Below are 71,419 nucleotides of genomic sequence, written 5' to 3'. Positions count from 1 at the left end.
AAATTTCTTTGAAAGGTTGAATATTAAACTTGCATTGACAACAGCATATAATTTGGAAGTGAATGGCAAGAGTGAACATGGACATTCTCCAATTATTAAAGCATTGGTTAAAGCATGTAAAGGTAAGATAAATGATTGGCCTAAATTATTACCATTTGCATTATGGATGGATTGCACAACTCATAGTATGGTTACAGGATACATGCTAGCAGAATTGATGTATGGTCAAAAATCGGTAATGTCGATAGAGGAAGTTGTATCAACATGGACTATATTACCTTAAGAAGATGGTTTAACAAGAGAAGAGTTATTGGCATTATGAATTCGACAACTTGAAAGAAAGCCCGAGGAAATTGAAGTAGCAGGGAGAAAGTTGAAAGAAGCGAGAAAAAAAAACAAGGAGAAGTTTGACCAAAAGCATCGATTATGTCCAAAATCAATTCAAAATGATGATTGGATATTGATTTATGATAGTAGTTTGGACAACCAACATAGTATGGCAAAGAAATTTGCAAGGAGATGGTTTGGACCTTATGTTGTCAAACAAGTGCACAAGAATGGAACATACTTGTTACAAAAACTGGATGGTACAAATTTAAAGATACCAATAGCAGGCAAGCGAATCAAATTATTTAATCAAAGAGGTAAAGATATTTATTTTGATGAAGAACAAAATCTAATAGGAGATATTGAGATGGAAGAAAAAGAGCAAAATGAAGATCAAGCATTTGACCAAGATGAAGAACATTCCATATCAATATAATGAACGAACTTGGTGCATACCAGAGGATGCACAAGTTCAGAGGGGTGGGTGTCGTGATGTAACATGACTAACAAGTAAAAGGATGAAGAAAATATCATGTTTTGAAGATCTCACTTCAAAAATATTATAGCAAATTATCTTGGAAAAATAGATATTAGTCAAAGGGTAGAAAAACTAAAGGTGCTAATGTTGCTTTTTTACAAATTATGCTTCTATTTACTTTGTAAGGCCATAAATAAGACAAAATAAGGAAGATTAGAAAAATAAAACATATAAACATATGTAGGGAGGAGTTAGGAGTGCAAATTAGTAAAAATTACCTCAAGAAGACGAAAGTTGATATCCGAAGAGGACCGGTTATGAACCTAGGTTGAAATCAAACCCTGAGGCACAAAACTATGCTTTGATGATGACTCAAGGATTCTTTGGAAAGATCAGAGAGCCGAATTAGAGAGAAGACTTGTGGAGGGATTTTCGAGAGGTAATTTCGTATCGTTTGGATTAGTATTGGATTTTTGAGGGATTTTTAAAGTGAGTGATATTCTCTGTGAATTCAGATCTTTGAGAAATAAACCCGGTTTACAAATTTTTGGTTTTCATGTCTTTTGTAGCATTTTTATAAGTGAAATTTTAGAGACTTATTTTTATGCTTGTTTTGAATGTGTGTAAGAGATTTGAGGTCAATCGAATGGCTAGATTGATATATATATATGAAGGTTTTTGTAGACTAAGGTCTCGAGATTTAGGATTTTGAAGACCAGTAAGGTTTTCTTAGATATCTAGCAATCTGCTAGTTGGATTGGAGAGATTTTTGGTTTTATCAGTAGAAGATTGGATTTCTTATATGCAAGTAAAATTTAAAAACAATTGAATGGTGGAAAAGGGAGATATAAGCGCTAGAAGTTGGCATCAAGATTGGAGAAGGAGAGACCAGTCGACATCCGAGCGGAATTTTGAGGTCATCGACTAATTGGTAAGTGTGGTTTTCTTCAAAATTTATGTGCTGGTTTCTAACTTAAACTCCAAGAAGTGTAAAAATTTTGAATTAGAATCAACGGTTCAATCTTTAGTTATTTAATTTTCAAATCTATGATTAGGGTTTGGTTTGGATTAGGATTTGATTAAGGTTTAGGGTTACGGTTTGGTTAGGATTTGGTTTAGGGTTTAGGATTTGTTAGGGTTAGGATATGGTTTAGGATTGGATTTAGGGTTTAGAATTGGATTTAAGATTTAGGATTTAAGATTTGGTTTAGGATTTGATTTAGGATTTAGGGTTTGGATTAGGGTTTGGATTAGGGTTTGAATTAGGATTTAGGATTTGATTTAGGATTTGATTAGGGATTGATTTAAGATTTAGAATTTGATTAAGGTTTAATTAGGATTTAGTTTATGATTTAGGATTTGTCTAGAATTTGATTAAGGTTGGATTAGGATTAGGGGTTGGTTAGAATTTAAGGTTTTATTAGATTTTTGTTAGGATTGGACTAAGTTTTCTTTAATATTCTTTTATATTTCTTTAAGATTTTCTTTTGTTTCTTTTATAACTTCAATAAAATTTAATTGAGCTTGCTTAATGTTTGATTATAATTGTTAACGCTGTCGTACTGTAAATGCTTACAGTATGTAAAAATTAGCTAAAACATATTATATGTTGATAAATCTAGATGTGTGGTAGAGTGGCTAGTAGATTAAATTAAAAGGATTTGATATAAGAAACTTTACTTTGTTTCTTTACTTCTTTTGATTTTGATATTAAAATATATATATATATATATATATATATATATAGGACCTAAATATTTAGTATGAAGCCTTGGAAGAAGGTGGAAACCTAAGGATGAAAATCTAAACTAGTAGGAGCCTAATTGAAAGGAATGAAAGCAAGGCATGGTCGGATGAAGGCAAAGAATGGAGAACTTCATCCCTATTGGTCGAATACCATGCCCAATAGGCTTCAAGGAGGCTGCCCGAGGCCTTATTAGGCATTAGGGTTCTTCTTTCGAGGGCATTCGGAGATTAGAAGCTAAGATTGTAAAGTTTAGGATTTGGAGAACAATTTGTATACAAAAATTAGAAGATTTGGAGTTAAGGTAAAAAAGTTATAACTGTTTGAAGTTAAGGTGTTTATTTAAGTCATACTGTTACTCTTTTGAGAGTACGAGGAATTTTACAGCAGCTTTTGAAAATCGAAAGGTGCAACTGGAATGGCAATTTTAAGGCCTTCATCTTTTACGAAAGAATTATTGCTTTTGGAGTTTATATGGAGTTGTAAGGAGTTGAAGGCGGCGCTTCCAAATCAAAAGCAGTAAGTAAGCGGGTTTGTTTGTAGTAATGGTTGAAGCCATAACATGAGTTTTTGGACTAATTTTTGGCTCAAACTTTTTGGAGAATGTAAAATTTTGTGTTAAGAAGCTATACATACAAATTTCGTGGTATTTGAGCTTATATTTTGTGAGATATGAAGAAAATTGCACCCTGATGTATAAACACAAGGGTTTGAAGCGACTGTTAGGGATTTCAAGATATCTCAAGATCTTCAATGAATTTGCGGTTGAAAATTGTTGTAGAAGTTAATAAGAATACATCAGTACCTCATGTAAAATTTGAGTTTGTTTGGATGGTCGGATTATGAGATATGAGGTGTTGAAGTTCGGAAAAATCTCCACATAAGAATAAACAAGGATTTAGAAGATTTTATCATATTTTGGAAGTTGTGGGTTACTTGAGGATTGTGTATTTGGTATAATTACTCAAAAAGAAAAAATCTATATATAAACTTAGGGCTTCCCTTATTTTCAAGCTTGATTGAATAATTAGTGACAGCCAGAAGCCTAGCATTTTTTAGAGGCAAATTCTCTCTATTCCGACAACGTTTAATTGTAAATTCTCTATAATCCTATTGGATTGTTAGGACCTTTTGTTGCAATTTTCTTTTACCTTCTACAGCCAAGTGCTCGATGCATTCTCAAGCAAGACTTTATGTAATACGACAACGTGTTGTTTGCTTATCTATTTGGAAATAGAAGGTTATAGATATGGCAAGTCGTGTGTTTAGTAGCTTAAACAAGGCTTGTCAATTCTTTTTTGTAAAGCATGGATCTTGAATTGAAATGATGACACGAGATAATCAAGGGTAATAAAAGACAATATCAAAGAAGATTTGTGCAAGCATTGAAGTATCAAATATTTGAACACACTGTAGCCAAATGAAGTTGCTTTGAGAGTTGATTCATAAAGATAGCAATTGTGGCATAATTATGAGGCATATGCAGCAAATACATAATGAAAATTATAGTCACCTGCTTCCAATGTACCATAGCTAGCAAAATTAACTACAATAGTCTAAAAGATGTTATTTTGCATATTTTATTACAATAACATGATATATAAGACTATACAAAGGCTCGAACATCACGATTCAAATCTGTCTAAAATCATATCCTTGAGATCCATCTTAAAATCTTGTCTTATCCTAGATGTCCATATATTCAGATGTCATGTCCTTCCTGAAGTATGGGTGTTTAGAGTTTAATATTATTAAGTACATAAATTTTCTTCTTCAAATAGAATAAGCCATAATTAAGAGTATAATTTTAATATTGTATATTATCCACCTTCAATCAATTACTAACTATCTTAAAATAAATATCCCGTTTCATAGATTTCTTTTATTTTGTCTCTTTGATTAGATCTAAAATGATACTACTAATGTTAGCAACTTTTGCCTTAGCTTTCAATTTGTTTTTAAAGTCTATTCTTCATGATAAACTATCTGGTACAATATGTTGTTGTACTCAAGCTGGATATCAAAAAGTTGCAACTGTTCTTCCCAACGATGATGCTACGATTTCATATTTTCTAGATGCAAATCATATAGTAAGGATCAATGGTCATTCCGAACAACCATTGGCTTTCCTAATAGATAGTGTTACCATATCTTTGTGGCATGTATAATTGCTAATTGCTCTCGATTACATGTAAAATAATTGCGCTCTACCTTTTTGAGTTTACATAATTTATATATTACACATTGAAGAATCCTATCAAAGACTTGTTGAACAACCACTCCAATAATAAAGTTGAAAGCATCAATGTCAAGTATACAAGGAAGATTATATCATACAGTTGCAATATTGGAGCAATAATGAATACCTCTTTTAACTTATCAAAGGTATTTTGCTACTCTAGTTTCCATTCATATAAAGCAACCTTCTCCAATAAATTTATCAATGAGACAAAAATGTGAGCAAATTAGCAAATAAAATGGCAATAGTATCCAACAAGGCCTAAAAATGAGCAAATTTCAGAAGCATCTTTGGAGATTAGCCAATCTTCTGCTGCTTTCATCTTATCTTGCTCCATATGCATGCCTTTGGAGGATACTACATGCCTCAAAAAGGTAACTTCTAACTTCCAAAGTTTATATTTTAATTACTTATAATAGAAGTAATTATCTTGTAGTTAGTGTAGTACTTTTTGTAGAAGTTGCTCATGCTCTTTAGAGATTTTATTATATATAAAGATATTATTAATGAAGATGACTACATATTTGTCCAAAAAGTGTCAAAACAATCTGTTTATTTGATCCATGAAAGATGTTGGAGCATTAGTAAAGCCAAAGAGTAAAACCAATCATTTGAAATGTCCATAACATGTACAAAATGCCATTCCTTTTACATCCTCTTTTGCAATAGGTGTTTGTCAATAGCCACTCCAAAGATCTAATTTATTAAAGATGGTCATACCTCAAAATCGGTATAAAAGATCATCCATGTTTTATTGTATTATGTCAAGTCTTCCTCGAGAGTATACTAGGCACTTGGTTCTAGAAGGTAGAATGGAAATTATAACAATAAAATTCTAATTCTAATAGAATATTAAATAAATTTTAATTAAACCTTAACAATATTAAACAAGCTTTAATCAAATTCAAAAGAAACTTTAAAGAAATTACAAAAGAAACAATAAAAAATCTTAAAGGAGTTGAAAAAAATATACAATAAATCTTAAAAGAATCCTTAAGAAGCCTTAAAAAATATTAAAATAATCACAAATAAATCTTAAATAAATCTCAATCAAGTTCTAATTTAATCCTAGTTGAAATCCTACTAGACTTCAATCAAATCCTAGACAAATCTTTAATCCTAGACTAAATCTTAGATCAAATCATAGATCCTAAATCAAACTCTAAATCAAACCCTAGACAAATCTTAAATCCTGAATCAAACCCTAAATCAAGCCTCAGACAAATTCTAAATTCTAAATCAAAACTTAGATCAAACCTTAGACCTTAAACTAAATCTTAGATAAATCCTAAATTCCAAACCAAATCCTAAATCAAACCCTAGAAAACTCCTAAACCATAAAACAAACTCTAGATCAAATCCTAAATCCTAAATCAAATCCTAAATCTTATCTAAAAAAATTCTAAATCTTAAGTCAAATCCTAGATTAAATCATAGATCCTTAATCAAATCCTAAATCAAATCCTAAATAAATCCTAAATTTTAAATTAAATTCTAATAAAAATCCTAGAAAAATCCTAAAACCTAAACCAAACCTTAGATCAAACCCTAAATCCTAAATCAAATCCTAACTTTACTCAATTTAATCCTAATGGAGTTTAGAACTTCAATATCTATCAATTTAACCATTGATCTTGCTTTAAACTTTACACAACTTTTAACAATTAAGTTGGCAATAAGCACACAAAATGTGAAGATAATAGTGCCTACCAAATGGAAGAAAAATCCTAAATTCTACTCGGATATTGGCCAGCCTCCTACTCCAATCTAAATGTTGAACTTCTAACATCCATATCTCCTTATCTAACTATTTAATTATTTTTAAATTTCACATGTATGTAAAAAATCAAATCTATTATTCTTAAACACAAATTTTATCCTAATCCAACTAGTAGATTGTTGAAGATCTTAGAAATCCTATTAGCCTCTCAAAGTCTAATTTTTGAGACCTTAATTTACTTGAAATTCAATTACCTTTAATTCAACTATTCAATCAAGCTTGAACTTACAACATACACTTTAGATAATTATTTTTATAAATCATCAAAATTTGAACTACAAATCTACTATAAAACTTAAAAAATTATGTACAATATAATATCCTTTTTATTTCATAAATTCTAGAGTCATCCAAAAAAACTATGACTTTGTAAAATTTCTTGCAAAGTCATTGCACACTCAATTCTCCTAAAATCAATGATCAAAAAAACCTATCAAGTTTTTTCTCAAATTCCACTCTTTGATTTACAAAAGAACCTCCAAATTATCATAGGTACTTAGTTTTGTGCCTCAAGATCTGATTTCAATCCAAGTTGATAACTAGTCTTCTTCAAGTATCAAATTTTGTCCTTTTCAGTTAATTTTTATTTCAATCAACTTCTAACTTCTTCTTTAATATTCTTATATTTTTTATTTTTTTAATCTATTTTATTTTTCCTTATTTGTAGCTTTACAAAATAAGTAGAAATCTACTTTGTAAAAAGATAGTATTTAAATCTTTAGTTCTATTTTCTTTTGGACTATTCTTTATTTATTAAGATAATTTGTTACAATATTTGAAATAAAATCTTCTATAATATAATAGATTCTTCACCTCTTTTACCTATTAGTTGTATTATATCATGACAACATGGAATTAGATATGTATTTTTAAGAGTTTGCTTATTGAGGCCTTGATAGTTGATGCAAAGGCAAAGTCTACCATCTTTTTTAGGTGCAAAGAGTATAGGTGCTTTCCATGGTGATGTGCTTTTTTAAATGAGGCTTTTCTCCAAGAGTTCATCAAACATCTTCTACAACTCTTCAACTTCTTTTGGTGTTAGACAACAAATTGTTCAACTTGCTAATTTGGCTCCAGGTAATAGTTCTATTTGAAAGAAAGAACCTTAATCACGAAGTACGCCACTGGGTAGAATAATTGGAAAGACATCCTAATATTTTTGTATGAATTGCTCTGTCCGTTCTATGTCTTTGGTTGTCTTTTGTACCACTAACACAAGATTTGGAACCACCATATATACTAGTTGCTCATGCTGTATTTGCTTCTTCATAAAGATTGTTTCTACGATTAAGTCTTTGATTATAGATTGTCTTTCTTCTTTACTTGATGCTTAGGTGCAAAGAGTCACCTTGTGTCTTCTATATTTGAAAGAGATTGTCCTTGGTACCCAATCAACTTGCTTATTTTTCATCTCTAGCCATAGCATTCCAATGATAACATCATATCTTAGCTTTGTCACCTTGAATCTCTCTCTTAAGATGTAAGAGTTATGAAATTAATTTCTTTTATCTAATTTTATTTACTTCTATCTAATTATATAGATATTTGCTAGAATATGTATGTATGACCATCACTTATATCAATGATTCTTTAATATTTTGATAAAATATACTTTTTACCTTAGTCAAATTTTTGGTCTTTAATCTACTATTATATTTCTATTTTAATGTTACTTAATAGATTTTGTTCTTTACCAAAATATATACATATATTTCTTTATCTAAATAATTTGACTTCTCTAATATATGTATTTTTAATTTCATTCCATTAAGTTCCTATAACATGTATATACCATTGTCATAGATTTTTATTATAATATATAATTCAAATTAATATTTAATTTTTTTTATAATATATTATATTGATATCAAAACTATTATTATAGACTAAGATCTAATCACCTTCTTCAATTGATTTAGGCCATCATTGATGTGTTTTATTAAAAAAATAAATAAATAAATAAATAAAATCTTATTTCTTTCATCTTTATTATTGTTACTTCAATATTCTGATGTTTTTGTTTCAATTATTGAATTTTTAATGCTAGAAGCTCTTTTCTATGAAGATCATTCTTCCAAGGCAATACTTTCTATATATATATATATATATATATTATTTCTTCTATTAATATAACTGACTTTTATTCATAAATTAACTCAAAAGGTATATAACCAGTCACCATATTATGAGTTGTGTGGTTTGTCCATAATACAAATGATAGTAGCCCTAAACCCTAAACCTAGGCCACTAATGTACTTTGCCATTACATGTCTTAATTAATTTGAGAAAAATTGTACAATTGAATCAAAACATATGAATTTTTAAAGTTTGGAAAGAATAAATCTTTTGCAGGAAAAATATGTTTTGAAGGATTTTGCTACAATTTGGATATTTTAAATAAAGAGAAGAGGTTATGAAAGCCAAGAATTTGTATATAAGTTAAAAGTGGAATAAGTCACTTAATGGAGCTTAGCCAATAAGTTAAAGCTAAATTCTCTACAATCAAATATTTTGTGCATTTTTAGATTACAAATCATACTACACAATAGTAGTCAACTACTATATATGCTGCTGAATTTCAAAACCTTGCTTGCAATATGGACTAGAATGAAAAAGTCCTTATCAATCAATTTCAATATGGATTAAAAGATAATGTCAAAGATTTGTTATTAACAATGCCAAAGATAAAATCTATAAAATAATTTATTTCTTAAGGTATTGCATACAATAATTGATTATTTAAAAGACGTCAAAAATAAAGACTTGACTAAAGAGGAACAAGTCAAATAATGACAATAGCTTCTAAGTTTTCAAAAACTTATTCATCAAAGCTAGAACCAATACAAATTGATATAGTACATTTTAAATCTATCACAAAGCAGGAAAAGACTTGATAACATCAAGATGGCTTATGCTCATATTGTCAAAAATCTAAACACACTACTCAATATTATCCAAAGAAATAATGTAACCACAAAATAAGAAACATGGTTGCCAAAGAAGATAAGATGTCAAAAAACAAGTTTCTTTAACTACAATACATACCATATCGCTAGAATCTTATATAACTTTTAGTAAAAGATTTATTTTCTCCTCATATTGTGATTGTTCATTTTACTTATTCCGAAAGAAACCTCCCAGCATAAATCCATATAGGGGGATTCAAACACGGGAAGTGACCATGTATATGAGCTCCAATTGTTAGGGTCACACAATTAACTGCTACTGCTAAATGCTTACCATATCGAAGAACACTTAATTTTTCCTCCTACTGTCCACTCTCTCATATGAATACAATAACATCCACGACAATGATTTCAGTACCCTATGTAATTCACGAATACACAAGCATATCCCAAACCCTGGAACAAACAACTTCCAATCCACAAAATCTAATCAAGACAATTCCTTTGATTACAATTTCTCTCCACTAAACTTACAACCTTGCGATAAACAGTGACTGGAAACTTCCATATGTCCTCAATCTTTCACAACAATTGATAAACAATGATCCATAAATAACTTCGTAAAGCAAATATTAATTCATTAAATCGATTCTCTTCACTAGAATCAACACTAACACAAAAGAAACAAGAAAACTAAAAAAAAGAGATAGCACCAAGCTTATCCCCGGCTCAGTACTATCGCAGTCTAGCATTTTCTTCCTCTCTCCCATCCTCCTTATACTACCCCGAGATACCAATTCCTATACTACAGATGATAACTACTTTTCCTCACTATTCATCCATTCTACCTATTGAACCACCTTTTCAGCAATTATCTATCCCTGTTTACACTATACACTAGGTATCTATATTCTAAAAATAACTACTTATTCTACACATATTCTACAACTTGTTTCATAATAGTAGTTTATTTAGAACCAAAAAATCACAAAGTCTTAGCCTTATTAGATTCAAGAGCCTCAATTTATTTTATAAACAAAGGTTTTATCAAAAAATAAGAGATATCTTTAGTCAAAAAAGCTAAACTTGTATATATAGAAGTCATAGATGGTTGTTTGCTATCTTCTAGAAATATTATGCATGATACTATTCTTTTAGATGTAACAATTAAATATTATAATAATATAATAATATTTAATATAATAAGATCTCTATTTAATTTGATTATTTTTAAATTATCTTGGTTGAAAAAGTATAATCTTCACATAGATAAGATTTTTTGTAACTTTAATTTTTTTAATTTAATTCAAAATTCCATTATACAAATAAAAATATATAAGTGTAGTACATCCAAACCTTTACTAGTAGATGCACGAGCTTTCATGCAAGCCACAAAAGAAGGATTATCTTTTATTATATATGCCATGTATATTTCTATATATGAAAAGATATCAAATAATATTCCTAATCAACATTAATATTTTTAGAATATTTTTAAAAATATATATATAGATATTCTTCCATAGCATCATTCTTATGATTGTTCCATCAATCTTCATGAATAAGCTCAACTACCATTTGAACCAATCTATAGCCTATTACAAAAAAAAAAAAAAAAAAAAAAAAAAATTGGTTGCACTCAAAGAGTATATTGATTAGAACTTAGCTAAAAATTTCATATGCCATTCTAAATCTCCAATTGGAACTCCTATCTTATTTGTGAAGAAAAAAGATGGATCTTTGTAAATGTGTATAAACTATTAAGGACTCAACAAGATCACCATCAAGAATAGGTATCATCTACCTTTTATTTCAAGACTTCTTAATCAATTCAATCAAACAAAGATCTATACAAAAATAGATCTACAAAGACCATATAATCTGGTAGATATTAAAAAAAAAAAAAAAAAAAAAAAAAAAAAAAAAAAAAAAATGAATAAAAAAATTATATTTTGAATTAGGTATGGACATTTTAAATACAATGTCATGCCTTTTTGACTCACAAATGCACTAACTACTTTTTAACATCTAATAAAAAATGGCTTTTATAAATGTTTTGATGATTTTATTATCTATTATTTGGACAACATCTTAATCTATTCTAAAAATATAAAAGAGCGTAAAGTTCATGTTTAACATGTGTTATAAAAACTTAGAGATGTAGAATTATATGCTAAGTTAAAAAAGTGTGTATTCCACACTACTCAAGTTGACTTCTTAGCATAGATCATTTTCAATGAAGGGCTAATGATTGATCCAAAGAAGGACTAGACTATCATGGATTGGAAGATTCCAAAAACAATAAGAGATGTCTAATACTTTTTCGACTTTTCTAATTACTATTGGATCTTTATCAAGAATTTTTTTTCAAGTTGTAGCTCAACTTACATATTTGACTTATAAAGACAAACTTAAGTCGAGTAAAGAAGCCAAAGCATCATTTGATGCTTTAAAAAAGGAATAAATTTTTGAATCAAAATTATATTATGTTGACTTTTCTAAGGTATTTTTTATGAAAATTGATGCATCAAACTTTGCCTTAAGTTTAGTATTATCACAAATAGAAGTAGATGGAAAATTCTATTTAGTAGCTTTCTATTCCAAAAAAAATTTAACAGTCTAGATTAATTATGAAATCTACAACAAAGAGCTCTTTACAATCATAGATTCATTTCAACAATAACATCATTATTTAGAAGGTGCCTTGAGTCTAATGACTATATACAAATCACAAGAACCTCAAATATGTTATGTTGTTAGATATTTTGAATTGTGGCTAAGCTTGTTGGAGCATGTTTTTACCAAGATTTGATTTTAAAATCATTTTTCAATCCAAAAAATAATAAGATTTATCGGATGCCCTTTCTAGACATTCTTATCTTGTATCAAAAGAAAGAGATGTTTTTTTCTATCAAGAATGATTCTCTTGAAGCTAAAATATTTTCATCTTTGAGCAATAAAATCAACATTGACTATTGATTCAATCTTTATCAAGCAAATTCAATCAAGTATGTCCACTATTCCTCTTATCTATAATATCAAGAATAATTCTTCTAAGTCTTATGATACTTTCAAGTTCGAGTTCAAGAACAACCTACTCTATTTTGAGAGATGATTATACATTCTAAAAGATAAGACACAATTATGTGCTCTTCAAACTTGTCATGACTTTTCAACAACCAAATATTTTGGATACAATAAGACTTTGAAGCTAATATCGAGAGATTTTTGGTGGCTTCAAATGTAGAAGGCAATCAAAGACTTTGTACAATGATGTAATATTTATTGAAGATCCAAAACTCCTTGCCATCGACCTTATGGACTTCTTTAGCCATTTCCTATTTGAGAAGAATAATGGTCTTTCATTGCTATAGATTTTATCTTAGATCTTTTAATCTTAGGTTTGTATGATTTTTTATTTTTAGTAGTAGATTGTTTTATCAAGATGGCATATTTTGTATCATATAAAAAATCTATCACATATGAAGAAATGGCTAAGCTTTTTCTTAACAACATCTAATGCTATCATAAATTGCTTAAGGATATTATATTGAATAGAAAGATTTAATTTATATCAAGATTTTGAATAACTCTTTTTAAGATTTTAAAGGTGGATATAAAGCTCTCTTTGGCTTTTCATCCTCAAATTGATGGGCAAACAAAACGGGTATATCAAGTTTTAGAGTAGTATTTAAGATGTACAATCAACTATCATCAAGATGATTGCACAATTCTTTTACTATTGACAAATTTTCCATATAATAATGTGGTACATTCTTCTACTGAACAAATACCTTTCTTTGCCAATTACGATTATTATCTATGACTTCATAATTTTGACTTTTCAAAAATTGATAATCTTGTGGTAAAAGATTTAAAAAAAATTTTGTCATAGCTACATGCAACAATAAAGGTGCACTTAAAAGGAGTTTAAGAATGACAAAAGATTAATGCAGATGCCTATTATAAAGAACAATCATAATTTAATATAAATGACAAGATATGATTACTTTGATATAATATCAAGAATATTCATCTTTGTGAGAAGTTGGATTATTGTAGGCTTGGACCTTTTCCAATTAGTGAACAATTCAATCTTATTCTTTATTGATTATATCTACCAGAGTCTATAAAAATCCATCCCATATTTCAGGTAACTTTTTTTGAGCCATGTAAAATAATAAAGATCTCAAGAAAAAGACAAATACCACCTCCTCCTATAAAAATAGATAAAAATCAAGAGTTCAAGGTAGAAGAAGTCTTAGATTCAAGGCCGCACCAAAATAGTTTGAAATATCTTGTTTATTGATATAAATATGATATTAGTGAATACACATGGCAATCAGTAAAGACAGTTGAGGCTTTTCATTGAATACATTTAACAAAATTAAGATCAAGAATAGCAAATCTTTGCTACAAAAGAAAGAAGATCAAAGGAAAATAACATTCTACCTTCTACCTTTCTTTGTATCTTTTATAAATTTGTGATGTCATGAAGATGAAGATTCAATAACCAATAGATTCAATCTAAGAGCTTTTACTTGTTGACTTATCAAAAAAGACATTGCAATTGTCACAATCTTTAAGACAATATAATTGAAATAAAGATCTTCAAAAATAACATGTCTTTCTTCTAATACATGGCAAGAGACAATATATTTGGTATCACAACCTTAAAAGAGACTCTTGATATTTGGTGATTTTATTAAAGGTAGAAACAACTCTTGACGATTTTCAAAATATTTTATTTGTAGAAAGTTATAAAGACCTCAACAATCAAACAATATTAATATATTTATAAATTTGAATAGGATTTAGGATAAAAAATTATTAGTTTGAATTTGAATATTTCTATGCTTTTTATTAAATTTTTGTCTTTTCATATTTAGATTTAGAAGAAAGTTAGATATTATTATTAACTTTTCAATAAGTCTCATTACGAAAAAAATAGAATTGTGACCAGGAAGATCCAAACAAATTTATAGAAAGGAAATTTTTAGAATTTTTGGGCGAAAAAATTCAAGATTAGTTTGGAATTTTTATGCTATTTATTGGATTTTTTTTATTGTGAGATTTTGAAGAATGCAAGATTTTGTTATTAGCTTTTTAATAAGCCTTTGTATATAAGAAAAGAAATTATAATGAGGGTGATTCAAGCTAATTTATGAATGGAAGTTTTGAAGGCTACAGCTATAGCAAGCGGCCAACTTTTTCCTTGGTTTGGCTCTCATTTCTTCTTTAACTTGTTTATTGACCTTGACAATTGGAAATTTGTAGCTTTAATTAAGTTCAATGAATTAAATTTTAACTAGATTTAATTAATAATAACTAAATTATAGATATTTTAGTGAGAGGGATTTTAAATTTGAGATTAGAATTAAGAATTAAGTGCATCCTAGCAAAAAAAAAGTAATTAATATATAAATTATACTTAGCCTTTGGACTACGTTTTTATATTTGAGTTCATTTGAGATAACATTGTGTCTTCTTATAATCTACTTCCAATTAAAGATTCAGTGTTGTTCTAAGGAGGCTTACCTTTTTGACATCGTATAGTAACACAACTAATAGGTGAAAGAAGGAAGAAAATATTTTAGTATAGAAGAGCCTTATTAAAAAGATATAATCAAAAAATATACATGAAAGATAAGTAGGTATGAAAATCTTATAAGACAAGAATTGTCTTTTATGAAAATAGATTCTACTTACTTTGTACAAACATAAATAAGATAAAACAATGTAAATTAAAAAATAAAGAATATAAGAAAATATAAGAGGGAGTTAGGAGTTGATTTTAGTAAAATTTATCTCAATAAAATAAGAATTGATACTTGAAGAAGAGTGGTTATCAACCAAGATCAAAATCACACCTTAAGGCACAAAACCAAGCACCTATATCATTTTCAATGTTCTTTTATAAATCAAAGAGTGAAATTTGAAGACAAAGTAAGTTAGGCTTCTTTAAGTATTAATTTTGAAGGATTTGAGTTTGTAATGACTTTATAAGAGCTTTACAAAATTAGAGTTGTTTTCAATGACTCTGATTTTAATAAAATAAAATAGAATTGATATTTTGAACAATTTTGTGAATTTTGTAATAGATCTACAAACTTCATTTTTAACATTTGTATCAATTTTAGGATAATTCAATATTTTAAGAAGGAATTATTGGCAGTAAGAGCTTAGTATCAAGGTTAGAGAAAAAAAATCATACAACATCCAAATGGATTGTCTTATATTTTTTTCAATTAGTAAATGTAATGAATCCCATTTTTTTCATACTTGTTTATAATTAAGTTGTTGAGAAGTGTAAAAATTTTGAATCAATATCAATAGTATAATTATTAATTATTGAGGTTTCAATCTATTATAGGATTTGTTAAAATTTTATTTAAGATTTAGGATTTCATTAGGTTTGGTCTAGGATTTAGGATTTCATTAGACTTTTTTTCAAGATTAGGATTTAAAATTTGATTAAAATTTAAAATTTGATTAAGATTTGATCTAGATTTTTGTTAATATTTTATTAGGATTTAAGATTTATTTAAGACTTAATTAATATTTGTTTTAGATTTCATTAGAATTTATTTAGAATTTGGTTAAGATTGATTTAGAATTTTATTAGGATTTTTTGAGGATTATATTAGGATTTGATTAAGATTCAATTAAGATTTTTATGTTTGATGTTTATTTAAGATATTTTTATTATATACATACTTTTTTAAGATTAATTTATGATTTCTTTATATTTATTTTATAAATTCTTGAGACTTCTTTTGAAGTTTAATTAATATTTTATAATTTAATTAGTTTTTATTTAGGATTTTATTTGAATTGTTAGAATCATTTATTGTAAGTTCTGTTTTATCTTCCATAGCTATGTGACTAATGCATTTTCAAGCACATTTCACAAAATATAATACCATAAAGAAAGAAAGAGAGAGAGAGAGAGAGAGAGAGGATGATTGAGCATTTTCCTTTGCAGCAATCCAATTGTAGAGACACCTTAATGTATAGAATATTGGCAATAAAAGATGCAATGGATTGGCCCATCCTGTCAAATAGTTGCAGATCTACCATCAATTATTGCTCCAATTTTATGAAGGATAATCATATCTATGTCTTCTTCTGCCTATTCATTGATTTGAATGTTTTAGTATTATATTGTGTTGGTCGTAACAACCTTTGCTCCATCTAATTGAATTATATATTTCTTGCTATCACAAAGTCATTAATTTTTGTGAATTTTCTTGTGTTGAAAAATGAGGCCCTATTTTGTTCACTTGTAATCCATTGCCATGAGCTTAGACCTCATTGTGGCAAGTCACTTGTATCAACCTGGTCATTATATTTTTTGTATCTTATCATGTTCTATCTTCCAATTATTCTTTGTTTCCTTGAACTACTTGATAATCATGTTATATGGTCGTGGATATTCAATGCTTTGATAGAGTGGTATTTGAAGAGGTATACAAATGGTTTCTCTTTTTGCTTGGATTCCTTCCTAAGAATTTGTTGCAATAATGTTTTTTAATGGGCATTGAACTTTTGATGGAGGTTGTATATTCGCATGCACCTCTATTTTTGACCTTTGATAATATGATAGAACTAGACACTTTCAAATGAGATATATTGTAGCTAAACAATAACAACAATAAATGGGCAAGTTGTTATAATCAATTTGTATTTACTTTACATTCTCAATGACCAAGTTTTTGACCATGATAGATAATTGTAAGTTGTGCCAATAGTGATTCCAATACAAAAAATTTGGTCGGCATTCTTGTCATTTTTGTGATCCATATTCAAGACAAGACCTAAGCATTTTGCAATATCATGTGCGTTACTCAAGAATTCATCTAAGACAACTTCGAGTGTGATCCAAGTTGGCATCTTCATGCCAATTGGTCTGCTAAGATTAAACCCTAGGATCCAAAGCTATAAGATATAGGTGCCCCACTTAGAAAGATGAGGCATTTGCATGAGCAATTTCTATGTGGATGCCTCATCTTTGCTTATAATTTGGAAAAAATTGTATCCTAGTATTCTCCCAATTTGGTGATCCTCTTTGGTTTTTGCTTTGATGGAGCTCAGCCACTCTTGTATGGTTTTCTGGGTTTGCATCCCCCCACAAAATATGCTATGGTCATGCATTTAGACAGAAAATCCATCTTATTTTGCACTCTAGTACCATCTACATGTACCACCATGGCTTTCTTGTTCAAGAGAAATCCTGTGCAACTGCAAGACATGTCCTTCGAAAGCTTTTCACCTGACATAAATTTAGTGGGGTGAATTTCTGCGTACCTGCCCAGGCTGGTCCCTGCAACAATGAGTTCGAACTCGACTTGATCCTCGCATTGCACCCGCTTTGCTTGTCGTCCTTCCTCGAGGCGACAGGTGCGTGGGCCACCTGTGCCTTGACTACATTGGCATACGAGTCCATACTCCGTGATCTGCGTGGCTGCATCGTTGGCGTCCACTTACCGCCTACTCAGTTGATTACATGCCTCCGCATGGTGCCGCTGTGTTGCCAGTATCACTTGCTTTCCAACTTCACCGTGTTCACTGACGACCCTCGTCTTTGTTACTAAACCTTATTTAGCCCAACCCACCACCCAGAGACCTCAGTTGTCTTCGACTATTAACCGAGCGTGTTAAAGTAACAAGTTACTTCCTCTGTAATGATTGAACGTGTAAAAGCCCCTTTGGACATCATGTCTGATCGGACAAACTCACAGTCGCTATTCGCGTACTCGCGGAGCGGAACCCTGAAGCCGATCGTGCCCCTCTCGTTCTAACTCAGTTTGCAGCTTTCGCCGCCTTTGACAAGACATTGAAAAAGTCTAGTGTCAGGAGGAAGTCAACAACAGAGTTGTGAAGCTAGTTCGAATGTTGTGCTTGCATCATCCCCTGTTAGAGAGTAGCTTGCTGCAGTAACCAGCAGCACAACGAATTTCAGACATTCCGTGGCACAAGTCGGTCTGTTTGCGAGGAAAAGCATGCAATTGGTCGGCGACCTTTTTTCGCAATCCTCATGCTGAAGACCCATGTCAGCGTTGGGATCCTGCAGGTCGGTGAGAGGATGAGCTCCGCATCTGAGACACTGATGGCAACGGAGGAGACCCCGTCGGAGCTGCAAATGTCTTGGCAGCTGTCGTTCCTGGTGGTTCTTTCACATGGCTTGTCAAAGTTGATAGGACTGATGAAACCTTACCGTGGTTGAAAGAAGTCTTTTCGACTGCAACCGCATCGTAGTCAAATACAATTGGGGCAACTCTGTGATAACATGTGTTGCAATGTGATCAGACTAGTCGAATAAAGCGAGCAACTCCTTAATCAACACCTTCACCATGGATGGATCCCCTGCTCTGATATTGGTAAAAGCCGGTTTTAATACATGTTTGACAAAAGGATATATGAACACGAAATTGTTTTAGATATGCTCACAAAAGGATACAGGTCGTGATATTGTTCACAAATTCTCAAGTAGCCTTCACTCTATTTCCCAACACAAACGTGTCCCGGCAGAAGTATCAGACCAGCTTCTGGGGCCTCCGAACCCCATCAGTTTTGCTCAGGTCGCTTCAAGGTAACCTTGGTTGACATAATACATAATTGAGAAAGTATTCTCACGTCGATTCCTTCGTTTCAACAATTCGCTCGAGAGAAATGTATGGTACGCACACAATTTGGTTTATCCAAGCCCCACTCCATTTAGAGGACAAAAATCTCTGGAAAGGTTCACAATCTCATCTAAGACAAAGCCTTCAGCGATTTACAATTTGGTCTCCAAGAGAGCTGCACTTTGTTTATGTTCAAGCAAAATAAACAAGAATTTCGATAACAAGAAGCAGGACTTCGAAAGAAACGGGCGAAACCTTAGAAGAAGCTTACATATTTACCATTATTACACGCATCCCAGTACATTGTAAACGTTCCTGTCAATGTTAAGCCCACAGGGGAAGACCTCACAAGCTCGCTCAAAGTTTAAGGGGAAACCAGAGAGATACAAACAGAAACAGAACTTCAATTATTTAGATACGTTAAGGTGGATCGTGACAGGACAATAATGTCATCGCGACTCCTGCTTTACACAAACTAGTCACTGCAAGGACCCCACCGTTGCAATTGATCAGCAGGAGGATTGTAACCGATTTTGCACGATGCAAAAAAGCGTGCACTCCTATAACTCTCTCTCTATATATCGGCTCGCCATCCTCCTCTCTTCTTGCATTCAATTTACACATGAGCATCTTCATAAGTACCTATCACTACTAAATACATCAGCACTGTCTCTTACACCGTTCCTTGACATTATGCTAACTTGCTCCAAGAATCGTTCTAGTGCAATTGTTCTAGCAACGCCTCTTGCATACTTTATAATACTGAGAGAGTAATGAAGTCTCAAACACTCGACTCAATTAAGGTTCCACTTAGGCTGTGAAACCTCACACATCGTTATCCTGAGAGTGAGTCTGGACTGAATCATTCTGACTATCCAACGGCATGTACTGAGCCATAATCGCTCGAATCTCTGAATCCATGTATGACTGCACGAAGATGCATCCATGTTCAAATGTCAGTAAAAATAATCACAACAACCAATACAAGAAATTGGAACATGTGAACGTTATGCTTCTGTATAAACTCAATCCAAAGAAAAGCTGTGTAGCATACCCGGAGACGGTATTTGTAGACAACGTAGCCACCAAGCCCAAGAACAGAGATACCAGCCAGGACGATAAGTGATACTGTCAAGCCCAGCTTGGATTGCGAACTTATCCGATCTGCATCATTAATTTAAGATTAAAGGGATAATTCAGCATTCTGCTAATGATCCTTGCAAAAATCTAGTGAATACATTTAACTGTTTCCATCAAAACCGTTTACCATACTGCATCATAACCGTGCTGGGACACTCAGAGCACTTACTTATGCACGTATCATGCTCCTGCATATAGAGAAGCCCGCCAGAACATTCGCAATTGTAGGAGCCCCAAGTGTTGGTGCATTTACATTCAGAACACTGGCACTTGGTCTTTTCTTTACATTCGTTGATATCTGCACCCAGAACATATTGGTTGAGACATAACCATCATTCATTACTTACGCAATCCCTTACATGCTTAATAGTGGCAGTAATAAATGCCCTGAATACCATTGTCTAACAATCTGGTGCATTGAAGCTGTAATTGAGGCTAGGAATAATGATATGAATGTTTACCTACGCAACCATCGGCACCCGCGGTTCCGTTCCCTCTAAAGCCTTCGGGGCACTGGCACCCTGAGTGTTGATTATCCTACACATGCTCCGTAATAGTCTCAATAACTTTGTGTAAGCGCTTATCAGATTGCACAACGACAGAATGAATCCATGTTGAAATTAGAGACGCAACTCTCTATAAAAAGCTACAAAGAGACAGTGGGCACACACCTGGCAAGCCGAATACCGGATGTCCCCCTTGGTATCCTCCCAACACCCACCATTCAGTACCTTGCAACGCCCGGATCCATTAGCTTCGCAATGAGTGTAGCCGTCACCTTCCAATTGGACGCCAGAAACAAGAGGACATTGACAAATTCGACCTCGGAAAGTGTCCTGCAACGAGAGGAGCAAGTCACACCGTTGAGACAAACACCTAATCCAAATGATTGCAACCGAAAATGAATGATTCCTGAAATATGTCGAAGAAAAGTTTACTTGACTATAAGAGATTGAAGACACAGACAAGTACCTGGCAAGCGGTTAAGGTGCCACTTTTCCAGCACCCTCCGTTATTGTCCAAACACTCATTCGTCTCCACTGAGTCGCTCAAGCAAACAGGGGGATCTGTGGATTCTTGGTAACCTGAGCAAATAGCCTTCAACACTGCCGTCTTGTCCAATTTTCCTACAACCGGCCGTAAAGGGTCAAGAAATTGGAAAATTGAAGTCTACCAGATATAATCTCTACATCTTAAACCTGCTCTTGCAATTCACAAAGTAAGAACCAGGCTAGCAAAAAAGATGGCAGACCTCTGTATTGCCGTTGGTTGACAATGAGAGTCGGCAAGAGAGTTACATCTCCCCGCGTGCCTTGACCAACCTGCGCGTCCTGCTCGTTTCTCAAAATTGGATTCTCCTCGTCCGCATCTGGATTGCCCATACACTTGCGTACGGCTTCCACATCGATTGCTGTGTTTCAAAATGCTTTGAGGGTTTAGAACAAGAACATCTTCTCAAATAAAGCCTCTCTTAGAAAAAGAGCAAAACTTTTAAGCGATGGAGAGAGTTCAAGTGATTACAAAGAGATTTAATGACTTCTTCGGCACACGCAGGGCCATATTTCTTCTCCTCCATCGGACAGCGAATCTGGAAATCAGTGACGAAGTCCCACCACTTCCATGGTTGTCGGGGGCTGGTTTCGTTCGTGACCTTGAACACGCACAGCTGCCTGAGATTCTCGGTGACCACTTGCTTCCCGTCGTACCCTACGGAAAAGTCCTGTTCAGGATCTGGAGCACAGTAACGACCGTTGTTGATGCACTGCGCCTTGCACTGCTTGCTCTCAATGAATGCCTACAATTATTACATGAACCACGCACAGAAATGATTGGATTTCGATTCTGAGAGGTCGGGGCTGATTCCAGTTCCTATTAAACCCTAATTATTTAATAATCTCATGTAGAGAATCCGCCACATATGCCAAAAAATACGGGTGCGAAAGCACTGTTGTACCTGAGGGCAATACCACGTGATGTAATGAGGAGTGAATTGAGTGTAACCCCCGCGCTCCAGGATCTGCGCCACGCCCTTGAAATTGCGCACAAACTCGACCTGAGCATCGCATTTGGGGCCACACTCGTCGTTGCTGTTGGTCCAAAACTCGTACTCCACGCGCTCGTCCGGGTGTGGAAGCGACTCCCGCCAGTCGAGCTTCATGGTCACCAGTTCGTTGCCGTTCAAAACTTTCTTCAGCTTATCCGCGAAGTCCTTCGTAATGAGAGCAGATGGAATAGAAATGTTATTTAGGTACTGGGATGCCGCGGGATCCTCTTCAGGAGAATCCATGGTTATGAGCTCCTCCTGCTTGTTGTCCGCCACAAGCACTGCCGCGGCGCCGGCTTCTTGCGCGTGCCACACCTTGGTTGCAAAGTAACAATCTGCACATCTCCAAGTGAATCGATCTCCATCAAATTCACTTAAATTGCGAAATAATCTACTTGATTCTCTGACGACAAGGTCTGCCCTAAAATTCGCATCACGCTCGTCAAATTGTCCTACCACAACACGCCATCGTTGATCTGTTCTCAATAACTCTTCTTTGTCAAAGCTTGAAAGAAAAATGATCGAAAATCTAGGTACTCCAAGTCTTGAGGTAGCTTTTAAGCGATTTCAACACCTCGCTCTATTTTTCAATCAACAAATATCATAAAGAGTTACTTGTTATGGGATTAGGAGTTTGGTATCTCTCTCCTTCCTACAAATCTAATAGCCTAAACCAGCGATCCAACCGACATTCAATTGACTACCAACAAACATTCCCCGAAGGTGAAAGAAGAGCCTAACTAATGATCACAACAAGATTTCCTGTTCAGGTGTTGAATTCAAATATTAAAGGCTGCACAAATTCGAAAGTCCTAACACAGAACTGCCATCAGTTTTTGATCAAGTACCTCTGAAGTAGCCACTAACTAAGAAAAAATTTAAATCCGAAGCAATCCTTGCTGCATGCCGGGAATATTTAATTAAAAAAAATGTTACAAAACTTGCAGAACTGAGATATCAAGTATTTGCATACTTATATTTAAAGAAATAAATACAAAAGAGACGAAAGTGAGGTTACCGCCACGATCGACGAGGGCGAAATTGGGGCGAGCGCCGGGCTTGGCCCGAAAGTGATCGGCGGGAAACACATCACAAGCCTTGAAGTTCACCTTCGGAAGTACCACAAACCCCGACAGCGTGCCGCCATACTGCGGCACTCCAAAATTACCGATAGCGCTCTGGTAAGTCCCTTGCAAGCTCTCCGGGGTTATCACCGAGAGACTATTTTCCTCCACCACAAAAGCTCCCATGCTCGGTGCCACGACCACAAGCACCAGGGCCACAAGAAGCCTCGCCATCACCGCTACCTTCTCCATACCACGCATAACAAATAAAGCAAAATAAAACAACAAACAGGCACTCAAACTTGTGCCGCAAGGCAGAAATCAATTACACCGAGACAACAAGCTCGACGGCATCCGTCCCCGATGGCGGAGCCTTCAAGCTCCTTCCTCAACGTCAAAACCACAATCGAATCCGACAACTCCCGTAATCCAAACCTCTTCAACTAAGCTTTAAGAATTACGGTACACTCTACCGAGAATCACAAAAATACAGGAAAAATAAACAAAAATAAAAATAAAATAAAATCCACTCTACCTCGTAACCAATCCCTCTTCGTTCCCCTCTCTCTCTCTCTCGCTCTCTCTCTCTCTCACACACACACACACACACTCTTTACTCTCAGAAATTTACCAAACGAGATCTGAACAGGAACTGTTCATGATCAATACTCAATTGAAGCTCTTACTTCCAGCTTCCAAACTCAATTCAAAAGAAGAGCAGCTAAGCCAACCTAACACTCCGAAGAAAAAACTCCAACTAGCGATGCGATGCGATGCGATTCGAAGCAACGAGAGAAAAAGGATGGCATCAAAAATGAGGGGAAGAGAGAAAGAGAGAGATTGGGGGTGGGGGAGCTTTACGAGAGGAGAGGGCCCCATCTCCCCTTCCCCATTTGCTCCCTCCCTCCCTGTTCCTTACTGCTGCTGCCTTTGTTTGCGTCCCCCTTCCCGATGCAAGACCATCCTCGGGACCCGCCGCTTTGAATGGTGGTGAGGCAGATCGCGGGCCGGGGGCGGGTCACGTGGGCCGGGCGCCAAGCGGCCCGTGGAATGGAACACTCCGAGGCTATGGGAACACGGAGGGGACAGTAAAGGCGACGGTGCTGCTCAGTCGTGGTCGTGTCCACGCTTGCTTAACTTTTTGGGAAAAGGATGCCCCGGTCAATGCATGCCCCCCCCCCACCCATCCCATCCATTCCTTTCACTTTTTGCTTGGTTCCCTCTATTGGCCTCCAACCTCTCTTTGGCCTTTCCCTTTAACTTTCTCTCCCTTCCCAACACTATATAACCCTCACACTATTTTGCATACTTGCACTTGCACACTCCGTGTCCCTTGATGTGAACCATTCATGGCATCCCCCACCCCTCCCTTATCATACACCATGTTTGCCTTCTTGTTACCTCACAATTGTGCAACTTTGAAGTTATTTGGATTTTTTTTGTGGGTAGTGTTTCTGTGTAGATTTCTGAAGAGTGTTTGTGATTTCTCACATGTTCTTTTTGTTTGTAAGAAATGTTAGTTCTGAAATTGATTTTATTTTCTTTATTTTCTTTTTTTTTTCCCAAATGAAATGGTATTTTATACTTGAGATATAGTTAGTGTTTGAAGACTTTGACTGTATCAAAATTAATGCAAACACTGATGTTATACAAATAATTTGATTTGTGATTTAGGACTGTGAAGCAAGGATACCTGTAATTTATATCTCTTTTTTTCTTTTCTTTTCTTTTTTTGTATTTCAGGGTAGTACAATTATAGAAATACAAGCAAATATGGCATCTAGGAAGGTCTTCTATGTCTATGCATCAGTTTTAAACATGCTTTTAGATTTGAAAATCTAGTAGAGAGATGTGTTTGCTACATTAAAAAAATTAAAAATTTAAATATTTGTATTAATAATTTTGGTCTATACAGGTCATTAAATTCTCTCATGTGCATGTAAGATGTATTTAAAAAAGATTGCTCCTTTGAATCTATGATATGCTCATAAGTAACATTACTAAAATATGTTTATATATAGTTAGTTAGTTAGTTAGTGTTAGAAGAGTTTGATCAAACACCATGACATGAAAAAAAGTTGAGTTAATAAACCAAAAATGATTATATAGTCTAAATAAGAAATTTGTTTTTGGAGGTTTTCATGTTTCATATGTAAATAATATATATTATTTATTTTAAAATTTAATTATAATACCTTCAAAATAATGATTTTTTATGAAGTAATTTTTGTAGCATCATTATTTTTGTTGTTTTTTAAAACTTAAGAATAAAAATGTATATGTGTTTATTTTAAGATTTTGAAGATTTAGAGATCAAAATATTATCCAATCAAATCGTTTTCATACTATTAATTCTACATTATATCTGTTCATATAGGATTATAATGTCATAAAGGTGAGAAATTCAAATACATACTGTATGTACAGTAAAAATATATATACTACCATTATTTGTAAACACATATTATGTGCTCATAAACATTCTTGGTGACACTAGGAAGTAAATAGAAATACATTGTGATACTAAAACACTAATCAAAACTTTCAGTATATAGCATAATAACAAGCACATAGAATGTTGTTCTTTATTTGCAATGCATGAATATCTACAAATTGTGAATTTATTTAATTAAGAACAGTGGATTCAAAGGCCAAAACATCAAAAGAAATTTTTGCAAACATTTCTGGCACTTTGATTGAAATAATTTTTTTTTCTATATTTGAACATTTTTATATAGGCTTTTATTTTATTTTTTCATTAAATATTACCTTATGAATAGAATTTTATAAGCTTATATATATATATATATATTGAGAATTACTACACGTATTAATATATATATATATATATATATATATATTGACCCTTGATTTAGATGTAAATTTTAGAAGTCTACAAGATTCAGAAAATAAAACAAAAATATAGAAGGCTTTATGTTTTGTCTTAAACTAGACTTGCATGCATTGATCACATTGCAAGTTCTATTTTCAGAAAATGTCATTCATTCTCTTATGTGGATAATTGTAAACCAACATATTCATTGTTTGAATTTGTACCGTTTTTTGAAAAAAATATCTCTGGTAGCATCCTAATTTTTCTTTAAAAGCTTAATTTTGTTGATATTTTTGTATATTTTTAAAAAAGATAATATATATATTGTTTATTTTGAATTAAAGAATCTAGGCTTACTTTGAATCTTTCATAATGGTACACAAGACATATTATTGGCATCTTGTGTATGATTGGTACATCTTCAAGCCTCTATATATTGTCCAAGGCTAGAATGCATTATGTTAAGGGGTGGACCCTATTTCCAAGCAATTTTGGATTTTTCATATTTATTTTTTCTTTTTTTATTAAAGCTTCTACTAAATGAGAAAATGAATTACAAAAAGAGTTGAAGGTTTGATCCAATTTATTTTCAACTAATTTTAATATTAAATATATTGAGGTTAAGTATCTACATCAGAACCAAATATCCAAGAGACAAGAGTAAAAACAAATACAGTAAACAAAAGAATCCTACATGCATTCTATTATAATGTAGGACCCACAATTATTAAAGAGGCATGCTTTATTTCTATTACAGGATGAATTTGGCTCCAGCTCCAGATGATTATATTAAAAAAAGTGTTTTCTAATAAGATTGTATAAACTTGAAATACAAAAACACTTCTTCTATACACCCAACAATATTAGCAATGTCGCTAATGTAAAAGTTATAAGCATTGCTTAAAAATTAATTAAGATAAGCATCCATAAATAAATACTTAATGACTTTTGCTATTCTAGAAACAATTCCCAAGAAGTGTGATGTCTACTTTAGAAAGGTAAATTAAATTTATGAATTTTTTTTAAACAATCAATCTTGTGTTGTGAACCAAAATCATTTTGATCTTGTCCAAATATAATCTAATTACAAGGACACAAATGCAATATTCAAATGCATACAATAATTAAATTTTTTATGTAAAATAAATTAATAATTAAATATAGTGCACCAAACTAATCACAATGCTACATTGGATGAGAAAAACTTAAACCACTTCAGTGTTTCACTTATTTATTTACTTTTGTCTTCTTAAGAGTTGAGACCACAGCGTAGTGTTTGTCACCTACTCCTATAATCAATTCAATGAAACACACACTACAACTCACACAAATTTGAACATCCTCAAAAGCTGATGTTCGAAAGCTTCGACAACCAGCTGCAGCCCCCACTCTACACTAGCTTTGCACACATTACGAACTAACCCATATTGTGTTTTTTAGAGCAGTGTGCTTCGTATAGGAATGTGTGGTAATACTGTCCATGGATACTCAAATCATGGTTGAGAAACTAACAAGGAGCTGCAGCGAGGAGCGTGTGAAGGTTGAAGATCCTGCTTCCAAACTCATGGTTTTGTGTCGGCATTCTCACCCTCATACTGTGGTTGCAGTTGTGGCTGCAATATACCCAACTGGGCGATGAGAATGTTCAACACCGATTCTGCTGCACGCTGCCGACTTAGTCTGGCCTGTGAAATAATCAACTTTCCCACAGTTGAATAACCAGCGTGGTTTTTGTTTTTTAAAGACAGATAGGCAAGATGGTACAGTGCTCGGAATGTCATTTCTGAGCGCTATCAATTGTTGCCTTTGTAGTGGAGCACATCGCAACTGGTTTTCGACACTGCAGGATGGTGCGAATAGCCCAGCTGAGAGAGAGGGATTGTTTACCTTATGCCGTTGAAGGCCTTTAATTACGCAACCTGCTGTGTTGTTAACCTGCATGGCATAAATCTTTTCTGAGGAGACGTGGCCTCGGTGTAAACACCGCCGTTGCAAGGAGGGACTTCTTTACTGATAAACTATTTTAACACAAAAGTAAGCATAAAAAACTTTCAAGCATCTGAGAAGGGTACAGTATCCCTCTCATCTGGAACAATCGGTACCCTAGCTGGGGTGTTCTGGCAGATTAGTGGCATCGTGCGGTGATTAGTGGCTCGGAACCGGCCTCAGACCTGCAATGAGGTCGCTGGCTGCGTCTGTGACCCGAAAATGACTAATTCCACCATTAAAAAGAACCCAAAACAGGGACAGTTTGACTACGAACCGATAATACGCACACCAAATACAGCCGCAATTTAACTGAGGTGATAGGAGAGGAGGATGTAGTCTGAGAATACAAGGTACTGTAACAGCACACAAATAGAGCTGACGCATACGCAATGGAGACCAACTGCAGAATTTTCGTGAGTGAAAGTTTGACATTTATACAACGTATGGAGGTAAAAGTAATTGAAATTTTTGCACACAAAGCTCTCCACTAAGGATCTCTGCAATGTAAACCAAGGATGCTCCTGGATTCCAGCTACAAACCAAACCAAGTTGTTGATTTGCATGACATGCTAGAATTGTTCTTTGGGCACTCGCATGAAGTGCGAAGAGTAAGCCCAAGAACGCTGATAAAAGAAATACAGAAAGAAAGAAAAAAATAAAAAGATAAAAATAAAAATAAAAATAAAAAGTTGTTGCGATGCTACCATGTATGTACATGTGTAAAGCTAAAGCAACAAACAAAAATGGACTGTGTTCAGCGTCAAACACAGTCGACTCTTCCCCACTGGGACATGATTGCTTCAGAGCAAAAATGTCGAGTGATAAGGGGTCAGGGACATGATCAAAGACCTACACCCTCGTTTACATGTCAATTGAAATTCTACAACCCTAAAATTGCTGAACCCTGCAATTCTACAAGCTTGCGACTTATTATTACACTGTTATTTATGTGGTTAAAAAGTCCCAGATTTTTGCTCGAATTGATGGTTTCTCTCCCTCGTCATCTGGCTCGTCTTCTGGATCGTCTTCTCTCGTATCCTCATTCTCATCGTCATCCTCAACTTCTCCCACATCCTCCTCGACCTCTGCCTCACTCTTCTCCTCGACCACTGCTTCACTTTCTGCCTCACTTTCCTCCTCGACCTCTGCCTCACTTGCCTCTTCACCCTCTGCCTCGCTTTCCTCCTCGGAAAGAAGCTCCCCATTTTCTGGAACCGCAACACCATTGTCACCGTTCTCCGCAGCTTCCCCATCCTCATCAACCTCGTCATTACCTTCCATGGCATCGACGTCTTCTACTTCATCATCACAGGAATCGTCTAGTGTAACCCCCACATCAACCTCCCCAGCCTGCATAGGTGAATCCCCTGCGGTTTCCTCCCCTGATTCAGGCAACTCCACTGACCTGGACAGGTGAACTGCTTCTGCAGTAGGGACAACTTCTTCTGCTTCTATCTCTGCCATATCTAGTTCTTCTACATTTAGATCAAAAACTGCTAGTTCTTTAACGGTTTCAGTAACTATTGTAGTGGTCTCTGTCACTACTTGAGTTTCAGTGACGTGATCAACTCTAACAGTGGTTGTCTCCCCTGAGTGAGGAGACTCTGCTACTGCATCACCTTCTTCTTGTGCTTCCAATGTCTCTCCCACTGCCGGTGCTTCGTGCATGGCCTCAGTTTCCTGTCACAGAAAATTGATATAAGCATCAGTGCAGAAATTCTGATTACGTAATCCAAACAGGAGATTTACAAACGAAATAAAATAAAAACTCCAATCATAAATATTTGTCAAAGCCCGTTGAAATCACTTCATGACGAAAAAAAATCACCGTAAATGGTCTAATCCACTCACTTGAACGGGCTGTGATATAACTTCAGGTAAGTCATCGACAGCTGCAGCTGTTGGCTGACTGGTTGCAGAAGCTGCCTTCTTGCTTGTACGGTCATGATGCCGGGGGGAAACATTCTCAGAGGCAGCCGTCATGTTTACACTGCAGCATAGAACGAACAGTTGAGTGGACATCCAAAACCAAAGCCCGAAACTAATGTGCTTCATGGGAAAGGAACCAGCTCATCTAGAATGACAATAATCACAAGTCTTCAAGGGTAGATAAAACTTCGTGAAAGAGAAGACCTAAGTGATGGAAAAGGTTCAACAAAAAAACTGAAAGCCACACTTACATGGTAGATGGCCTGAAATTATAGCGCTTAGTGGCGGGAGTTGATACACGAGAGTGTGGGGTGTGAAGAGAGTCCTCATTAGTCTCGATCTCGACCATGATATCTTTGATCCTCTTCTTCCGCTGCGTGCCACCATGAGCATCCGCCTCCAGCGGATTAGCATCATCATCGTCCACGTTTCCTCTGGCTCTCTTTTTTTGCCGAGTCTCAGCACTTTCAGCAGGGGTAGTAGTGAATGCATCAGCATTCGATCGATTTCGGTTACTCTCAGAGGTCTCTTCCACTCCTATCCCTAAAATAGCATTAGCCTCTTCAACAACTCTTTGGATAGACCGCGTTCTTCTGAACCTAGGGCCATCGTCTATATTGCCCTCGACCTGGCCCAGCTGGGACTGGTTGAAACTTGAGCTCGGAGCATTTGGGTCCTGCTTTACCTGCTCTTCTTCCGCTTCTTCTTCAACCGGTTCTTGGCCTGTCAGAAGCTTGGTGGGGGAAGAGAACAACAGAGAAGCCCTGCTTGCACACCGCTGAAGCCATGCCAGTCTGCTTGGAGTCCTAGCAATCATCCTTCGAGAAGATATATGCGAGCTTGAGGGTTTGTGCGTCCCAGGTGCAGGGCGACCTCCAACTGCCCGTTGAGTGTCAGTGCGGACTAGAAGACCCTGGGGATGGGGAGATACAACCTCTTCCTCCATGCGCATGGGTTGTTCTGGCACGCGCATACTCATGGATCCCTCAGAACCCTTCATCTGCTCCCGCAGCTTTTGAAGCCGCTCAGCCTCACGCATCGTGTTTTGGCGCTCAAGATGCAGACTCTCGCGTTGTTCACGTAGCTTCTCACCCTGCAACTGCAACTGTTCGATATCCTTCTTAATTTCACTCCATTCCTTCTCAGCGTCTACTCGTTGTTTCAAAAGTTCCTGGCGCTCTTTCTCAAGCTTGGCGCGTTCTGCCCGCAACTGCTCTAATTCTCCAATGACAGAGCCACGGTTCTTTCTTAGGTCTTCCTTCTCCTGCTCTACTTCAGCTCTCAATTGGGCCTCCCGCTCCTCGAATTGTTTCTCGAAAGCATCGCGTTCAAGTTCGAGACGGCGGTCGAGGTCCTCTCGTTGAAGTTCAAGGTTGCGATTTAGTGCTTGGCGCTCAACATCGAGCTGTGTGTAGAGCTGGTTCCGCTCAGTCTCCAAGCGTGACTCCCATGACTCCCGTTCCTTCTGCAGCTCCTCGGTCATTCTTCGAGATTGTTCCTGGACTTGTCGTCTTGTTTCTTTCAGCCGCTCTTCTTCGTCCTGCATCCATTCGGCCATCCTCTTGGATTCTTCTTCAAACCTCTCTCGCTCCTTTCTCGTAGCCTCTCGCTTCTCATCTAGGAGCTCCCACTCACGCTCAAACCGATCTTTCTGTAGTTTCAGCTCCAGGGCCTCTTCGTCCACAAACTGTTTCCTTGCTCTGATCTCGTCGATCTCTTGCTTCAACTGAACCTGAATCCTAACCAGCTCTCCCCTCTCCTGCTCTAGAGCCTTCAACTTCTCTTGCTCGTCTTCAATCTTACGCCTCTCAAGATCAATTGCAGCATGTGCGCGTTCACTTTCCTCTGCCAGCTGCTGTCGCTCGACCTCGAGCTCCCGCCTGATCCGGCTGCGCTCTTCATCAACCTGCTCTCTTTCAGCTTGAATCGCCCTGCGCGATTCCTCCCGGAGCTCTGCAACTCGTTCCTGGTCGGTTTCAATCTCCTTGCGCAGGGCATCACGTTCAAACTCAACTTCTGCCTTCAGCTTTTCACGTAGTGCTTCCAGCTCATTGTGGAGGTTCACACGCATGCGCTCTAGTTCTGCGCTTTGCTTTTCCCGTTCTGCTTTCAACTCTTCGCGGAGACGCTCCTTCTCAAACTCCAGCTGTTCCTTCTTGTATTCTACATCCTTTTGAACAATCAGCCTCTGTTGCTCCCATTCCTCACGCTCCTCTTCCCAGTCTTTCCGAACCTTCTCCCTCTCTTCCTCAATCTCCTGCCGCTCAAGCTCACATTCTCGCCGGAGATGCTCTCGCTCCTCTTCAATCAGTTGCTTTTGGAGTTCCAGCTTCAGTTTGTTTTCTTCCATCTCCTCCTTGGATTTGCGAATCTCCTCCTTCAGCTCAGCAATGCGTTCATGTTCGTTCTCGTACTTCTTTTCCTCAACACGAATGCCCTGTTCCAAGTTGCTCACCTCTTCTAAACGTCGATTCAATACATCCTCGCGGTCCACGATTTCCTGGACTCGCAGCTTCAGTTCTTCCTCCCTTGCTGTAATTGCTGTCTCCAGGTGTCGCGACCTTGCCTCCCGGGCTTCAGCAGCCAATTTCAACGTCTCAACCTCCTCTTTCTCGGCTGCAAGAGTTTTGCGGACTGAGCGCAGCTCTTCCTCTGCTGCAAGCAATTCTGCTTTCTTTGAATCCACATCTGAAGTGTGAATCTTGAGAAGCGCTTCCATTTCCGACTGAACAAAACCAAAACATAGCATAAGTCATTCTTCTGAAAAAAATGATTTGCATTGTCACCAGACAAAGTGACACCCCGCCAATAGCATTCTACACCCAAGGTCACATCTTCTAACCAATAACTTCACAGCTTCTCGCTAAGATGATAAGAGTTGAGAAAATATAACACGTCCTGAATGACTAGAAGTTAAAAAGCTTACAAGCTCCATTTTCTGCTCCTCTAAAGTCGTCTCTTGGAATTTCAAAGCAGATTCGTAATCATCCAACCGTGCCCTCTCTTGCTCAACATACTCCTTTGTCTCCTTCACTTGAAGCTCGCGGTTCTCAAACTCCTGAACAGAAATAAGTGTAAAATCACCAACATTGTTTAAAAAGGTACTTGACCCTTTAAATATTCACGTCAAACAACCCAATAACAGCATTCATTTATCCTCCAATACTTACAATCTTCACAGCAGAATTACGAAGAGAATAATGACACTGATTAAGAGAGTAGTAGGGCAAAAACAAATGTCGCGTGTATAAGCATACCCGAGTTTGTTCTGCAATCCTCTCCTCGGCGAGAAGCAAGTCCTGCTCCTTAGTCAATATCTTCAATTCTCGCTCGCTTAGAGTCTGCACTTGCCAGCCCTAACGTCAACAAGAACTTCCCAATACAGATGATGAAGATATTGAAATCATCTGACACCTCAAATTACAGAAATCTTGATAGACTTCACAAAAGGAAGGAATACTGAACAAGGGCAATGTTCAAAAACAACGTTGGACAGACCAAAGCTACAACTCAAGAACAAACACTAATAACAAAAAAGTAGTAGTAATGAGATAGTCGTGGAAAGCATACCCTTTCTCTCTCAGAAAGAGAGATAACACGAGCATTAAGGTCAGCGTCTGTTTGCTTGATAAGAGCACGTTCGTTTTCAATGTACGAACGTGTCTCTGCCAGCTCTCGGCTGGTTTGCTTCAACGCCTCGTCTCGCTGCTTCAAAGAATTTTCGCGCTCATTGAGAAGCCGTTCACCTTCCTGCAATCTCGCCCGCCCCTCCTCGAGTCGTTTTTCCCACTCCTTCAAGCTAGCTTCTTCCGACGCCACTTGCTCCTTCCGGGCGTCCACACTGACTTGACCAAAATGAAAATACAGCGCTGTCAACAATTCACGTACATATACAGTACCAGATAATACAGGTTCAACTAGACAACAATACCCCGGCAAGTAGCAACATGAGGAGGATAATTGGGATGAGAGGATGAAAGAAAGCGACGTACTCTGCCATTAGACTGTGGCGCTCACGACGCAGAGCAACCTCTCGGGCTTCCACTTCCTGAAGCCGAAGCTCAGACTCCTGAAGCTTACGATTTGCATCAGCACGCAAAACCTGCACTTGTGCTAATTTCAGGTCAGCCTGGACAGACCTCTCCTCGATACTAGCCACCAACTCTCGAGCTTGAGCGAGCTGTTTATCTGCTGCTTGCCGGACTTCAGACTCATCAGTCTGGAATTCTTTCAGCGCCTTCTCCAACTGTATTCAGCGAAAAAAGCAACTTTTAATGCCATTACATATTGGATCACAGCAAGCACGAAGTTCCCTGTTCGAGGCAATTTGATTATTCATTTTATAAGTTAATAAAACAGAAAAAGGAAAAATACTTTTTTCAAAAATCTTACGAAGTGGAGGAGGGGAAGAAGAAGAGAGAGAGCCTAAGAAAGGTATCGTCGAAAAAGCCAAACAAAGCCAATTAAAAGACTAGAATATGTTTGCAGGTGATGTTCCACTTCAAGTACAGCAGGTGCTTACATCAGCAACACACTGTTTCTCAGTTTCCAGGGCCTTCTTTGCGGCTTCCTCACGTCTCATGACTTCAGATAATTCCAACAAATGCGCAGCTTTCTCGCGCTGGAGTGTTTCTTGTGCATCTGCTACTGCAGCCTTGAGGTCATCGGCTTGAGAGGTCCATGTCTTACGCTGAAGCAGTAACAAACCCATGTTGTACTGGTAATCGTACAGCTGCAGAGAGAATGATAAACATGTAACTAGAGAGGAAATTACAAGCAAAAGGGACGAATTTAAATCTAGCAAGCAGAATCCAAAAGCCAGCTCTCTAAATTGCTAAGCAACTTTTGAGACCCTTTGACCGAAACTCTATCCAACTACAGCTATGTGTCACTGCAGCACACTTCAAAAATGCCAAGGAGTGGTAAAGACTGACCAAAGCAGGACAAGGAGAAGTCCTTGGTTTGGAACAAGACTATTAACTGTACAGGACATCACTAATATATTACGGACTTCTAATTTATTTCCAAACGGCCAAACAACGATCTCTCTCCTCATATTTTATTCCATAAAATTGGGTCTTTTCAGGCATTTGACGACTTTAATACTTGGCCAATTAGCTATAAAGTTATCAAAACTTCGATGTGTAAATTCTGAAAACTAGATCCTGGTATTTTCACTGAAGATTGTGAAAGGAAGAGAAACTAAGGGTAGCGCGTAAAATAAATCTACCGGGAATGTTCGCAATCGACAAGACTACAGAGAATGCATCTGCTATTGTGTACAATTAACAAACTTGTTAAGCATGAGCTCAGGAGAATAACGAGAAAAGTCTGGAACTAGAGATCAACGTTCTCCTAAGCTAACGAGACAGTCTACCCTCAAACCCACTGGACGGAACAACGAAATACTGCACTAAAAATCACTAGCCTTTGCCCTCAGTGCACTACACCACAGATTTTCCTTTATTATTGCACTGAACAAGCGAGATAAATAAAGAATAAATAAATAAATAAATAAATAAAAAACGCTCATACTTGACTACAAACTAAGGGAAACTCTTTGCATTTGTAAAAGAGAGAATGTTGTAACAAGTACTTGGACAGCAACAGTTACTTCACCGTGCCTTAAACGAGCTCAAATCCCCCCAGAACTGCACTGACAAGTTTTACCTCGGCTTCCAAGGCAGCAATACGAGCGTGTAACGCAGCGCGGTCCTTCCGTTCCAGAGAAGGCATGTCCAAAGCGCCTTCATTCTGGAACCTTTTCCACACTTCAGTCTCTGGCACAGCATCAGCCACTCCGATCATGTCCGGTGAGCCCATCAAAGGATCCATAAGAGCCATCGCTTCCTCACCCATGGCAGCTAAGGTTGTCGTAGTGGTAGTCAAGGCACCTATAGTGGAGTTAGTTATTGGCGGAGTTTTCCCTTTCTCTCGTGCCAATGAACGCGTAGGTGTCACTCTTTGCTGCGGAGACCCCCGTCTCCCCTGCGGTGTGTACATTGGTGACAACCCCGACATTTGTACCTCCTCTCAGACCGATGTACTTTTACCAACTCTTCTGCCTCCACCTTTCGCCACCTTAGATAACGGGGAGACCGCTCCTTGAGATACTGGCAGAACCACCGGGTGGGTTGAACATTGGATACTGATACTGCGATTTTAATAACTCCCACGAGACGCTACCAAAAAAATTCCAACTATCTTGTGTGCAGTGGTCCAGTTCCTAATATCTAATGGACAGTTAAAATGTACACCTGCAGCAGCCAAAAAACCAAAAACGAGTTAAAAACACGCAACGAAGCCAGTTAACAAAATAATACTAGTCCCAGCACTCAGAGTCGCGCTTCTGTACGCCGACAAAGGCACGTACTCGGACGGGGAGTGCAGAGCCATTGTTGAGCATGGCAAAAACTCCTGGGGCACATCTATACTCTCAAAACTCAAAACTCCAATTCTACAGTAGAACTGCAAAACTAGAGGAAATTTCAGAAGAAGGTTGCTTGTGCCATCAGCCTCTCTAAAAACCAGGAATAGGCCTCTTGAGAGATATTCAACAAGACGATACCCAGTCAAGCCTGCGCTAGCCAACTCTTGAAGCATGCCGCTACTGAAGCCTGATGAAAGTATCATGAGCTCCAAAAAAAAATGCTGTTCACCGTTGGTAATCACTTAACCCAAACAAACCCGCGTCACGAGACAAGATGCAAGAACTCGCCATAACCACAATCTCGGCTTCAACCAAGAAGCACAACCCAAAATGCCAACGAGGCGTTCTGACTCCGCTCTGAACGCCTACTCAACAGACCTAAGAGTCTCGAACGCGAGAACTCCGAAACCCAGAACCCTAAAGCTCGGTTATTTTCCCACCTCTACTAACTTTCAACACGTACTCCACATCAACGACACGATACACCACACCCATAACACCCCGCTCATCACCGCAACACAACCAACGTCACCAAACACAGGTCCCAAAAATTGTCTTTTCGGTGATTTATTTGACACCCAGGGACGAAAACTGCGGGGAGGCGGGGAGAAGCAAATATTTAGCGATGAAATCCGCACCCAAAAATCAGAGCAACCAACCTTGTAGAGGGATCTTCCCTGACGAAGGCCACAACGGGCCCCAAAAACTCAAACCTCCACGAAAACTCACACAACGACTGTGACCTCGAAAGCGTCAAGGTGAGGATCCGTGCAAAGAGGTGCGGGAGAGAGGTTGTGGATCTTGTAGGGAGCGAGAGAAGGAAGAGAGAGCAGCCAGATCGCTTGGCTGCAGAATCGAGAGCGAAGCACGGGCGACGCAGGTGACGAGTTGCCGGCGTCCTGCTCGCGAGCGATGCCAGGCACTCGCGTGCAACTCGCGGGCCGGGCCGGGCGACGAGTGGGCTGACAGAGGGGCAGACCCGGCCCAGGGAGATCTCGGGACTCTATACAGCTTTGCTTCAGTGTAGTAGTGGGTTCCGGACTTAGAAAAGCTGAGTGAGAAGCGGTGCCAGTATGAAACTCAGGGTCACTTCATTCACCTTGTTAAAGGCTCTTTGTCACCCTGCTTTCTACGTCAACATCAGTGGACCATTGAAACATCCGACTTCATAACTTCATTGCATCATAGTACCTTATTCAATGCTTCCTTAAATTCCTTCAACCGACCATATATTTGGCTAATGCTTCCTCCAAGCAAGCAAGCAAGCCAACAAACGAACAAACCATGGTTCAATAATCTAGTAGTCTTTGCACACGTGTACTTCTTTATCGTGGATACCAAAATATAAGTATCGTCTTTCACCAATTTTGAAATCAGTAATATTTTAGATTCCAAAAATGCTTAGAATGTTTCAATAAAAATAACAATTATGACAAACTTTTTATTGGACAACCTGCCAAAATGTGTAGATATATATTTTATTTATTTACTTATTTAAAACAGTGTACAATGAGACAAAGAAAACCATTGGTTCAGTTTTGTAAATTGGATGATAAATCACTGGTTTAGTATTCAATACTAATTTGGTTCTCCAGAAACATTCAAATACTTGAAACAATATTAATGTGTCTACTTCATGTGAAAGTTAGGAAAATAATGTTATTAGACTATATCTTTGACTAAATCTAGGCTAACAAATGCCTAAACTCAACCGAACTTCTTGGGCACAAAACTTATAAATTTTGAACTGAAATGGAAATGTATAAATTTCTTAAATGAATGATAAATATACAATTGCAATTGTAGAAATGTATTATGTGTGTGCCAAAACATAAAATGTATTATACATCACAGTCAAACAAACTACCATGATACTTTTAAAATTTAAGTTAGAATAACAATGTGCACTCTAGAGAATTATGTCAAAATAGCCATTGAAACTACATTCAAGGGAATTGGATACCTATTTTGAAATTGATAAGTTAGCCTTAGATACCAATTGTAGACCTCTTTCTGTATGATTTGGTCTGATTTAGAGATACTCAAGGTGATTGGGATGCCAAAAATAAATAAATAAACGAACAAAAAATAAAAAGGAAGCAATTGTCTTGAGTGAGATACAGGAATGAAGAAATCAAATAAAAAAAATAAAAATAGAAATACATGTTTTGATGGAAAAAGTTCAGAATTGGCAGCTCAAAAAACATTCTCGAAACTGTTAGAGCATTCTAACTAAATTACAACTATTGTTACAATGTGAAGCAACATTCCAAATTCATCCATTTCCTCCTTTATCACCTAATCTGGACGAAAAAAAAAAAAAAAAAAAAAAAAAAACTTTTGCGGTTCATATTGCACTGCAGCGCTGGCATTGGTGCATCATTGACACTCCCTTCCAGAAACAGAGTGACTCAACAAATAAAAAAGCCACACTATAAACTTCATTGCATGGTTACCGAATTTGGATGGAGAGCTGAGCACCCAAATGATTGGAGACTGCGCAAGCAAGCAAGCAAGCACGAAATGTTTGATGTGCGCTTGGTTTTGAGAGGAAAAGGAATTGCATTGGGATTCTTGAATTTAATCCCAACAAGCTGCACAAACGTCGGAGGAGCAGCCGCTATTCGAGGGAGATTGGCAACGCAGGCCCGGGTCCAATGCTCGAGCGAAGGCACAGCTATGACCTCCACGCTCGCGCAACACAACCCAGTCAAACTGGCTCTGCCCTAAACCCAGCACAGAAGTGCCCTTCTTCGGAACTCTTCCCCTGCCCAATATAGGAAATTTTCCTCCCGGGAAAGCCTGCCCCCTGCCCGGGTGGCAGGGTCAACAACCCGCCCGGCCCGGGCCGGCCGCTAGCTACTCTCCGTTCTGGCGACGATTGCGTCTACCGCGCCAGTCAGAAACCGATCACTTATCGGGCCCACCATTCCTCGTTCTGGATCTTTCGTCCCATGGACGCAATCTGACTATTGTTGTTAATGGAAACGACGAACGATATTATCATTTGAACGAAGTTTGTCGATACGTATATTCTTCTTCGGGGGAATATTTTCCGGGCTTGGGACGGAAAAAAAACGCGGAGATAGATACCCCATGACTGAGTTTGTTTCTGATCATTTCTGTTAGAGATAACTGGTTGGGCCCGAGATCCAAAGCTGGGTGCCATAGTTCCAGCCACACTGCCCGTGGTCCCGACTTAGGGCACACGCCACGTCGGATTGTCAGATGGGCTTACTTTTGGGCGAGATGATTGGTCGGAGCTATTTTGTGGTTCATCCAACTCTCTTAACGCCAAAAAGGAGCTGCGATGTGTATGTCCGGCTAAACAAAGTTTGTGTTTTAGGCGGGTATCAAAAGCTATCAATGTATGCATTTGGTGTGGCCTTTTGAATTGGATTAGTAGCACGTTGTTTAACTCGAAGTTTAAACATTAAAATTGTGCCCATAATGTTGAATAAGGTTTTTTTTTTGTGTAGGTACCGCATGGTGGAAAATAAAAGTATTTTTCAAATTATCTTGAATGGAAGAGTCTATTTTCCATTTCATATCTCTAAATATTTGATCCACGACGATCTGGTATGGTTCTATTTTATACTATTTAATGTAGATAAATAAATGAAAGTGTTGAAGAGAATCCAGTATGTACAATGTTGACTTGAGATCACAGAATTGCATGGAATATAACATCCTTTTTAATTTCTATTTTTTAAATTATTTTTATCGAGAGTTCCCAACACATCAGAAACCGGGAACTCACTCACCGCCCGAGCGTTCCCACTTTCCGAACAGAATATCCCTCGTTTACACCTCCACAATAGCGGGTTTCCTTGCCACCCTGCCCCGTTCCCGCCCCGTGATTCCTCGTCGTGCCGGATGGACGCAGTTGTCGTGGGGCACGTCTCACTCTTCTCGGTGGAACAGCTGGATGTGACTCATCCAAAACCCGGGCAACCCTCCCCAACCCTATCCGGAAGCAGAGCGGGTATATACAGTATGGCGGGTGACGGGTCCCAGCTTTTTCCAGCGCGGACCCGGTCAATGAGGGAACGTAGAGTTCGCTCACATTCCCCCTGCTGATTTCGCCATGGACCTAACCCCGAAGCCCCAAGTTCCGAAGCCTTCATGCCTTTCCTGTCCTTTTACAGTTAAGTCAGTTGAGTTTGGCTGTGTGGCTATGGTTTCCTCATGCAGCTTCTGACAATGTGTGGCTGGCTGCGCTGGCGAGTTTCATATTTAAGACCCAGTTTCAGTTAAGACCAGTACTTTGTGTTTGTTTTAACCAGTAAGTTTATCTAAACAAAACCGTAGATGCTGTTTCTTTCTATTCACCTCTTTTTTTTTCTTTTTTTTTTTTTTTGTCTTGGAGCATAGTTTCAAAAATAAAATCCACGGCGGACGGAGACTTCCTCCATGTACAGAACTCATCCCATGTGCGAAATCAACGACATCTGAGATGAAATGGATTTTGCAGACTTTGTCTAGCCCGAGGAAATTTTCTTCAAAACAAGCGCTAACCCTATTTTCAAATTTAGTTCTCTTGACTTGGAATCGGGTCAAAGATATTGTTATTAATAATCTCAAGACTGGAATCCAAGTTTTTGGGTCAATCTTCGTTTGAAGGGAGATTGAGGAGACTCGTGGTTTATCATTTGAGAAAACTGTGGTGATATTGCCAGCAGTCAAGTTGTGTCGAGAGGAGAAGCTCTCCTTTGCTGTGGTCCGAATTGCAAGGCACAGGAATGCTTGTACATGCTTGGGTTTCGAGGCTGTTTATCACATATGGGCGGAGGCGTAGAGAGAAGTTAACCATTCCAGCTCAGAGGTGGTGTTTTTTTAGTCGTTGATGTCAAGATGCAAACCCATGGACCCACAGTTTTGAACAGAATCGTGAACCACAAAGACAGCCTGGCTTCTGAAAGCTGAAACGAGTTCCCGCCACGAACGAACTACGGATGGCGATCTCTTGGTGGTGTCATGCACCGAGCGAGGAGCCAATAGGGTCCGGATTCTAGCTGTCAAAAAACTTGGCTCGGCTCCGCATCATGCCCAAATTTATAGCGAAGCTGAAGATTATTCGCTGGCATCTTGTTCAGTCTGGTCCTCTTGTTGCTGATGGTGCATATTTAGTGTTCTGAGTGAGATCCCTCACAGTGGTTGGTGGTCCCAAATTCTCTGTTCACTATGGTTCATCTGGGGAATGCCCAGGAATTGAAAGGGTCGACTCTTTTCGACTGGAGCAATCGATTTGAAGATTAGGGTGTAAGGTTGATGTGTCTCTTGAAGAGACTGTTGTGTGTGATTGCGAGCAGAGGGAAATGGCCGAGGTGGCGTTGATTTGTAATTTCTTTCTGCAGATGTGACGAGTAGTTGGAAGAGTTGTACCTCGATCGATGCGACCTGGAAGCAGCAATGAGTCAATCGGAGCAACGAGGGAAATATGCACCTCCTAGGCAGTGGACCTAAACCACACTGTAGAATTTATTACAACACTATAGCTTTCACAATTTTCTGGGATGTAGTTGATAAATAAGCTGCAGTATGATCTAATTACTATTTACCCAAATGGACAGCCATGGAGAATCGATCTTATTCTTCAAGTCTAATCTCTTAACTTCGATCACATAATAGTGTCAAAAATAATGGCAGCTCTAAATAACACCTTCGGTCGTTCTCATAGTCTCGTCGAGCTGATGACGATTCCGTGCATGCAATAACTGTTTGAGCAGCTTGGTTACAAGTCTCTAAGACATCTTTTGCCAGACCAGTCTTCCTCTGACGGAGGTTTGCTTGGTTCATACAATTTGTAAGTTGACAAACACAGAACAAACCTCCATTTCCTCAGGTCAGTTGATACTACACATCACAAACCACAACACTAAAAAAATACGAGCATGCTGACATAACAGGGTTCGGATTCCTTGCGTGGTAGCAGCGAGCGTACTAAGGTGGTGATGCTTGGGGGTAAAGATTTATACATGAATCACACTTCTAAGAAGTCGGACCACCCCGTAACCACATGAAAGCTCCAAACCTACAGATGGCCATGCCCAAGACGTGCACCGAGAGTGATTCATTCATCTGAACACCACAACAGTAGGTCATCAGTCAGAATTCAAACCTGGGCCGTCTGTGCTTCTTCACTGGAGGATGACGTAGTGGGGTTCCTCACTGGTCAAATTTGAGAACCTGTTCCTGCCTATGCTAAATCGACATTCGAGCCGTGGACAGGGAAATCATCGATTTTGTTTACACTATATTATAAGTGAAACATCACGCTCTTTGCAAGATGGAATAGTAAATCCTTTCCACTTTTCTTTAAAAGGTTTATATGCTTCTGTTTTTTGGTCTCTAGTCATTGCTACTGGAAGCACTTACAATCGACAATTTCATGATCCAAGCGATTCGAGATAAAATAGATGTCGTTCGAATTGTGAAGCTGTGAAATCATGAAATTCTTTAGTGCAACCCAGCAGGTATTAGTTGTGGAACAATTTGTGTTCTTCCTGTCTCATATAAATCAACTGCTGCACCATTGAATGACGTCTAAAATCTAAATTGGCTCGATGTTAAGGATGTCAAGGGATTTCTTTCCATGTTGGGAAATCGGTGGAAGAACGGTGAAAATGGAATGAACTGTGACCTTAAAAGGACGTCACTGAAATTTTGAGTAATGACTGCTGTGGCTACAATTCCAGCCAATTTCAGCACTGATAACCCACTGTTTGTTGTAGGAAATGTTGCACCGCATGGCTCAGGAAATATCTTGAAAGGGGCTCATAGTTGAAATTTTGCCCCAGTTGTCATTGATCTTACAACAAAAATGTGCCATATGGACAGAAGTCGTGAGGTAAATGTCAAGATGAAATCCACTTTAAATGCTTCAACGGGAGGATCTCGACTGCTAGCTTTTCGTCGCAGCAGAGAGATATGTTACAAATCCTTAGCCATTTTCAAAACTTTGAACCTACTTTAATCCCCCCGTGCAGAGAATGCAGCTAAACAGCTATGGACAGGAATAGTCGAAAGAACGACGTCTAATTGCCACTGACGTATGGATCCTCTAATATCATCAAGTGTATGATGGCATATCCGAAGTAAAGTGGTGACTGAGCATAATGCCATAGCATGTGCAAACTAAAGGTCGTTGAATAAAGGCTGCACTGAACCTACTTCGAAATTTAGACACATAAATCTCATCGCGGTAATATAGTCTTCGTGGATTCAACCGCTAACGCGCAAAGTGCAAACCAGTTCTAAATTACATAATGTGGTCCCAAATTCAGCATTACTCATAAACAAATTACCGTGAAAACAACACTACAAATCCACTGCATAATTCTTGAAATTCTGAGTTCACATGCATTGCTTTCACCTTCTGTTGGAAGGAGTAGAACTTAATGTGCGTCCCAAAAACAGAGAGCATGGTTCATGCTAAGAAACAGTTGTGAATATAGTCAAATCACTTGCCAATGCTCAGATTCAAAGAACATCATGCGAATACATGTAGCAGTCGAATTATCACATGCGACATCTATTTTCGACATGTTCTAGTGAAGTGGAGCTCGACAAATTTGATGATAAAATGAAAAGATAAGCTAAAAGCCTAGCTAATTTCTTCCCCATAAACAACTAATAGAGTCTAAAAAATATATTCTGTGTATATTCTTTCAATCCGACTCAAAGTAGCCCTATTCTTCCACCTCCACTCCCAACCAAAAGAAACAAATAATCGTTCAAAAACAGAAGCACGAATGAAAAATATGATAACAAGAGGCAGGGAAAGATGGAACTAAAATTTCTCATAACAACAAGCTTACGCTTCGTCTTCCAATTTCTTGACATAAGCCTTAAGTGTAAACACAAGATCCCTAGCAGGTGCTTGCAATGTGCTCACAAGTCCGGCTGCAGGAGCTTGAATGGTGCCAAGCAACTTCGAATACAGCTCAGCCCTTGTGGGCATAGATTCTAAAGCCTTAAATTCTTCAGGACTGTAAAACTTGCCTTCGAAGACTGCACCTGTGTAGTCGTTTTCCAGTTTCAGTTCCTTCTGCAAGTCGCGGTAGGGCTTGAGCGCTCCGGGAATTTCCTCCGTGTGCACGAATAGCCAGGCGTTCATACCCTTAAGAGCAGGTTTCAAAGCTTCCCATTCGGTACCCTCAATTGCCTTGCCTGTACACCCATCATTCCATCAAATCATTCTTCTCTTAAACTTTGTTCCCGTACATGCTAAACATGAGATTACAAAATGCGACATCCTAACTCAAATGTGCGGATAAGAAAATCTCACCAATCAGCTTATTCTTGGCAACCATGAGAGTGGTTTCCTGCGGCAACGACTTCCGCAACTGCTGCATCTGCTTCACCGTCAACCCGGTGAATTTGATTCCGGCAACCAACTGGCATCCCTCGAGCTGTTGCTTCGCCGCCTCCACAGTCTCCTCCTTCTTCTTCCTGCTGATGGCCATCCTCACCACTCCAGCCTTCCCAGGGGGAGCCTGGCTAGATTGCCCGCCGGCCACATTGCTCTTCAATCTCCCTTGTGACCCCCAGAATTCCGAGCTAACACCACAAGAAGCGATGGCCTGCTGTGTAGCCATGGCTGAGACAATTTCTGGTGCACCCACAACACTGGGTTATGAACTCGAGGATGAGAGGTAAGGTGAGGCCTCGTGAAGGAGGAAGGGGTAGGGCACACACAAGGCTTTGAGCCTCCGGTATGGATAACGTTCCAAGGGAAATGATATCCGGATGAATCCGGATGTGAACAAAGGTTATCAAACTCGTCGTCAGACACCCTCCCCCCGCCCTTTACGATATCGCAGCTTCGGAAGATTGGTGAAATTCCGTATAGACTTGTGGTTCATGAACATACTCCCCCACTGTAAAAGTTCCAGTTGCATGCAATAGAATACAAGGAAATGGTCATGTTGAACCGTAGACGTCTCTCGTGAAGTTTTGTGTGTTTTGCTTATTTTTGTTATCTGAAGTACAGATGTGGATTGAATGTATGTCCAGCAAAATATTCCAACGGTGATAGGACTCGCAGGCTAAAAGCCTTGGAGGGTGCAGTGCAGGTAACTGGGCAGGTTCAGTGACTGCCACTCCGCTCCTCCTTTGTTTATGTAGGTCCTGAATTGTTCGTTTGTGGGTTTCATACATGCGATCGTGTAAAAAGAGCACACAAACTACACATAAAGAGCACTGACACTCCTTTGTTGATGCCTTGTAAATCCTCCAAAGAAACTAATAGATTAAAGACTCAAATGGGCATACGACAATAGTTTGAAAACCACTAATTAGGAAAATTATAATTCTCCATCCATAGCACATGCCATGGTTCCAGTCAAAGAATTCGACATACAAATGGCTCCTCTTGGTACTTGCTTATGATCAAGGATGCCTTGAATATCTAGGAATACAGCAATTGCAGGGCCCTCGCCACTCATGCATCTTCCAGTGGAGATATTGAAGGAGAGAGATATAGACACACAAACTCCTAGATTTAGTACTTGGGAAAAAAGTTTTCTCCTGTTTCCTTGCCATAATAACTATTCACCTTCAGCTTTCAGCACGGGATTAATGAGTGGTTTCCACTGTGCCAACCATACAATCGCCCACCTGAAGAAGTTACCAAACCACAGTAAATATAAGATGCTCTTGTTATGGAGCACCACATCTCGGTTCAAACGACCTAATTCTCAAAGAGCCTCAACTGTGAAAATGTTCTGTCATAACTTAAATTTGCAAACTTGAAGTCTTCCAATCTTCGAAATTTTACAAGTAGAATACTGTAGTTCATTGCTACTAAGTGCCTTAACAAGTGAAGATGGCACTACTGACCTAACCACTTAATTAGTACTTATGTCTGAAAGTAAAACGTGAAGGACAAGAATCCTGTGATGAAATAGAACTTTCCGGTCAAGTAAGACCAGTCACCAATACATGTATGTAAATTTGCGAACAATTCCGTAATTGAATCGAACTGAATCGAAAAGAAAGAAGTACAGACTTACATAAGCCAGCAGCATATGACCGCCGTATTCACGAGTACTACGTTGAGCCTATAACACATCAAGTAGTCATCAGTAGCGCTCCACGCACAGCTTAGATTCAAGCGGTTCTTCCCACTTAAGCTCATTCCCGTGAATTTCACGTAATGTCCAATAAACCTAAAATGGAACTCCATCGATACGACTAAAGACACAGAAGGATCCCCATATTAAGTGACTACAGAGGAACACGACACATCAAAATGAGCTTTTGGTCGAATGTCGAACAAAATAAACTAATCGGTTACAGAAATTGGAAGCCCTCTTACAAATGAATCAAAAAAAATTAAGAGGAGCAGGACATGTAATTTATCATACACGATCTACACTCGGATTAAGCATCAAAGCTATCCTCACATGGTTTGGAGCCCAACAATAACTACTCCACCAAGCTCCAATCCTTCAACCTAACTCGCGAAGACAACAATCTCCGAGCCAAACTAGCCAAAAGCCATCCACCCTAACGACATCAAGCTAAATATCTCTCTGCAAGTACAACCCACATGATCAAATTCCATGTGATTCTAGAAAGCCTCAGATCTCCTATTCCTTGAGACAACCAACAGAAACCTCGCAGCAAAAAGAAGCCCAATTAGAAGAAAAGAACTTACAGATTGGTGCTAGAACCCTTGTTGTAACAGACCTTGACGCATAGCGATCCCACCAACGCCGTGAGCAAGAAGTACAAGGAAATGAGGAAGAACCCCATGGTGAAGAGCGGAATTTCGACAGCTCACGACCACAATTGAGTTGTGAATGGAGTGAGCAGAAATCGATAGAAGCTGCAATTGACGAGCTAAGGAAGGGGAATTGTGGGGTAGATCCAGCGGAGAGCTGGATGTTGGAGAGGTGACGACGACGACGAGCAGAGTTGTGTCGAAATTGCGCTCAGCTGGCTTTGGCGAGACCCCTGACACACGGAGACGCGTGTGCCTGCCTGTTACCTAGTTTTGATGAAGTTGATATCCCCGGGGTATCCCTAATCCTCCGCCCACTTATCACTATCCATACCCTCCCTCATTGGCGGGTGTGTTCGTTGCCCCCCCCCCCCCCCCCCCCACGTAATCAGAATGCTGTGAGTTTTGTAATTTGTTGTGAGGCTGCTCATTATGTTTATTGAATATTGTTTCTATTCTTGGAAAAAGTGTTTTTAAATTGGAAGGATTTAATTAAAAGACACACACATATATATAAATATATATCTACACTTGTGAAAACTTGTGCCATTGGTCACAAAAAAAACATTGTAAACTATGTGTTGTAAAGTAACCTTTTGTTTGAAACTTCATATGACTTGAAATTCTATGTTCCATGTTGTGAAGCACCACACCTAGTGAACTTGCAGTACTACTCTTGGCAATTTGTAGCAACAGCATATAAATTTTGATCTTTGATTGATCAAAAGTTGAGTTATTGCTTCACTTTTGATCCACTTTTTTTCTTATTGTCCTCTACCATATCATAGATTCTAAAGTTAGCTTAGCATTGGAGCATGGGAGTCATTCTACTCTATTCCCATATTTAACTAAAATATGTTTAAAGCCCTCAATTGTTTGTCAACATTTGTAAATGATGAAAAGAATTGCAAAGATACAAAATTGAAGGATCAATGAAGAATCTATGTCATAATATGTGACAATAAGGTAGGTTGATTTAATATTCTCATATATATATATATATATATATATATATAAAGCACACAAATACAAAGCTTATTTATATATTATTGTTGAAATATTTCAAATCTCAATCAAATATGATTGCATAATCAACTCGGATACATCATCATCTTCACAATTAACAATGTGGAATTCATCAGTAAATTCATAAAGAACAATAAATAATTAATTAGTCAAAAGATTATCTTTAATTGCCATGTAAAGATAAAACACACTTATTAAAAAATTACAACTTTTTTCAATAAATTAGTATCTATTCCTAATGCTTTTAAGACCAAGCTATGACATGTTTTGTAGAATTTAATATTAATATCTACAATTTCATTGCATCATCATATTTGGCACTTGTATAAAATGATATTTAAGGTAGGTTTTAAAATGAGATTTATATCAAGTGTTTGAGCTAATACCAATAGATATAATACAAAATTTTAATATACATAAATGAATATATATATATATATATATATATAATATTGATTTATATAAGAATAATTTATCAAAATTTGTTATAATTTCTAATTTCTAATTAATAAGTAATAATAATAATTTAATACATAATAATATAATTTGTAATATCAAAAGTGAAGATAACTTCAATAATAAAAATATAATACATTGAGAATATATGAACACCTAGTTTAGAAATATTTTAGATATAAGCTGATTTTTATAAATGCTTCTTAATTTTGGTTGTAATTAAGATTTAAAGTGAAGTTAATAATTCATGTTGTATAATTGAAATAATTTAATAAGAATAAAATATTATAATAGTAGATAAATAGTCAAAACAATCTAAAAATATTATTAGAAAAAATAGTAGATGTTTTTGGAGGATTCATTTCCAAAATCTTTAGAAATAAATAAATGTATTCATATATATATATATCTATATATATATATATAAATTACAAAAATGAAATTCATAAATTTATTTTATAGAATATAAAAATTAAAATCATTTTGGAAACTTAAATTTTGTCAAAAAAATAATTGTAAAATAAATAAATAGAATATTTTTATTGAATAGTAATTTAGCTAAAGAGATCGATTCAAATAAAAAATATTATGAAAATGGTACATTATATGCTATAAGTATATAAAAATATAAAATATAAAGACTATGAAAATATAAAAAGATTTTGGTTTCATATGGTTTAGAAATAAATGCAATAGCTATGTCTAGTTAATTTTAAGATAAAAGAATTAAAACTACTCTATGCTATTATAGCCAAGGAAGTTTTGTTGTCAAATTCACCTCTCAGTACTTTGATAGTATTAAAATTATTGAAGTAATTTTATTTTATAAATATACATGTTTATATCAAAATCACTTTAACATGCTACATAATTTCTTCAAAGTAGATTAAGATTGATAAAATTCAACTTGATTTGGTTATATAGATTTTTTTAAATGTTACATAAATTTTTAATGATTTAGTAGTAAATTTAGATGTATTATATATATATATATATGTATATATATATATATATATATTAATTTAAAATATCATTCTTTTATCTATGCTAAAAATTGCACATATTGAAAATAATATTGATGTTTAAAGTATTTTTATTTAGTAAAAGAACTAATTTAATAAATTATTTAAATATATAATTATGATATTTATATGATAAAAATAATAAATATCATAACATAAGATACAAAAAGAACACAAGACAAAAAAGATAAAGAATATCAATTATAGCTTTACATCTTAATATTTAAAATTAATTTATAGTTATGTTATGAATATACAATAAATTACAAAAACAAATTGAAATCTCATTAACATTTGTACAACACTTTGTGAATCTTTAGAACTTAATAGAAACTCCTAGGATTGTCCAAAATTGTCTTGAAGTTTCTAAAAATCTTTTAAAATTTTTTAGATGCTTTTCTGGAATTATCTTTGATCTTATTTATTGATTGAGGTGGTTCCATAAAACATTCTCTACACTTTTGGGATTCTCTGCTGCTCTTAGAATCTCTTTTACAAACTACAGTTTAATGTAGATTCTACAATATGAACAAGAGTCAAGAGATATGTCTCCTTAGTCTTTCAAACACAGTTTTATAATTATCTGAGTGTCATTTTGTTCTAAATATTGTGACAGTTTTTGCTTCTTAATATATATATATATATATATATATATATATATCTTGTAATATCTTGTATTAATTTTATTTCATGATTTCTTAACTTTTTTTTCCTGAAAAGTTGTTATATTTGTTGAGTATTAAATTTAAATATGACAGGTATAAAAAATAATTAAAATGAATACAATAATCAACTTCAAACTATATATAGTCTTGTAGTTGGAGTACTTCAAATTTAGAGTCTTATAATAATATAAATAATATAAATATCATAAATAGAATGGTTACATTCTATTAATGATAATTAATGGCTTATTTCATGTCCAAGTGATAACATTGTGCATTATAGTTCAAATCTCGTTTTGACTTTGGCATGCAAAGGTCTGAGCTCGTGCCGGTGAGGAACCTTCCGTTACCTTCCCCTAAATAGCTCTCGTCCGTAAGACACATGCCCACGGCAATCTCTGTACATCTAAGTTTGATACCCGATAATACCCAGGAGGGGTCCGGACCTCTCTCGGAGTTCGGCAGGCGTCTACAACAGTGAAACGAGATGCAGAGTCGTTTCTGAGGCCCTGCCCCGTCTCACTGGCGTGCCGCCCCTGCAACAACTGAGCTCTCACTCAACTTGCGCTCGATTGCCCAGCCACCTTCTACCGCCTGATCACCAACCCAGTCCACACTTCCTTTGCGGAAATCACCTTCTGCTCACTCCAAGTCTTTCCAATCAGTAGCTTTAGAAACCAAAACCCTAGCGTGTTCTGTCTGTTCTCTTACAGACTTCCCTCAGCTCCGCCGGTTTTTTTTTTTTTTTTTTTTTTTTTTCGGATTGCTCGCAGCGGATTTCCGAAGCTTTCGTTTGTGGAGCGTTTGCCGAGTTTCTGAGATTCTGTGTTTTGGGCAGTGGTGGGTTTTTGGAATTGTGTGCTGGAGTGATTCGTGGGCCTTATGACAAGCTAGGGTTTGGGTGTTGGAGTGTGTGTGTTGACAGTTGTTGTAAGATAATTGTGGATGTGTAGTGGAGTCTTTGTGAGAAAATTCGTGATCGGTGAAGTGTGAATTTGGAAGTTCACATTGGTTGTTTCTTGTCTGGGCGTGAGGGAGTGGATTGCTTTTCAGCATGCTCGTAGTTGGCAAGGTAGAGAGGATTATTTGACCTAAGGTGTGGAGGGAAGAGGATAGCCATGTACAGCAACTTCAAAGAGCAGGCTATAGAGTATGTGCGACAAGCCGTAGCGGAGGACAACGCAGGAAACTATGCCAAGGCCTTTCCGTTGTACATGAACGCGCTTGAGTACTTCAAGACTCATCTGAAGTATGAGAAGAATCCCAAAATCAAGGAGGCCATCACTCAGAAGTTCACGGAGTATTTGAGAAGGGCAGAGGAGATTAGAGCGGTATTGGATGATGGTCCTACTGGACCCACTGCGAATGGGGATGCGGCCGTTCAAGCTAAACCGAAGTCGAAAGCAGGGAAAAAAGATGGAGGAGGTAGAGGAGATGGTGATGGCGACAGCGAGGATCCTGAGCAGCAGAAGCTGAGATCAGGGCTGAATTCGGCGATTATTCGGGAAAAACCAAATGTTCGGTGGGCCGATGTAGCTGGTCTCGAAAGCGCGAAGCAGGCGTTGCAAGAGGCGGTGATTTTGCCCGTCAAGTTTCCTCAATTTTTCACAGGTTTGGATGCGGAGCCTTTCCAACTGAATATCTGTTGCGACGTTACTTTTATCTTGTTAACGAAAGAGTTTTGAGGAAATAGTGTACTCCACTCTACTGCAACTGATAAGGGCTCTTCTTGTGGTTGACGGATCATTTCGATGTTGGGAATAATTTCACGTTCATTCTGCGCATCCTTTTGTGCCAGAGGAAAAAAAAATGTGGTGGTTAGGATGATTCACCAATTTGGTCTAGGTATTGAGAGGAATGTCAGCATGCCCTGTAGGGGAGATGTGTTCGTAATTAGGTATTGTCTGATTTTCTACTACATTTTCGGGTCATTCGAACGGTTGTGCTTTGATACGCTGGGGGAACGAGAAAGCTGGACTAGTCAATTCAGAGTTTGTATTAGGGAGGAGTGGCCATCAAGACATGTTTTACAATATTACCTTCAATGTGGACATGCAGGGAAGCGGAGACCGTGGCGAGCATTTTTGTTATATGGGCCACCTGGGACTGGAAAGTCGTATCTTGCAAAAGCAGTTGCTACGGAAGCTGATTCTACATTCTTCAGGTAACTGGAGAAGCATATATGCAAACAACAATGATTTTGTTGGATGCATTTTCTTTTTGTTTTGTTGCAATAATCACTATTCCAGACTTGGGTCAAATGAAGAATAATCTGAGAAGAGTGGGTAATAAGGTCTTCCAAGCTTCAGGATGTTGTGAATGGTGGCTGCGTGACTGATTTTTTAAACTTTCTCTGCAGTATTTCCTCTTCTGACTTGGTGTCAAAGTGGATGGGAGAGAGCGAGAAACTTGTTGCAAATCTGTTTCAAATGGCCCATGAAGCTGCTCCATCCATTATTTTCATAGATGAGATTGATTCCTTATGCGGTATTCGAGGTGAAGGAAATGAGAGTGAGGCTTCACGTCGTATCAAGACTGAGTTGCTAGTTCAAATGCAGGTTAGACGCCGTGTTCAGTCTGAATGGTCGTGTTGGAAAACATATATTTTGGCATCTTCCTTGTTGGTCGAGTGGCCATCAGCTCCATGGATGCAGCGTAGTTATTGTGCAGCTTAGGTATGAATTTTATTGATTAACATCATTACCTATGTGTATACGTCAGTGCGATTTAATTGTGACATGTGAAGCGATAGTATGAACTGTAGATGTATAACGTGAGTCCTGGTATTTTTTTCAGGGTGTCGGAAAACAAGACACTAAAGTTCTTGTGTTAGCTGCTACAAATACACCCTACTCTTTGGATCAAGTGAGATTTCTTCTTCCCTATTGTAGTGAAAAAGTGTTTGATCCTCTTATTTGAGTTATGTCTTGGTTTCGTAGAGTCGCCTGTATGATTAGGTTTATGTTAACCTGTAGGTTGGTTATATGCTTCATTAACTGTTCTTCTATGAATTGCAGGCTGTGAGGCGACGTTTTGACAAGCGTATCTACATCCCTCTACCCGAGTTTAAGGCTCGGCAGCACATGTTTAAGGTGCTCATGGTGTTCAATATTGCACTCAACTTTCAAGTGTTCACGACTAAATTTACTAGACCTATTCTAAATGTTGTATGCTTCAAATCAAGTCGTTTAACAATGACATGATCCCCCGTGAGGTCTTCACCTCCGTCTCCTCCTGCTACTGTCTCAGCCTTTGTTTTCTTGTCCTTGTGTAGGTTCATTTGGGAGATACACCAAACAACTTGACTGAACGCGATTATGAGGATCTGGCCAGGAAGACTGATGGATTTTCAGGTTCAGATATTGCGGTTTGTGTAAGTTCATAAAAAACCTCGAACCATGATACTGTTAGCATTGAATCTTGGAATTATGCACGTAGTAGATTAGACAAAATTATTATAACAATTGTTTTTGAAAAGTGTTCCGCATAAGTGACCAATGTTTTCACATTTGCATGTCAGGGTATTGGACATTTTTTTTATCAGTTAAATAGTTCAATGCAGATGAATTTTTGCAGTGTTGATCATTGAAGTGCTTCTCCTGTGCTCAATGTTGAAAGGAATATTATTATCTTTGTGAATAGGTGAAAGATGTGCTTTTCGAGCCTGTCCGCAAGACGCAAGATGCTATGCATTTCAAAAAAGTCCATACAAAAGATGGGGAAATGTGGATGCCTTGTGGTCCCCGAGAAGCAGGAGCTAGGCAAACTACCATGACAGAGCTTGCTGCTGAAGGATTAGCTTCGAAGGTACGAGTTCTCATCGATGCGGTTGTATTTATCCTTATCTCATCTACCCTTTTGCTACTGGGACGGCAGGGGAAGACGCCTTCGTTGGTCAATTCTTTGGTTCCCGTACTTATTTTTACAAGACAAATGATTGAGGAGTTGGAACTCCTACTTGGCTGAAATGAAGCATAGCCACTAACGTATAATGCTGGATGAAATACAGATCCTACCGCCTCCTATAACGAAGTCGGATTTTGACAAAGTCCTCGCAAAGCAAAGGCCCACTGTCAGCAAGGACGATCTAATAATCCAAGAGAAATTTACCAAAGAGTTTGGTGAAGAAGGTTGAAGGATGCCTTTTGCTAAGAATTTGGAGAGTACTGGGTTATTTATTACAGATGAGAAAAATGTTTTGACAATTGACTCCGAAGCTGTTCCGATCTGCTAAGCCTTAGGTCCTCTTTCCAAAGGAAGAGAAATCGAATAGTTCTCGGTTGCGCTGTAACGCAGTCGCAACGATCAAGGAGAAATGTTCACACTGTCATAACGTTAAGTCATTGTTTATACATTGGAAAATATAATGTGGTTTATTCATCTACCGTTTGTATCGACTCTCCACCTCTTCCTCTGTCACTCACTGCTCATGTTTGGAAGTCCTTACTTTTCAGGTGTGTCTGGAAGTCCTTACTTTTACGTTACTTGTCATGATTGTGGAGTGTATCCCATCACTCTTCGACATCCACTGCAGCGACAACCCTGTTACATTACTAAACAGAGGGTTATGTTGTGTTATGTTTATTTATGTATCTGTAAGTTTCTAGATCAGGTAGTTTGAAACAAATGCACTAGCACAAATCAGATAACTAACAAACATCAAAAATCAAAGCATTGGGTAGAAATCAGTACACAATCATTCATAACTTCATTTTATTCCAAAATAATTCATACTTTCCTCTTCTTTCAACTCTAAAACAAGTGTGACAAGTGTGACTCAGTGTTATCTTTCAGTGTGACTCAGTATTAACTTTCAGTATTAACTTGCAGTGTGACTCAGTATCATTGAATGTGAATGAACTAGGGGTTCCAAGCAAACTTCGGTTCTTTGAGTATTCAAGAAATACACACAATAGTATTATATAATATGATAACCCACAGCTTTTTGAAGAAATCTTTAGAGATAGCTAACTGTATAGTTGATTTTTAGATATTATACATATAATGACAATATGTATACATATACATATACGTCTAAATGACAAAAATCCTAGTTATTGTTATGCATGCTAAAATATATATATAAATATCCAAATTTGATTTTTACACCTCATCCAAACTCAAAACACAAGATTTGTCAAAGAAATTATCTACAAATAAAAAGAGAGGAAATATATGTTTGACAATAAGACATCATCTTAAATTTTATTCAATTTTGTCTTTGTATAACAATAATGTCATTCAAATCATCATTTAAAAAATGCCTTTCATACATGTATGCAACAAACGCCATTCTATCCCAACTACAATTATTATTTTTAAGATGAAAATATCTCAATACCAAAAAAAGTTTGGAATAATTTAGCAAAACAAATATACGGAGAAAACATCAGAACTACGATGAATAATTACAATCCAATTGGTTGCTGTATGATATTCTAGTTTATTTAAGTTTTTTCACACCTTTCCATGTATTTTTCAATGAAAATATCACGTTGTGTCCAGGACATTATCAATTTCCAGTAGAAACTTATTTTGAAAAATGTTTCTTCTTTAAGCATCCGATAATCTCTCTCTCTCTCTCTCTCTCTCTCTCTATATATATATATATATATACATGCAACAATATTCTAACATTTCATACTATAATAAAACATCGCAAACTGAAACATTCACATCATCACACAGCACCAAAGACACAACATTGTGGAATAAAACAAAACTGAATGAAATGGTATCTTCCAATTACATCAGTTCCAATGTGCTCTAAACCTCTACTCAAATAACAACTCAATATCATAAAGAAGTCGAAATAAAACGGCGCGATCCACCCAAAAATCTCCTCCTCACACAATTTGTGAAGGAAGAGAGAGAAGAAGCATCGTACAAAGAGAGCCCACGTAGGGGCTTCATGGTGTGCATGGTGCGGCGAGGATGCGATTTCGGAGCCGAGCAGGGACACGCACCGTTCCTTCTTCAAAGATCGAAACCCATGCTCTGCAAGAAGTTGTTGAACTCGTCGTCTATCTGCTTTGAGTCGTCGAATCCGTCTGTCGGAAGCAGGTTGTAGAATCCGTCTGCTGGTGCTAGTGTCGGTGTCGGTAAGAGGACATCAATGCACACCGCCTGCATGGGGTTTTCCAAGTCATCTTCCTGCAACAGTATGTCGAACTCCGATGCCTGCTGCATGGGGTTTTCCAAGTCATCTTCCTGTAACAGCATGTCTAACTCCGATGCCTCCTGCATGGGGTTATCAAATTCGTGTGTTAGTTCTAGATACTTTGATTCATGAGCTAGTACCGGGTTCTCGGATTCGTCTGCCGGCTGTGTGGGGTTCCCAGATGTGTCTACCGGCTGCCTAGGATTACCGAGTTCGTCTGTCTGTGAGAAGTTACCGCATTGTTGTGCCCGAAAGGAGTTCGCGAGTGCTGCTACAACCTCAAGCATCCTGCTAACATCATTTGGTGAGCCATCTTGCGGGCTACCTCCGGATTGAGGGAGCATGTTAATAGCATTTGGTGTGTCACCTTGCTTGCTACCTCCGGATTGTAAGAGCACGTTTAGATGAACTTGGAATTCTTGGAGGCACACCAAACACTGATACCGGGGTTGCGCAAGGTTCTTGTTGTTGTAATACATGAACTTAGCCTTGTTCAACACTTTACACTTGGTGCACTTCTTAACCACACCTTGCAATTCCTTCGGATCGACGCCTCTCGGCTTTAGATATTTCTTTCCTTTGGGGCGGCCGTGGAGGACATGCGAGAAGAAATCGTTGCAGACCCAACATTGGTAACGCGGCTGATTTTGCTTACCATTATTCAGGTACCTAAACTTACACTTATTTACAGATCCGCATTTAGTACACGTCTTGATTTGGTGTACGAACTCTGGCGGTTCAACAGCGACTCTCCTCATCTCGACACACTGTAAACCCCCGTACTGATGCAGGATTTGCAAGTTCAAACGACCAAATTGTTAGCAAACACACAGACCACAAAAGAAAATAACCTTTCAGTGAAATGACAAAAAATATTGTTCGTGCGACAATGCACATCAAAGATTCGCAACGAATGTTCTACACATACGGTTGCAACAAATTTCATGATTTGTGCATAGAAAGGGACTTTAATTTCTAAATATACACATGAATGGTTCGATATATTTAGCAACCTCCAGTTTGGCCAAAAAGTTGGTGAACCAGTAAGCACAGCAATGAAAACAAGCATAGGATGAATGAATAATGGATGACGAGGCAAATCTGGGGTTTATATACAACGGAATCACGTAAATTTTACCAGTGTATAAAAATAATAAACTAACAGAAATTTCGTTCTAATTTTACACAAACATAACTTCTTATGTTCCAAATACATGACGTGATCATCTTTCTTTTTCAATGTTTTTTTACTCACCTAGGAAGAGCTCAGAGACACTCTGGTACACCAATGGCAAATAACTTGCCACGGATCACCAATATCTATCACCAGTATTGAGCGTGCAAGGAAAACATCTATACAGGATTGCCCTTGTACACAATTCAAGCCAAATGCAACTGTTACAATTGGTGTTGTACTATTGTACGTTACTGAAATTCTTCAACACATGCTTTGTACCCTGCAAATTCTTGTCACTGTTGTAGGCTGCAATCCATTTGGTGATGTATGCGACTTCAGTTGCACGTTGCTCAACTAACCAATCTGGGTCGATTTTGGTAGAAGCTCTCAGATCTAAGTGATGGGCACCTGCACGAGTTTCATAGTGTGGATGGTCAATTCTGACACGAACATTTGGTTCAGTCCAACAAGAGTGCAGTTTCTAGAGATGAAGTGAATCTAACTACTGGTGAGGCGTCCTAAAGAAAAGCATTGAAGGAGTACTGATTACCTTCAGGAGCCACCAGAGCAATAATGCTGCTTGAGATGTTTTCCAGAACTCTGCGATCAACCATCCATGTGATGTAAATTCTGATGAATTCCAATGTAAGAAGCGACTTCAATAGACCGTGGTAAGCAGTTACAGAAGGAGGCTGTAAGATTAAGAATACAAACGAAAGAATTGAGCTCACCCTCCCCCACTCCAGGGATCCAACAGTCCGTTAGAGAAGACAATGTTGCTTCCGAAGTCCTTCAATACAGCCTTTATATCCTGCACGAAAAAGTTGAGCGCACATAATCTAAGCGTCTTGCTGAAAGTGTAGGAGCTTCAGTTCAAACTATGAATTGCTCAGTGACACAGGAATACGGGATGAACATTTCAAGGTGCAATATTGGATATACGAAACAAGAGCAAGACCGTGTAGATGAAGACAAACTGGAAGAAAATAAAGACAAATAACATTCACAACACAAGACATGTTGAATACACAGAATGCATTGACTCATACAATGAGCATTGTCACATTACCTTGCCACCATAATTTGTTGTGATCCAATTTGGTCTTGGTCTTACACCGTAAGTCTTCATACAGTACTGAATATTTCCTTCCAAATCCCAGTCGTAGGGCTGGAACATACTGTTACTGGAGTTGCTGCTCATTGGCATGATCATTTCTGTACACGCCTGCTCAAAAGTCCACATTTTCACACTTAACCAGGTTCTCATCGCGAACAAGATTCTCAACATGCACAAAATTTCGGAGAACAGCTCTGCATATCTATCAGCAGAACATAGACATACAAGGAGAACAGATGCGATCCCCACAAAGTGTCATCTCTGACACAAAGTCGTATTATGCTAAAAAACATTGAAACTATTTAATGTACTGACAATAAAGCACAAGCTGTCCCATTAATCTTCTATCTCTCAGTTCTACTTTCGAGGAAAAATTTGCATGAGCCAGAAAAAAGTTCAACAACAACGTACGGTGGTTTAATTCAAGGGGTGCACGTTTCTAAGGAGATTCTCGACTGGCGAAAAACCACTTACTATCACAACTTTCTGTTAGTTTTACTAAATGCAGTTGAACTAACCTGCCAGTCCCACCCAGTCACTCCGAGGTCATCATTCCCAGGATCACTGGGTTGGAAACATTCCGCCTGGCCGCTGTAATTATAGTAAACACTTGCTCCCGCAAAAATTCGAGACAGAATATCTGAGCCCTCTGGTAAACTATCGATCACCCGACAAATCTGCATTACATACAACCGCGCATCAGCACATTTGTTGATAATAACACTTAGTCTCCTTAGAGGTTGGCATTCTTGAGTCATGCAGTCATGCATCACGGACCACTCAAGAGGAGCCAAAGAAAACATCATAGCCACAATATATCGCCGCACACTTGCTCACTGCGATGTATCATGTGTAAATGCATGAGAGAGCAATTAGAATGCCTTCGTGAAGACTTCTGTTAGTTATAAGATTACCTCTCGTACAGGATAAGCTGGAAGAGGCGTGATGAAATTCGTCGGAATTGGATAATCAACCATTGCAACATACGAGTAGGCTGATGACAACCAATTTTCAAGCTCCCACGAAGCGTTTAAGTCTCTGAAAATGATCACAATATCAACATCGTCATCGGTGTGTTCATTACGCGCAAGGTCTCATTGAACTAGCTGAACTAGCATTATCCTCCTGGCATATGCTTCAAACTGCTTATCCTTATTAGAAGTAAACAAGATAGCTCGTTTTTGACTGAATGCATGGTACCAGATAGTAAAATTAACATTTACCGGCACATGTGGAATTGGGTGCTAAGATCGTGTAAGCCACCATTCTTGGAGGCAATCTTGTCGATGACACCCCACGATTCTCGGATGTAATTAAAACAACTAGCACTTTCTCGCTGTATTTGGAGAAACACGTCCATAATTTTAGACGGTAAACATTGACGAGGTAATATTTCCATTGACCGGGCAACGTTGAAAATTTTCACAGGTGATTGGAAAAATCCGTTAAAGATGGATGACTATCCGTTACCCCGCCCACAAGAAGTACTTCCAACTGGGTCTCTTGCAGTGAAGCTTAAAACTAGCAAAACTTAGAAGAAAGATAATAACCTTGAAATCTGCGCTCACTATCTTGTAGAAGGTGTCACTTGGGACGATGTCTTCAAACTGCAAAATGGGTGCAGAGGCCGCCACAGCCCCGATCGCAATGTGAGGATACTTCAATCGCATCCAAGATGCCAACACTACATTAAAAAACAGGCCGATTCCAGTCAATTGAACAATTAGTGACTGGTAGATGCAGATCATGTACCGTTCTCCACAAATTGCAAGAAGTTACTGGAACAAAGCAGATACATACTTCCTCCGTAAGAACCACCAAAGAGAACCACTGGAGATGCGGCAGCTGTCAAGTTTTTCTTCAAGTCAATTACGAGAGTAGCAAAATCTGCGAGGGCCTGCTCCGAGGTCAAAGTGCTCAAAGAGTCTGCATCTTTGTACGATGCTTCCATGGTCCCATACGGCATGGATTTCCCATAGTACCGGTGCTGCAAACAACACAAAAACAAAGCTCCTCATTACCTGCCTACCAACAGACACCTGTGGGCTAAGGTCTATCTTGTGAGGTATTTCTGAAACATTGTATCATAAATGAAAACATATGCATGCAGGACAAAGAGTTCAAATTAGAAAATGCCACTATCAAGGTAATAGCAAATGGCTGCAAGCACCGGAATTGGAGGTTCTCATTCCAAATAGCAACTCGAAAGAATGTGAATATGTATGATAGAGTGACAGACCAGAATGTAAACCGACAGAAGAATCCTACATTGACGTCCTTAATAAAATTATCAATAGGAGCTGGATAGCATGGGTAACAACGCACGCTTCTGCTGCATGCAATAAGCCATAAAATTTGTTGTATGACATGAAAGGTATATGGATTCCAGCCCTCTACCAACTTGAAATTGAGGTTTGCAAAGCTGATCAATACTTTTCTTGAAACCCACCAAATATTTTGTGATCAGTATGACTCTGAAAATACTCCTCACGAAAGCAGTGATTTACCAGACAGAAAATCAACAAGACAAACGCTGTTTCATCCGAAGCCTCGTCAGAAGCCGATGAACGTTCTCAATTCAGAGAAGTGGTATATTGGACACCGAAGCAATCTTGTGGACAATTGTAATTCTAGCACCGTAACCGCGGTAAAGAAACATACTAATCCCCGCAACAGGGCGCATGCTCACTAGCAACAATATCCCGATTTAATCCCAATCCAGCGAAACATTCAGAACTCACTCCGAATTGAGAAACACACTTCACGCAATCATAATAGAAAGACAACTCAGGGGATAAATAATTACCTCGGGAAAGAGGATAAGAGCCCCAAACGAGGGAGCAATTTCCCACAGAAACCCAGTGTTCTTAGCAAACCATTCGACGTCTCCCTCATTCCCACAGTACATAAAAATGGGACCTCTGTCAGCAGCCCCCTTCCAATAACGCTTCTCAATCAAGTACCGCTGCTGGAACGAGGCCTCCCTACGAAAGCTGAAGTGGTCGATGACCTGCGTGAAATAATCCACCGCGTACGTCACCGAGCTCTGCCCCACATTCTTCCGACCTCCGAGCAATCCAATCGGAAACAGTGGTCTCGGCGGCCGCGCTGCAGAGGTGAACAGCCCACTAAGGGCAAGCAGCAGCATCACCCACACCCGCACCCACACTATGACCCCTGTCATGGTGAAATTGCGACAGCAAAATTCCCTCTTCCAACAACTCTCGTCTCACTCGTCAAGTGAGACACTAAACACCAACAGCATCCACCGAAAGAACGTTCTTTCTGACGCAACCCATCCCGTACCCAGCAACAGAACCGAACTCTTTCCACGATCTCCTGTAACAGAACGAATTCTACGATACCCACTTTCTGTACATGGGTGCAATCGACGTGAAGCGACGGCATTGGCAGCGATCGATCGAGGGCTCGCTCCTTGGCACACGCTACCCACCTCGGGGAGAGGGAAAATTGGGGGTGCCGTTGTTGTTGTAACCCTGAACTGTGGGCAGAGCCCTTTTTCGCACTGTGTCGATGACGATGATGTCGATGTTGCTAAGACGCCCAACATGCCTCAATCATCTATCTTCCGGAATTGCGAGTCGAATGCTCCATATCCATTTCAATTGGTGGTCTGCATTGAAATCTACTACGTGTGCACGTGAGAATTCTGATGGCATTTTGTAGTTTCAGTAACTACTAGATGTGCAATTGTGGAAAGATATCCATATTATAGTAAACTCTATAATATGGGGAATGTTAAATAGACCCATGGTTTTAGAGAATCCACCCATGGTTTTAATGAATCGATCCATGGTTTTAATGCATCGACCCATCTTTGATATGATAATTATTACGAATGTGGTTGGTTTTTATTGGTTATCCAATAGTAGAGAAATAAATCCAAAGATTATATATGTATATATAATATACATATAATATACATATATATATATATATATGTATACATATAATATACATATATATATATATGTATACATATAATATACATATATATATGTATACATATTATATATGTATATTTTCCATGATATATGGGTTGATTTAGTAAAAACTTGGATCTATTTAACATTTTCCTATAACAAAGCAAGTTTGGTTACATGATAAAGAGATAAAAAAGCCTTTTTATTGGCCAAAATGAAAGAAATTGATAACATGTCAAGGACACAAATTGGAAGAAGATGTGTAAAGTCATGGAATTTGTGTCAAAAGGAAAGTGACAAAATAGAAGAAACTATTTATATTCAAGGAAGAACTAGAATGGCTATTGCCAAAGACTAGAAAACATAAGACTCTAGAAATTAGATTAAAAACCAAGAAAGGAATTGACAAGATTGACGAAGGCCTCACTCTTGCTTCTATATATACTACTTAACTAAGAAATACATGGCAATATGCTATAAGATCTGTAATATGCATCCAACTTGCAAGACACATGTCTAATTTGCAAGGCAAGTTTCCTAGGTGTGCACCATATGTTCAACTTCTACTACAAGTGGTCAACATGTTGACATGTGGCCTCCATGTTGGCCAAATTTTCAACCTACCAATCACCTATAGACATGTATAAGGCAAAGCAGCGTCTATGAAGCTTCTACGAAGCTTTCCACAAGATATTATCATATTTATGTACTTTGACTTATTTCTATCTATTCTTATTATTTAGATAATTATCAAAATAAATATGTATGTCTGTGACATTACTCCCCCTTCTAAAGACAAGTTCCACAAGGAGCGGTGATTACATATAGATTACATGAAGTCAAAGATGCACGGAGTTATATTTGCCATGTACTTTGATCTTTGTTCTCTTTGAAGGTAGTTGATAGGTTCCTTCAACCATCGATAATGTTCCATACTAGGGCGAGAAGACCACCCTGATATTTGATCATTATTGAGGCCCTCATAACTACGTTCAAATAAAACATTAGTAATACCATCAGGAATGGTTCCTATGTCTAAAAGTATCACTAAACATCGGGAGTCCCTTCTAAGGTCCTGGTACTAAACGCGTTGTAACTTGCCATCTATTCGAGGAAGAATATGTCATTCTTCAGGGTCTTCATCTCAATTTTGCCATCTCGAAGGTTGTGATAGTCGCAATGTCTTGTTGGGTAGCTTAGCAAATGGTAGCTCTCGAGTTGAATCTGCTAGTTATTGATTCTTCATCTCCTAAGTACTAAAAAATACAAAGAAACAATGATATAAGATAGAATGAAATTTCCATCAAGCTTGTTTTGCTTTATAGCAAAGAATTTCTTAATTCTTCATCTTGATTTTGATACATGTCATTGATGAAAAGCTTTAACTTTGGCTGATGCATTTACTAGATTCTTAGATGGCTCCCATGTGCATTCATTAATGTCATATCTATGCCAATGTACTAGATATTTTAACCTATTTCGATGCTGCCTTGAATCTAAGACTTATTTCACATCAAATTCTTCATTATTGTCTACTTCTATAGGAGGTGGTGGTATTTGTCTCCTTTCTTATATATCCATTGTCTTGTATGACTCAAGTAAAGATACATGGAATACAAGATGGATTTTCATAGACTATAATAGGTGTAATTAATAAGCAACTGGATTGATTTTTTCACAAATGAGAAATGGTCTAAGCCTAAGATAATCCAGCTTGTCACAAAGACAAATAGTTTTAATATTACAATGAAGTAACCATAGCTTATCCCCTACATGGAATTATGATTGTTCCTTGCGATAGACATCTACATTGGCTTTTTGTTGTTCTTGAGCTTCTTTTAATTTTGCCTTCATTGTTGCATGTAGCTTTGACAATCAATTTGCCACATCTTTTGTCGTAGGATTATTAACTTTTGAAAAGTCAAAATTGTCAAATCATGGATGATAATCGTAATTGGCACCATTTCATTAGTTTCTTCTTTAATTTAAAGAACATTGTAACCATCCATTCTCCTCATTGGATGTAATATCAGAATACCTTAAACCAACAACTTAAGGTATTTCAGCTATCTAAGGGGGGTTTTTTTTTTGGAAAAAAGAAAAAAGAAAAAAGAAAAAAAAATGATGGAAAACTAAAGTTTTGATTTATTCCAAAAGAAAAAATTACAAAAGCTACAGTGGTTTAATTGATATAAAATTTTAAAGTACTTTATATTTTGAGCCTTTGAACCAATACATAGACTTAATCAGAATCATCTATAAAAACATATTAATCGACCATCTCCATCACAATAAACTATTAACTTCATCTTTATAAAGTTTGCCAATCATTGGTGGGCTTGGAATGAACTTGAAATCTTTCTATAAGAAGAATCTTTCTTTTGGTTTTGCACAAATGCAAGTTCTCATAAGGTCTACATATATATTTAAGGAAGTAACATGGTTTAAGGTATTTTGATGTTATTCTAATTATAAATATTTGAGGAAGAAAATATATGAAAAAAAAAGTTCCATAATAAGCCAAGTGGATCAATGGATGAATGGCAAATTAAAGATTTATTAATATCCTTGAAAAGTCCTATCATTCAAGTAGAAATGAATTCCTTTATTGTTACAAATATATACTTTTATCATATTTAATAATAATAGATAAATTAATTATTATTTTTAAATTCATATTAATTAAGTATTTATAAAAAAAACCATATATTAGTATTATAATAATAATAAGTTCCATTACAATGTCTTGATATTATAAATAATAAATTATATACATATTTGATTATTATATTTAATGTGAATGAAATGACTAATATGAATTAATATTAGAAGTCTATAATAATAGCTTATATATTATAAAATTTATTTTAGTTGGATATTTATAATGCTCTAGTGACAATTTTATTGCTAATTATTTCTTACATATAAGCAATATTTGTATGTATACCAACAATATTAGTGAAGTGTAAATAGATTAAAATAATTTTTAATTTTCATGAATGTTGTAGATGACAAAAAAATTGGTTAAAAGGTTTGAATTTCTAATATTTATTTAATTTAATGCATGATATGTTGTATTTAGAATTTACCTTCGGAAACTTAAAATCATGTAATCCATGATGTTCTGTTATTAATTAGATAATCATGATTACTCACAAATATTTTAACTTTATTATACAAATAATTCGAAAATATTTTAATTTATCATATTTTTATGAAAAGTGCAACTTCTTAATAACTTTATTAAAAATCTAATCAATTGCTATATTTTATAAAATTTTGGTATATAAAAAATGTTGCTTTTAGTCATGCAATTACAGGAGTTTTCAATATTAGAGTAAAAAATATTTACAAATAAAATTATAATTTTATTATGACCAATACAAAGAAATTAAAATAAAATAAACTAGCTCCTTTTGATAGTAAGTGTTACTAAAATTTAAAATTAAACATTATATTGGTATGGTGAAGGAATTTTTTTAAAATACAACTTATTTATAAATTCAATTATAACATGAAAAAATAATATTCATGTCATATATTTGGTGAAGGCATATTAAATTTTAAATAATATAAAGTGTTTCTATTAAGATTTACCTCAATTGGTTTACAAATGTTAATAATGCAAATGCTCTACTTATGATTGAGGTTTTAGATTTATTTTATATATAATATTTTTTATTTAAAAATATATTTTAATAAAATATATTTTATTTTTAGCATATAAAATTATAAAATTTATATTTGAATTTTTTTATAAATATTTTTTTAATTTTTATTTTTTTAAAATTAAAAATTAATATTATTGAAATAAAATAATAAACTATATTTAGTAAAAATCCTTCTTAAATTTGAAAGTTTTAATCATGTGGTGTGCTAAAATAACCTTATTATATACTTTATAAACCATGTAAACAAACTCCACTTTTAAAATTGAAGAATCCAATATATTAAGAATAAATAATTTTTAGAAAGTTTTTTTTGGTTATTTGAAATATTATCAATTCTTTTTTATTATTATTGCTCATATAAGTGATGTTAGATAATTTTATGAATTGTAGATATAATTATAAGATCTTAAAAATCTTCATCTATTTTTAGAATCTTATAAGATACTAAATTTAGATAGATAAGAATAATTAGATTAATATGAATAGATTCATAATATAATATAATTAAATTAACATAAATAGATTCATAGTACAATGTAAGCTATTATTTAAAATAAAATTTAAAAAATAATAAAATTCTTTATGTCAAATAATGGTATAATAAAGTGGAGATAAACAAATCAATCTATTTTAATTTAATGACACTCATAACTTTCAAAATATTTTATGCTTATTGGTTTTCATGAAAATTTAAAGATTGACATAGTGATTGTTTTGCAATGAATAATTTTTAATAAGCCTAACGTCATTAATTATATGTGTTTTTTTTTGAAAATAAAATAATGCACATTGATAAGAATTTTTTTAAACAAAAAACATCCATATGTCTACAACTTTCATAAAAAAATCAGAATAAAAAATAAAGCTTGCTTAAATTAATTTGATAATAAATATTAACTTAAAAACTAAACCTTTTACATTCTTTGCAATATTATGTATCTTAGGTATTTGAATATATTATAATACTAAAGAAATTTGTATTGTAATAGTTTATAAGTATTAGTGTAATATAAATAAATAAATAAATTCTATTAAATCATTTTTAATATCTTTTATTCTATTTATTTTATTTTATTTTATTTATTTATATATATATCAACAGTAAGCTTGTGACAATCATCATCCAAAATAAGGACACATTGAGTTTTATTTTTCTTTCTTTCTTTAAATTTTTCTTTGTCATATTAGCCTTCTATTACAAATATACATATTTATTTCAATAATTACCTATATGATTAGATAGAAATAGATAATATTAAATTAATTTTATAATATCTTCTAAAAAAGCTTTCTAGAAACTTTGTAGTTATGGTTTTGATTTTACATAAATTTGTAGTTGATTGGTCAGTTAGAAATTTAGTTAATAAATTAATCATGTATCATACATGTTGGTAGCTTGTGGAACAAACTAACTATATGGTGCACATATAGAAAATTTTCTTTGTAAGTTAAGATATATGTCTTACAAAATCAACATGTACTAGAGGTCCTATAGAACATCACTATGTTGCTTTTAATTAGATAATATATATATATATATATATATATATATATATATATATATATGGAGGCAAGAGTGAAGCCTTCTTCGTTCTTGTCAATGCCTTTCTAATTTTCAATTTTATTTCAAGACTTTTAAGTCTTTTTATCTTTGGCAATAGCCATTTTAGTTCAATATACTATTATCTTCAAGTAACTTTTTAATCTTTTTGAATGAGACAAGAATCTATTGAGTTTTTTTTCTTTGAAATTTATGTCCTTGATAGTTTAATAAGAGTACTAACTCATTGTTTTTGTTTTATTTTAGAAGTGAATGGATTACCTCACTTTTATTATTGTTTTTTAAAGATTGCAAATTATCTACCTTTAAACAAAAAATTTAGTTTTTAACATTTTTTTTTTTTTTAAAGAGAGTGAATAATTTTTTTTTATAGAAATTTTTATTTGATATTAAAAGTTACAGATTACCTTCCTCCAATTTGACTTGTGAATTTATTAAGTTGTTTGAAATGGAAGAAATAATCATAGATACTATATTTGATAAAAATGAGAATAGATTTGCAACTATTGTAATTTTAAATAACCCTCCATATTCTTAAAGTAGAAATTTTATACATCACCAATGCCAACCATAGAAACACTATTCCTACAGCTATAAAAAAAAGTCTAAAATCTATACCAAGATATTGTGCACTTGAAAGAAGTAAGTAAATTAGCCTTACAATTAAATTCAAAAATACTTATTCTACAAGCACAAGGGAGATAATGATTAGTATGTCCAAGAATTTTGATGGAATAAGATCAAAATTTGGAGGATTTTTACAATAATTTGAGGTTTATTTAAAATTACATTCTTTCTAATACCCCTATGGATTTATTCAAGTTGGATTTATAAGTGCACTTCTTTTTGAAAGTACTCTCTTTTACTTTGTACCTTTGATGGAAAAAGATTCATGACTCTTTTATGATTTGAATTAATTTTTAAAAGTATTTATACCCCTATTTGGAAAAAATAATCAAGAAAGAATAAAAAAGAATAAGTTCTTATTTTTATGACAAGGATCATAATTAGCCTTTATATATGCTGTTGAATATCAAAACCTCAGTTACAACATGGATTGGAATGACAAAGCTTTTATCAATCAATTTTGATACGGATTAAAGGATAACATCAAAGATTTATTATTAACAATATCAAAAGTATTTTCTTTAAATATAATTTATTATTTAAGTTATTGCTTACAACAATCAATTATTCAAAAAGCATCAAGAAGAAAAATTTGGCTAGAGAAGAATAAATTAAGTAATAATGGTAATTCTTAAGGTTTCAAAAACTTATTCATTAAAGCTAGAAGTAATGCCAATTAATATAATACATTTCAAATCTTTCATTAAGCAAAAAAAAGACTTGACATTATCAAAAAGGTTTTTTCTTATATTATAAAGAAACTAAGTACATTGCTTAATATTTTCTAAAAGAGCAATACAATCACAAAATAAAGGGAATGGTTTCCAAAGAAGATAATGTATCAAAAAACAAGTTTTTTTTAACTACAATAAGAACCATGCAATTAGTATCATATAAAACATCTAACAAAGTTCTTATTCTTTCATCAAATCTCTCATCTTATTTTATAATAGATATATGTTTGAGGTCCAAAAATCTTAAAATCTTTGCCTTATTAGATTGAAGAGCCTCAACTTATTTTATAGACAAAGGCTTTGGCAAAAAATAAGAGATATTGTTAATAAAGAAAACTAAATCTATACATGTAGAAGTTATAGATGGTCATTCATTATTTTTTGGAGATGTTATCTATAAGATTTTTCTTTTAAATGTAGCAATTAAAGATTATAATAGCATAATAATATTTAATGTGATAAGATTTCCTTTCAACTTAATTATTATAAGATTATTATGGTTAAAAAATTATAATTTTCAAATAGATTAGATTTTTTGTAATCTTCACTTTTCTTTTAGTTTAATCCAAAATTTTATAAGTGAAGTAGAAATATTGTTACAAACATACATATTTACTATGATATTTTTCTATATAATTAAATAAAAGTAGATAAAATTAGATTTATTTTAGTGTATTTTTTAAAGTAGCTTCTTAAAAGCTTCATAAATATTTTTTGACTTTACATATATTTTTAGTTGATTGGTAGGTTAGAAACTTGGTTAAAAAATTAACCACATATTGATAGCTTATGGATCAAGTTAATTATGTGGCGTATATACAAAAAACTTGCCTTGGAAGTTAAGATACATATCTTATAAAGTCAACATGTTTTAGAGATGCTATAGGATATTGCTACATAGCTCTTAGTTAAGAATATATATAGAAGCAAGAATGAAGCCTTCTTTACTATTGTTAATGCCTTTTTAGTACTTATTCTTATTTCAAGACTTTTTAGTCTTCTTGTCTTTGGCAATAGCTATTTTTGTTTAATACTACATCATCTTCAGTAATTTTTTAGTCCTTTTGAGTGTCACAAGACTATATTGACATTTTAGTTTTTTGAGGTTCCTATTTTCGATAATTTTATAAGAGTTCTAACTTATTAGTCTTGCCTTGTTTTAGAAGTGAGTAGATTATCTCACTTTTATTCTTATATTTTAAAGGTTGTAGATTATTAACCTTTAAATAAATTGTTGAATTTTTTAATACCATTTTTTTTCCTTAAAGAGAGTAGATTTTTTTTCTTTGCCAAGTTCAAAATCTATGTCAAGAAGTTATGTAGTTAAAAGAAACAAGTAGATTGACTTCACAACCAAATCCAAAAATTTTTGCTTCTATAAGTATGACAAAAATACAGATTAATATGTCCTATAAGTTTGATATAATAAGATCAAAATTTTAAAGATTTTTGCAATAAGTAAAGCTCTATCTAAGGTTGCATTCCTTCTAATATCCTAATGGATTTACTCAAGTTAGATTCATAGGCACATTTTTATCAAAAAGTACTCTCTCTTGATTTGCATCATTAATAGAAAAAAATTCATAATTTTTTTATGATTTGAATTCATTCGTAGAAGTATTTATGGCTATATTTGGAGATAATGGTTGAAAAAAAGTAACAGAGATCAAATTCTTATCTTTACAATAAGGATCACAGTTAGCTACCATATATATTACTAAATTCCAAAAATTTACTTGCGATGTGGACTGGAATTACAAAGCCCTTATCAATCAATTTCAATATGAGTTGAAGGATAATATCTAAGATTTGTTATTGACAATGTCATAAGAAAAATCTTTGGAACAATTTATTGCTCAAGCCATTGCATGCAATAATTGATTATTTGAAAGGCATCAAGAGTAAAGATTTTATTGAAGAGGAACAAACCAAGTAATGATAGCAACTTTCAAGTTTTTACAAACTTACATGTTAAGGCCAAAACCAATGTAAATTAATACG

General features: G+C 36.1%; 6 protein-coding genes across 7 annotated transcripts; 1 reads left to right on the top strand and 5 right to left on the bottom strand.

Moving 5' to 3' along the window:
* Positions 1-19,486: 19,486 nt before the first annotated feature.
* Positions 19,487-24,231, bottom strand: LOC112288416 (vacuolar-sorting receptor 4). 2 transcript variants are annotated; one of them, XM_024532560.3, is made up of 11 exons: positions 23,303-24,137; positions 23,133-23,183; positions 22,195-22,619; positions 21,762-22,035; positions 21,493-21,651; positions 21,213-21,367; positions 20,912-21,076; positions 20,702-20,777; positions 20,410-20,538; positions 20,155-20,264; positions 19,487-20,027 (listed from the first exon to the last, which is right to left on the bottom strand). In XM_024532560.3, exons 1-11 carry the CDS (start codon positions 23,607-23,609, stop codon positions 19,926-19,928), a joined length of 1,953 nt encoding a protein of 650 aa, XP_024388328.1. In that variant the 5' UTR covers positions 23,610-24,137; the 3' UTR covers positions 19,487-19,925. The 2 variants fall into 2 exon arrangements, with proteins under 2 accessions (XP_024388328.1, XP_024388337.1); XM_024532569.3 differs by lacking the exon at positions 23,133-23,183 and having other exon boundaries at positions 23,303-24,231.
* A 4,347-nt stretch (positions 24,232-28,578) lies between these two features.
* LOC112288406 (uncharacterized) lies at positions 28,579-37,332 on the bottom strand. Its single transcript, XM_024532538.3, has 10 exons — positions 37,189-37,332; positions 35,770-36,356; positions 34,622-34,831; positions 34,092-34,345; positions 33,670-33,940; positions 33,357-33,440; positions 33,026-33,157; positions 30,351-32,824; positions 30,022-30,160; positions 28,579-29,850 (listed from the first exon to the last, which is right to left on the bottom strand). The coding sequence occupies exons 2-10, from the start codon at positions 36,118-36,120 to the stop codon at positions 29,116-29,118; spliced, it is 4,650 nt and encodes a 1,549-aa protein (XP_024388306.1). The 5' UTR covers positions 36,121-36,356; positions 37,189-37,332; the 3' UTR covers positions 28,579-29,115.
* A 6,649-nt stretch (positions 37,333-43,981) lies between these two features.
* On the bottom strand, positions 43,982-45,194 carry LOC112286105 (large ribosomal subunit protein uL10c). The gene is made up of 2 exons (XM_024527691.3): positions 44,820-45,194; positions 43,982-44,701 (listed from the first exon to the last, which is right to left on the bottom strand). The coding sequence occupies exons 1-2, from the start codon at positions 45,127-45,129 to the stop codon at positions 44,346-44,348; spliced, it is 666 nt and encodes a 221-aa protein (XP_024383459.1). The 5' UTR covers positions 45,130-45,194; the 3' UTR covers positions 43,982-44,345.
* Positions 45,195-45,813: 619 nt separating this feature from the next.
* LOC112286109 (V-type proton ATPase subunit e1) lies at positions 45,814-47,442 on the bottom strand. Its single transcript, XM_024527705.3, has 3 exons — positions 47,193-47,442; positions 46,546-46,593; positions 45,814-46,150 (listed from the first exon to the last, which is right to left on the bottom strand). The coding sequence occupies exons 1-3, from the start codon at positions 47,288-47,290 to the stop codon at positions 46,081-46,083; spliced, it is 216 nt and encodes a 71-aa protein (XP_024383473.1). The 5' UTR covers positions 47,291-47,442; the 3' UTR covers positions 45,814-46,080.
* Positions 47,443-50,936: 3,494 nt separating this feature from the next.
* Positions 50,937-54,807, top strand: LOC112290262 (protein SUPPRESSOR OF K(+) TRANSPORT GROWTH DEFECT 1). The gene is made up of 8 exons (XM_024536380.3): positions 50,937-52,038; positions 52,486-52,591; positions 52,787-52,985; positions 53,224-53,292; positions 53,445-53,519; positions 53,702-53,800; positions 54,070-54,234; positions 54,437-54,807. Exons 1-8 carry the CDS (start codon positions 51,546-51,548, stop codon positions 54,560-54,562), a joined length of 1,332 nt encoding a protein of 443 aa, XP_024392148.1. The 5' UTR covers positions 50,937-51,545; the 3' UTR covers positions 54,563-54,807.
* A 2,868-nt stretch (positions 54,808-57,675) lies between these two features.
* Positions 57,676-62,450, bottom strand: LOC112284284 (uncharacterized). The gene is made up of 10 exons (XM_024524369.3): positions 61,688-62,450; positions 60,682-60,868; positions 60,432-60,565; positions 60,105-60,217; positions 59,796-59,919; positions 59,400-59,558; positions 58,834-58,989; positions 58,496-58,575; positions 58,315-58,364; positions 57,676-58,172 (listed from the first exon to the last, which is right to left on the bottom strand). Exons 1-10 carry the CDS (start codon positions 62,063-62,065, stop codon positions 58,003-58,005), a joined length of 1,551 nt encoding a protein of 516 aa, XP_024380137.1. The 5' UTR covers positions 62,066-62,450; the 3' UTR covers positions 57,676-58,002.
* Positions 62,451-71,419: the final 8,969 nt, after the last annotated feature.

Source organism: Physcomitrium patens, chromosome 1, assembly GCF_059467195.1.
Source record: "Physcomitrium patens ecotype Gransden chromosome 1, ASM5946719v1, whole genome shotgun sequence".
In the NCBI taxonomy this organism is placed as follows: domain Eukaryota; kingdom Viridiplantae; phylum Streptophyta; class Bryopsida; order Funariales; family Funariaceae; genus Physcomitrium; species Physcomitrium patens.
Note: the sequence above shows the minus strand (reverse complement) of the source record. Positions and strands in the feature narration are given on the sequence as shown.

Excerpts from the sequence above, each read along its gene's own strand:
- LOC112286109 (XM_024527705.3), bottom strand. The coding sequence starts at position 47,290 with ATGGGGTTCTTCCTCATTTCCTTGTACTTCTTGCTCACGGCGTTGGTG. Across the intron at positions 46,594-47,192 it reads AAGGGTTCTAGCACCAATCT|GCTCAACGTAGTACTCGTGA; the intron begins GTAAGTTCTTTT and ends GATGTGTTATAG. Across the intron at positions 46,151-46,545 it reads GTCATATGCTGCTGGCTTAT|GTGGGCGATTGTATGGTTGG; the intron begins GTAAGTCTGTAC and ends TAACTTCTTCAG.
- LOC112288416 (XM_024532560.3), bottom strand. The coding sequence starts at position 23,609 with ATGCGTGGTATGGAGAAGGTAGCGGTGATGGCGAGGCTTCTTGTGGCC. Across the intron at positions 20,265-20,409 it reads GGAGCATGATACGTGCATAA|ATCGGATAAGTTCGCAATCC; the intron begins GTAAGTGCTCTG and ends TTAATGATGCAG. Across the intron at positions 20,028-20,154 it reads TCTACAAATACCGTCTCCGG|TCATACATGGATTCAGAGAT; the intron begins GTATGCTACACA and ends ATCTTCGTGCAG.
- LOC112290262 (XM_024536380.3), top strand. The coding sequence starts at position 51,546 with ATGTACAGCAACTTCAAAGAGCAGGCTATAGAGTATGTGCGACAAGCC. Across the intron at positions 53,520-53,701 it reads CTCGGCAGCACATGTTTAAG|GTTCATTTGGGAGATACACC; the intron begins GTGCTCATGGTG and ends GTCCTTGTGTAG. Across the intron at positions 53,801-54,069 it reads GTTCAGATATTGCGGTTTGT|GTGAAAGATGTGCTTTTCGA; the intron begins GTAAGTTCATAA and ends CTTTGTGAATAG.
- LOC112284284 (XM_024524369.3), bottom strand. The coding sequence starts at position 62,065 with ATGACAGGGGTCATAGTGTGGGTGCGGGTGTGGGTGATGCTGCTGCTT. Across the intron at positions 60,218-60,431 it reads TAGTGAGCGCAGATTTCAAG|CGAGAAAGTGCTAGTTGTTT; the intron begins GTTATTATCTTT and ends CTCCAAATACAG. Across the intron at positions 59,920-60,104 it reads ACCCAATTCCACATGTGCCG|AGACTTAAACGCTTCGTGGG; the intron begins GTAAATGTTAAT and ends GATCATTTTCAG.
- LOC112288406 (XM_024532538.3), bottom strand. The coding sequence starts at position 36,120 with ATGTCGGGGTTGTCACCAATGTACACACCGCAGGGGAGACGGGGGTCT. Across the intron at positions 30,161-30,350 it reads AATTTCAGGCCATCTACCAT|TGTAAACATGACGGCTGCCT; the intron begins GTAAGTGTGGCT and ends TCTATGCTGCAG. Across the intron at positions 29,851-30,021 it reads TTATATCACAGCCCGTTCAA|GAAACTGAGGCCATGCACGA; the intron begins GTGAGTGGATTA and ends TTTCTGTGACAG.
- LOC112286105 (XM_024527691.3), bottom strand. The coding sequence starts at position 45,129 with ATGGCTACACAGCAGGCCATCGCTTCTTGTGGTGTTAGCTCGGAATTC. Across the intron at positions 44,702-44,819 it reads TGCCAAGAATAAGCTGATTG|GCAAGGCAATTGAGGGTACC; the intron begins GTGAGATTTTCT and ends ATGGGTGTACAG.